The following is a 72,089-nucleotide window of genomic DNA, read 5'->3' as shown; positions in this document are numbered from 1 at the left end:
AACCTGAAGCCCAAAGACCATTTGCACAGCCTAGAAAGGAGTTGGAGTTGGCTTGGAGTTTTGGGAGACAGTCACTGAAAAGAGGTGTAGCAGGAGCAGGTTCTAGACAGGGAATCCACAGCACTAAATGTTCCAAGTGAAGCAGCACAATGGTTTGCAGTTTTTATAGAAATACCTGATGACTTCCACAAAAGGAGACTCTCATCAGATTGGACTAATGCCAATAAACATGTTATTGACATAAGAAAAGGTAAATTAGCTCACACTGAGCTTTGCCAGAAATAGATTGTACTTAAGATAAATCAATGATAGCCTGAGTAGTTGCTCACAGCCATTTCTGTAAACATTGTTCTGAGAAACTAGACAGCCTTTTTCTTTTGTCTGACAGAAAGACTTAGCAAGCACAGCTAAGGTGCACAATAATATTAACTCACTACTACAGCTGATTGATTTAATCATGAACAATTCAGGTAGTTGCTGAGGAAAGCAGATTCCAAAAAAAACCCAAGCAAAAAACAAAACAAAACACAAGAAAAACAATCAAAAACCCAAACAAACAAAAACCTCAAAACAAACAAACAAAAAACCAAACCCACAAAACAACAAAAAACCCACCCCAAACAAACAAAAAAAACCCCACACCTTTCCCTACCCTTGTTTGTCATAGTGGAGCCTTGCAAAGAAGGCTTGTCTTTCTGTAGTGAGTGGATTGGTGCATATTGCTGGGGAAAGGAAAAAGAAGAGCTCTTCCCAGGCACCAGGCATCATCCTTTATTTCCCTGTCTCCTAGGAGGCAGCAGAAGCAACAAGCCCAGCTCCACACATTTTTCCTCCCAGCTTCCTCTTCCCTCCTTGTAGTGGGAGTTGCTCAGCCAACCTCCACCCACCCCCAAGTCTATTTCTTGAAGTAGCAAAATTCAGTGTTAGCTCCAAGGTTTGACCTGTCTCTGTTGCATATATTCAAGGAGGGGAAATGCTGTGCCAGGTAAGTCTAGGGTCTAGAAAATCATTGTGAGACAACCCTAAGGAAAAAAAGTTGTGCCTTCCGAATAAACAAAGATTCATACCATTATTTGAGTTTTAGTGTCAGACCTCTTTCTATGAAGTGCTTTATATATCATGTAAAAGGGAAGCAGCACAGCATGAGGTGGGGGACAGGGTATCCTACTTTTCTCTGAAATCTTCCCTAGAGGATTACATACCCTTACCTGTCTAAGGGCAGATTCAGACTTTCCATTTTATATTTAGGCACGTTTCCATAAGAGGACTTAGTTCTTGTCTTCCTTAGAATACTACTTCTAAAACTCACTCTAACAGAAAACTTCCTTCATAAATGTATTTAATGTAGATGTGTTTGTGTCTATGTTTCACTACTTTCCCAAACAAGTGATACAACTAGACTTGAGGATTTCAAAACCTTCTTCTCAGTCTGCATACAGAAATTGTTTACCTGTCTCTTTATTTCTTACCATGAAGTGTGTGGCTTTAGTTTAATGGCATTTTTATCATAGAGCAATAATGTGTTTGTTTTTTCCTTTAATCTTTTAGCTTCAATCCAGTATGTTATAAAGTCCAGGAAAAAAAATCTTGAGTTTAAAAAAAATATAATTTTTGTTTTGTTTTTTTTTTTCTAATCTCATGCCTAAGCAGAAACCTCAAAGGCAAAATGGGGGAAGAAAAAGGTTTTGTGGCCACAAAAGAGAGAGAGAGAGAGAGAGAGAGAGAGAGAGAGAATCTTTACTAGTTTGGGGCTGGGGGGTATGCTCATGGGTTGTGGCTTGAGGTATAGGCATACATAAACTTCATATTATTCAAACATAAACTCTGGAAGGTTTTAGAAGGACCTGAACAGTGTATTCTCCCAATAATTTAATCATATATATAACATTTGTTCTCATAATTGTCCCTGACTGGGAGGTCCCCATACTGAGTTAATCAGAACAAGCCTCTAAGGAGGATGTGGAGAGCCCGTACCAAGATGACAGCATCTCAAATTCTGCTGCTGCATTGGAGCTCTCTAGTGGAATACATGCTGCAGAGCAGCCTCCTCCTACTTTGACTGCCTAACAAAAACACCAAAATATTGGGACATCACTGCTATTCTGAGGCCCTGTGAAAATAAGTGATGCATAGAAAAAGTTTACATGTTCCACAGCACTCTTTTTCAATAGCTATTATGAGTTTAACACAACTACCTTGAAGAACTCAACAGCATAACCTGGCACAGGAGCAAGAGGTAACTTGGGTACCATAGGCTAAAACTCTTATCTTTCCTGCTGCCCCTTCTTTAAAGTAAGAGGAACCCACTTAAGCAGGGCTGCTGAGAGCACCACAGCCCAGAGTGGGTGGACTGACTCATTCTTCATCTTCTTCCCTTTTCCCACCACTGTTTGGCCACATCAGAGGCTCTGGGATAAACCTACTAGCTGGATGCTCATAAGCACCATGTCCCTCATCCAGCATCAATACAGAGCTCCAGGAAGCCCCCTGTTCAGTCCTGGATTAGCTTTGGATACCTCTACTTCCTGGGTGTAATGCCATGAACTTCAGAGTTAGAAGCTGAGGAAAAGATCTAGGAAAGGAAGCAATACATAAAAAATTAGAACAAAGTGGCATATGCACTTGTACTGTATCTATACACTAGTGAAGAAACAAGACAGGGAAAGGTTCTTATGTGTGAGATCAGCATGCAAGGCTGGATAGAAGAATGTACAGCTATATGCTTCATAAGCACTGTCACCAGAATTTCTGAAAGCACTTTTTGGAAGAAAAGCATGTATTTATGCTTATGAATTTCTTACTAATTAGTTTACATCAGTGTAAGGAGCAAGCTTCTACATTCCATGAGCCATTAGGGACCCTGTCATACATCACTATTGACACTTTCATGCCTGGTGCTACTCTAGCACTTCCATGCACCAAGTGAGTATCAGGTCTTTTCCTGTTCAGAGCTGAGAAGAAACACCACACAAACCAGTCTGTGACTGACAAAGCTTGTGCTAATCCACTGTGATTATCTCCTCGGGCTGTCTGCATAACATGAGACATAGGATTTCCCTGAAATCCTGTTTGAACAGCTCCATTGTTGCAAAACTCTCCCTTCAGGCTCTTAGAAATTGTCATCAATTAATGAAACAATTGCAGATGGGAGGGAAAGAAGATTAGGAGCTATACAATGAGTACATTGCTATAAATGTGAGGAGGTTTCAGCCCACCATCTGTGTTTCATATCACCATCTAAACAAGGTTCTTTTTTTTTTTTTTTTTTATTAAAGGCTTAACAAAAGAAGGAAACAGACAGAAAGTAGCTAAACAATTTCCTTACCTTAATAGCTGTTTTGAAATCTCACATACATCCTTAAAAAGCAAAACACCCTAACAATTTCTGAAGTAAAGTACCATTCATAGGTAATAAGGCAACAAGGCTTACCCAAATTCATTTGTTCCTATTGTGAAAAACACACAGGATAAGATTCAGATCCCCTAGTTTGGTGCCAGTGATAAACCTGAAGAGCAATTAAGAAGCTTGAGATGAATAAAAAGAATCTTAGTGTTCATTCACCAGCGTTTTTTATGCTATAAGGTTCTTCAAATTTTCTTGACCATAGCAGCCACAGTTTCCCACCTAACTCTAATCCCAATTCAGACCTGAAAAGGTGAGTTTAACTTTCAAAAGAGTAGGGAGAAAACCCTCCTGCTGTTTTTACCAGTTGATAAGTACTAAATAAAAGAAAAAAAACCAACAAACCAAAACATGATTGACTGTCTATTTACTACTGAGTCCCCAACCAGCAGCTTACAGAGTTGTCTTACCGTATCATCTCCTTCTTACCATCTTCTGCTCTTGGAAAAATCTGAGCTAAATTTCACACTCAATACCTCTTTGGAGAGTTCAGCATCTCTCCTGGAGGTGATGGCCTCCTGCCATTGATTACACCACGAATTTTGCTGTCCAACTTCAGCACTCTGACTCAACTCACAGATCTAGGCAACCCTTCTACACATCAGGGTGGCTACTTCACATGACCAGAGTCTGCATGTGGAACCTTGATCAGAACAACAATTGCATACCGAGGTAACTAGGCATTCCTCAGTTATTCTAGATTATTTTCGTGCACTGCTTTCTTTATCTTTGATACTGTTTTGTTTACTCTGGACACCCCTTTGAGCCCTGGAGCCACGCTAAAAGCAATGCATGACCACATGATTGGAGGCTGTAAGGAAAAATCCTCAGCCTAAAAAGATTTTCTGAAACCCCCATCATTTTCTTTAGAGCAAACAGCTATGTTTTAATCTGGCATACATCATTAAGGCATGTGACACAGTATTTCAATGGAACATTGTTCTGGTTTGTTTTGGTGGGGTTTTTGGTAGCGGGAGAAGGGCCACAGGAGTGGCTCCGGTAAGAAGCTGAGAAGCTCCCCTTGCCCCAAAATGCAGCAAAAGATCCATTCGAAGGGCAATAGGTGCGCCTCTTCCATTAACATACGAAAGAACTGCTATAACACCTGAGCAGAGCGAGCAGAGGGGGAGAAGAGCTGTACAGGGGGAGGAGAGCGGTGCTGGTGGTTGGTGAGGAAGAAGGGGAAGAAGGTGCCCTAGCAGAAGTTTCCCTGCAACCCATGGCGAGATGGCAACTGCCCCCCTGCACTCGTGGAGGAACGTGGTGGAACACTCCCTGAAGGCACCAAGAGGGGTGAACTTGGCCAGTGGACTTGGATTTTGTGGCCAGAAGATTTGCTGCCAGTGGACTCTCATTACACAGATTTAGAAGACGCCAGGGGAGTTTGCTCCCAAAGCACCCGTGACTCTGTGGGAAGCCCAGGCTGGAGCAGCTCCGGACCTCATGGGAAGGACTCATGAAGGAGAGGTTCGTGAATGACTCTCCCATGGGAGGAACCCCGTGGGGAAGCAGGGAAGGACTGTAAGGAATCCTTCCTGAGGTGGAAGGAGCAGCAAGAACCACCAGCCTGTGAACTGACTCTAAACCCCATCCCCATCCCCCTGTGCCGCCGGGGGGAAGGAGGAAGAGAAACCGGGAACAAAGTGATTTGGGCCCGGGGAGAAGGTAATGATAAAGGGGACTAGTACATAAGGAGTAAACACGATGGCATTGGTTAGCTTAGATAAGACTTGGAATGTAAATGAGGGTATCGTGTGAGGGGATGTTTAAACAGGAGCTTGCTGAGAAAGCAGAAACGTCGTTCAGACCTCGGCAGATCGAGCAGATTCGAAAGAAATCAGTAACATATGCAAGCCCTGCTCTTTGTGTTGTCTGTGTCCTGTGTGTATGTGATTAGTGAAATTAAATTATTATTTTTTCCCCAAGTTGAGTCTGTTTTGCCCGGGACCTTAATCGGTGAAGAACTCTCCTTGTCTTTTGTCTCAACCCATGAGCTTTGTCCTTCTCAACCCAGAGTGTGTGTGTGTGGGGAGCTGAGTGAGCGGCCATGGAGCCGGTTCTTTGTTCTCGTGTTGGGCCCAAACCATGACAAACATTCAGGAAGGAAAAGGAAACTATTTTGTGGATCTTTGCAAGTAGCCAAGAAGACTGAGAAAGAAAAGGTCACTGAGCAGCTAAGTATGTGTAAAGACACGCTAGGATTCATATGAATTGCGAGAGAAATTATATTGTTGAAACAGAATCTTCAGATTTGCCCTAATTCTTACAAAGACACAAGTAGCAAGTAGGAATACATGGGGCATCAAAAGCAGCTCCATTCTGTCCCTTTCAGTTAAATGTGGCTGGATTTAGTGTGCCATTAACAGTACCAGGTAGAAATTAATCCCATTTGTTCCTATAAACCAAAGATATTTCCTTAACATTCATATATAGCTTGCCCCAGTGCTTAGGCATCATTAAAATGAGAAGGTTTTAATAAGATCTAATAGAAACATTTTTTATAAATTATGAAAGTCTTTTTTTCCCCCCTCACCTGAACATCTGATCTTCATTCTCCTCAAAATGCATGGTTGATATTTTTTCCACTATCATGATCACTTCCACACCTTACTTCTTTGTTAGGCTATTTTCCAAACTTAAAAATAAATCTGATTTTTTTTTTCACTGTGAGCATTATTTCTATTAGCTCGTTTTTTTCATAATGCTTCATACAATTGTCTTGGCTTTGTTACCTAAGCATCACAACCCCCTCGTGCATTATTTATTTATGAATAATAGAACTTGCATCTAAACTGTCAAAACAATTAGAAATAAAAGAATTTTCATGGTCATACATTCAGATTGCATATATGAAATTAGACAGATGAATCAAAATAATTTTGCTGTGTATTTCTTGCAAACATTAAGGCACAGTGGAGGTCCATTGCCCATTAAGTTCACCTGGTGTTTACTTACCAAGTGGTAAGGTGAATATATACAATGTTTTGGTCTAGAATGCCCCTGACATTTTCAGTCAGGAAATGTGTAACAAGGACAAAGAAGACTATTTCTAGATTTTTGCTTCTATTATGACCACTTGCTTCTAAGATTCTACTCTAAGGAGACGACAAAACCAAGCACTGTTTTATATGAAACTCCTCTTGTATTTCAATAGTGTAATGTTATCTCTGGGGAGAATTCTCCTTTACTTGGATATGATCAGCTACAGTTCCTCTCAGGTATGCCTGTTACTACAAATCTGCAACTCCAAGACAGGCATCATGTTCAGAAGATGACAGTATATCCACTTTCCTCTTTCCCTTAGTATATATGGAGAATTGAGGCTTTCAAGATTTTCCTACCCTTAAAACTGTCTTTGTTTTTCCCATATAATTTCCATGTACACCCACAAAGACTGAAAGCAATTCAGAAACTAGTTTGTAGTAAAACAGATGTTTTTCTATAGAGGATTAGTCTGTGTAGTCAGACACAGAGTAGCCAATTTTATTTGCCTGTAAAGTTAATTTATATTTCTTTTTCTACTAGACAAAAGGGTTGTATATTATTTCTGTTAGTTCAGTTTGGGGTTTTTCCAATTTGAAGGCTGTAAGTCCTAAACAAATGTACAGATATTTCGCTATTCAGACTACAGGCCAATCAAGCAGATAAGAATTATTCCAGGTATCATTTTTTTTCTTAGTTATTAATTAGATATAACCTCTAACATGGAAATGTCCTTTCAAAAGTGCGACTGAGATGGATAGTTAGATTATACAACTAATCTAATAATGAGAATTTAAGTGTGTTATCTTGCATGCAGAACAGGGGGAATAAACCAACAACCAAAACAAAAAAATCACCCCAGACACAAAAGAGCTCTAGTCAACACGAAGATGTGTTTGTCTATCATCACAAGGACACTCCTTGTCTCCCATTGCTCTTGATCACTGTTTCTTCATTTTATGTTCATAGACCAGCCACTGGACTATTTTAACTATTTAACTATTCTGCATTGGTGAGGCCGCATCTGGAGTATTATGTCCAGTTCTGGGCCCCTCAGTTCAAGAAGGACAGGGAAGTGCTTGAAAGAGTCCAGCGCAGAGCCACAATGATTAAGGGAGTGGAACATCTCCCTTATGAGAAAAGGCTGAGGGAGCTGGGTCTCTTTAGTTTGGAGAAAAGGAGACTGAGGGGTGACCTCATCAATGTTTACAAATATGTAAAGGGTGAGTGTCAAGAAGATGGAGTTAAGCTTTTTTCAGTGATGACCAGTGATAGGACAAGGAGTAATGGATGCAAATTGGAGCATAGGAAGTTTAAGGTGAATATCAGAATTTTTTTTTTTACTGTGAGAGTGTCAGAGCACTGGAACAGGCTGCCCAGAGAGGTTGTGGAGTCTCCTTCACTGGAGACATTCAAAACCCACCTGGATGCATTCCTGTGTGATGTACTCTAGGAGACCCTGCTCTGGCGGGGGGGTTGGACTAGATGATCTTTCAAGGTCCCTTCCAACCCCTAGGATTCTATGATTCTATGAAATATGTGTTATATTAATGTAGTAAGTGTTTCTGTCCATAAAATTGTTTCATCTTGTCACTCCTGATCCAGTGTGTTGGAAATTATCACTAGCTTTGGCCATTTGACAACTATGTGTTAGTTTACCAAAATTTTTCTAACTTTCTGTTAGTTTTCCAAACTTTTTTTGAGCTACTCATGAGATTCATGTGGACCTTTTGCCCAGCAGGTATTGGAGTTTGTCAGGATGTCTCCAGATTTACTGCCACTAACCACTGCAAGCAACCTCCAGTCAACAAGCCAACCACCAAGTCAAATGTATTCATGCACTGAAGTTTGGAAAGGCTCCTAAATTCAAGGTCTTTACACAATGTTTTCTTAAAATGATACATTGAACTTTGGCTCTTGGAGTCTCTCTGGACACTGAGGAGATTATAATTTTTCCAATGCCTTTGAGAAAAACAGTTCATACTTGGCTTCTGTGGTAAAAGGAATCTTTCACCAGATACTGACATGGGAGAGGGACACTTATTCACATTCTCCCTAGGGAATTGTTGAGTTTGGAGCAGTGAAAAAAAGCTGAAGGGTTCTGATGAAAAATGTATGCTTCTGATGGTAGCTATGCTCAGCAGAACCTTTTTGAGACTAACAGTGAGAGCAGTGCAGGTGGAGATACTAAAGATTTTAGCTTTCTTGTTGTAGCTTCTTAACAGCAAAAGATACGAGGCCTGGTCACATCCCACAAAGTGGGCACAGGTCCCGAGAGGTGGGGGCACCAACCAAATATTACATCTCACTAGCTGGGCATGGTTCCCCAGAGATGGGGACTCCAATTAAATATCACGTCCCACTAGGCGGGAATGGTGGTTCATCCCACATAGTGGGCACAGGTAGAGTCCCCCAAGGGTGGGGGTCAACCCAGGGGGATTTGGACTGGACCCCCTTGCTTTCTAAACTCCTTCTCAGAGATGCACCTAGGTGCAGCTGGATCCAATCCTCTCTTAATCAATTCTCTTTTAACAACCTATTCAGTGAGATTAAGCTCAGGAATTCTCTGTGAGGTACTCTGAGAGTAAGACCATTAGCCAGGAGGCTTGTACAAAAGACAACTTTACTTAAAAGTGAGTAAGATTATAAAGCTTGTCAAAAAACCACCACACTATACTCTCAAAAGCAATGGGTTACAAATAGCAGAATACAGCAAAATGGTACTTCCAGAACAACAGGTAACAACTAACAAAACTTTAACTAAGCAACAAGTTACAAAAACTTCACCAGGTTAGAAACTATGTTACTCTTATGTGCCAAGATAAGGTTAGAAACAGAGAGAGAGAGAGAGAAGGAAAAAGGGGGAGAGGGAGAGATAAAGAAAAGTTGGATAGAGAAGATATCACCACCCTTGGATTCAGCAATGATCTTGGTAGGAAGCTGTGATCCTTGGATGGTGGGCACACCCTGAGTGTCCCAAGCCTGCACCTTTTATGCTACCTGGCCTCACCTTTTCAGGGAGCCTTGTCATATCTTGCATAGACTCAGTGTTGAATTTTACAGTGTTCAAGGAATGAGATGGTGGGGCAGGGAGGTCAAGGTGATCACTTAGGCCCTTCAGCTGGGTTGACAGAGCAATGACCCTTATTTCTGTTTGGTGGGCTTACACGGGGCTTACAGAAGATGACACTCTGCATCCACAGGGTACTGCTTGCCTGCCACTGTCCCTTATCAAATAAGGACAGTGTCCTGCCTATCAGGGTGACCATCAATGGAGGGGCTCCCCTTGCAAGGACAGCATCCAGTTTATCAGGGTGACCATTGAAGGAAGGACTCTTCTTGCAAGAACAGAGTCCAGGTGGCCTATTGAATGAGAACCCCACCTGAGCATAATGTTCATTTTGTCTGGGCAGCTGTTTTGAGAAAATTATTCATTTCAAGACCCTACAAGCACCTATCCTATATGCTGCAAGTGTGAGAGAAAACTGAACTCTGGAAATGCCTGTTATTTTTCATTGCCTATTATTTTTCATTGCCTATAAGATGAACAGAAGTGGGACTAGTTTTGATGTAAATTTCTAATCTTTGGAATCTGCAGACAGCTGCAGCTAATGTCAACAAATATGTTTCAATATTGTAACAGCAATGACAGAATGCATTTTTATTAAGCATTCATGATTCTAACGAATTATCAACAGAGAAAACACAACACAGAAGGAACAATAAATTATTATTTCTATATATTCATATTTCTATTTGTTTGCTCTACACAAATGTGCACTTTTAAAACAACATGATATAATGTACAGGCATTGTTTTGCTTTCACAGATACAAACCTGTGCAAATAGGATGCTCAAAAGGGCATCTTGGGCTAGAAAATGGTAATCAAGTAAGAAGATCTTGCAGTTCTTTTTCACATAGTGTCACATAATTAGAAATGCCTCTGGAGAACCGGATGAGCATTTCCCAAAGAACACAAATTCATAGAAATATCCTCTTCTGTCTTTGGGTATGTCTCTTGGGGATCTTTTAAAAGTTATGTATCTTCCTCCTACTCTTACAGTTCTCACACAACTCATGACATTTTTACCTTTGGCCACTGTGACATCTCTGTTATCCAAAAAAAAGGACAGGAAAAGGACAGTATTGCCTGCACTGTAGGTCTCTCTTCACATTGATTTATCATCCATTTTCCTTTTTTTTTTTTGATGTTGTTTTCCTGAAAAGTCCTCCACCTTGGATCTTGGAACTGGCAAGACATTTTCAGAGTTTCAATTATTAAATAAACTGGTGGGCAAACTGGGAAAATAGGGTGCTCTGCTTCCTGCTTGATAGTTCTCGGGTTGTGGCAGGAGTGGAAGGGAGCTGCAAGATGCCCAGACAGGACTGAAGGGATAGCTTTGCTGAATACTCTCTGTATTCTTATGGGACACAGATATTTGCTTCCACATGCACATGGGTCAGCATGGATTGTATTGTAAAATAAGTAGGATGCTGCAATCATCTGAGGGGAAGTGAATTCTTGAAAGTGTTTGTCATTTTTTTACTAATTTTCTCAAACAATTGAAGATACTAAAGAAGGCACAAGGCAAATAAATAATGCTTATACTTACCTTCTGTTTTCTCAACCTATGACTATGCTAAAGGTAGTCTTAATTCAAGGGATTTCAGCAGATGGGGACAGAGAATAGATGGCTATTATAAAGGTCAAAAAATGCAGGAAGCTAAAGGGTCTTGACAGCAGCATCCTGACATAATATAACTAAGTAAGATGATAATTCATTAGTATCACATATCAAAAAGGAAAGATTTCCTCTAAAGTTGGGATCACACCTGTGATCTCAGGGGTTCTTCTGTTGTAAGCAAAACTCCCATTGCCAGTGTTGCAGATTTGTGCATATTGTGGACATAGAAACCACCTCAGCCTGTTCCCACACTCTTAACAGTGACTTAGGAAGCACAGGAAGGTGTAAAGCAGAATAAGGCTTTATGAGTCAAGATCCAGAAAGGCTGATCATGAGACAGCTTGCAAACCCTTTGTCCTTTACATCATGTCAGCTTCAGAACATGTAGCTTACGCCTATAGTAACTGAGAGCAATTATCACAGTCGACCGCAAGTGTGTATTAATAAACTGTCACAGCCTTAAAACCAAACAGATTGTAAGTAATCTGCCTTTAGTTGTGCCAATTTGCTTTGGCAAGCCAAGTTATGAATTGTCCAGGGAATGTCTAAAGCACATCAAATTCTTTACTGGGACAATCCTAACAATTTACAAGCACAGACAATCCAGTTCCAGGATAATTGCCAGGCATTCTTGAATTTACAAATATAGCTGCTGTCTATAAATTCAACAAATAACTGAGTGTAGGGGTAATCTGGGATAGCTGGTCATCAGAAGAAGCAATCTGCATTGCTAAGATATACATGTAGGGAATGGTTTAACTACAAAGTGGAAATGTGAACAGAACATGGGTTTGAACACATATGAGGAATTTGATCAAGACTGCTTGGAGTCCAGCCCTGCAGTGCCTGCAGTTCAGAGGGACTTATAAAACTGAGCAGGAGCAAATGAAATCCAAGACCCAAGAAGAGCAGCACACTGGAGCACAACAGGTGGCTGCTAAGGCAGCAAGACTGTGACAGGTATGTGATCCATCTCCACTGAGTTGGAATCACACAGGGCAAAGCATGGCATCCAGCCAGCACTTCAACCCCAAGATGACTTTCCATCAGAATGGCTCTGGAATAGCAGAGGGCACACAGATAAATAAAGAGCCTGACAGAGTTGTGTGAAATATCAGTAGCACAGCTTGCCAGCTGCACAACACTAGAATAAGGCATGGGCACTGCAGTGACTTCTGGAGGAAATCTCACCCTGCACTCCGTGAAAGTAATCTCACAACAAATTTAAGAATAAATATGAAAACACAAAATCAATTGCCAGGACAAATAAAATGTTTCAGACATGGGACACTATGACATAGGATAATTCAATTTATACCAAAGTATGTTAAATTGCTGCAACCCTACCTTGCAGAATCTCTAATGAGAAAAATATTCAGTTGAGTAAATGGGAAAACACAGTCACTGTCCAAAGAACTGTTGGATCTGCCAGATTCTGTCCTGCATTTTAGTTAACTGTAGACTCAGGTAATGCCAACTTTGAGACATGATAAATGCTGGAAAGAAGAAATTAAGGGGAGAGAGATTTGCATAAAACATCCGTAGATGCCAATAGAACAAGACTTCAGGAGATCAGAAAATAAATCTACTTAAAGTTATACTTTGAGAATACTAGAAAGATATATTTAATATTTAATTAATTAATATTTAATATTAATTAATATTTAATTCTGGAAATGATCATGTGGTTTTGAGGAATAAAAACATCACTCTTGAAGGCATAAAGTAATGTGTTGCCGAAGGTACAGAGGCGTTCCCCATCTTAACATGTTAGTCTCTAATTAACAAATGAGGTTCATACTTCCTTTTAAGTACTTGAACTTGGACACCATTGAAGATGTAGACCCACTCCCAGTTCTGATCTGTTATAAAACAACACTTAACCACTATTGGCACTCACAAAATGTCTGGCTAGTCTTGTAGGCGCTTCCATTTCCTTTGCACCTAAGTCCTGACCTCACTTCTTATGAGAGTTGAGGACTCAGAAGTTTACTTTTTGCCCATTGACTTATTATTAAGTGGGTGGAGCTCTTAACATATGTGCTTAGGATCTCCTTTCCCAAACAGCCAGGGAGTCTGATCAGTGCTCATTCCATACAGGAGTAGTAAAAGCATTTTATTTTTGTTTTTCCTTCCCTCTCTAAGTACAGAACATTTTTGGGGTGGAGGCCTGCCTAGGTCAGGAAGAAATGCTCAGCTTTTAAGTTCCTCTTTAGGGGGAATGGGAGCTGAGAAGAATGAGATAATTTCCATTTACCCTTGAATTCTTCCGAGGACAATACATATTTTTCTAGGGGAAGTGTCAGCTAGACTTGTATGAATTAGAACACTGCTTTATAAGCAGAATGGAAGAATACTAAAAATATCATTAATTCTTACAGAGTGAAAATTCCTAGTATTTCCTCCACATGCTGCATGAGTCAGGATGAGTCTGTCATACTGCGACATCACAGTATTTTAGGATACCATCAAGATTGAAATTATTTTAAGTATCTCATTTGAAAACAATTGAAAATTAAGCAAATCTGAGCACTGAAAAAAACAATGTAGAGATCTCAATTAGAGGCTAAAATGGTGACAAGCTGCAAAGATAGTGGAGACAACTTCGCTCCTCTGGATAAATTTTCCTTGCAGAAGCTATAAGAAGCAGGACAGTTTTCCCAGAATAATTTAAATATTATAGATGGATTTCCTTTAGAAACCTCCTTCCCTCTTTTTCCATAGCATATTTTGCTGCCGTGCTCCATACTTTGAATTAATCACGTCTAACACAGGGTTACCTAGAAATGTATCTTTAAAAATGTAACACCACCATCCCCTCTAAGAATCTAGCAAAGAAGGATCTTATTTAATAATTATTGCGGCCTGGGGTGTGAATGAAAACACAAATATCACGCAGCAGATGCTAGCCAGTTTCCATAAGGATGTAGAATAGGAATCCACACAGACTACAACAGATCTCTCCAGACACAGAGCATTATCTCAGCAGTAGAATCATCTCTTCTACACTCTTTTCTATAGGGATTATTAATACACAGCAACAGCTCTGATGGAAAAGAAATTTATAGACACACTCCAAGCAACATAGTTCAAGATGACATCCTGGAAATCACTCCAAGCTCTGCAGCTACGTTCTTACACCCTCTTCAGTGTTCAGAAATCAAATTTTATCCACTCCCTACACAACTGTTACAGTATGAAGCTGCTCATATTCTACTGAAGGCACTACAGTCACAGGTTGGCTTAGGTGGAAAAAGTCTCCCAGATAAAAGGGAAGGAATATTGTCCGTTCTGTAATTTTCCCTCCATGTCAGTTTAACACCAAAAAGAAATGTTATGATGTTTATTATTCAATGAGTTCTAGAAGTGAAATCAGAATGGTGTTTGCTCGTACTCTTCTTTTATTTCTGGCTATGCAAGGCAGTGTGGGACTTGGCAGGTCTTAATACATGGGTCTCCTGGGAATCGGAAGTGTTCAGAGTGGGATGTTGACAAAATATTTCCCCATTGTTTTAAGATATTTTTTTTTTTTAAATGTACTATGTTGACTGTTCACCTTGTACTAGAAACTAAATCCCTTTAGCAGAGATACCAGGCATCACCCATGTTCTTGTTCTTTTCTCTTTGTTATTATGATTTTTTTTCCAGAAAATATGAGATGCACCTCTTTCAGGAGTCCATGTGAAACAGTTCAAAGACCCTAAATAATTTATTTATTATAATGAATTACATTCTGAGGGTTCTTTTTAGTTACTCAGCAATGAGCCAGGAAAATTTAAACTCACCATAACAGAGAGATCATTTTTTAATCTTTGTGGAAAGGCCAGACTGGGAGATATTTTCTGTCCTTATGTAAGATAAAACGTAAATCAGCAGTGCTCACTGCAGTACATTGCACTTTCAAATATACCACAGACACCCAGTAAGCATGATCTGGATTCAGAGAGGAGAGACTGAAGGGTCTGGGCTTCTTTTATAGCTTTGCACTAGATGTTGCTTTCTCACTGGTGAGCCAAATCTATACACCAAGCTTCAAACTTCTGGAGTGGCCAGTTATTAATCTGAACATAGCAGCTTGGCCACACATTTACTGTCACAAAACTGACACAGGTTTACTGAGAACACAGCCTATGTTCAGCTGAACTATTGGTAAACTTGCCAAAATCATCTAAATCTTATCTAGATCGATCCTCAGCCAGAGAGCCCCCACCCAGAGCTCAGTAATCTCTGCTCACACAATGTCACACATTCCATTCCATCAGCATGTGTTGCAAATATAGAAACAAGGATAACAAGGGTACTGAAGGTAGTAGAATTCGCATACAGAATCAGAATCATCATAGAATGGTTTAGGTTGGAAGGGACCTTAAAGATCATCTAGTTCCAACTCCCCTGCATGGGCAGGGACACCTCCCACTAGACCACATTGCTCAAAGCCTCATCCAACCTGGCATTTAACACCTTCAGGAAGGGGGAATCCACAGCCTCCCTGGGCAATCTGTTCCAGTGTCTCACCATCCTCACAGTAAAGAGTTTATTCTTAATGTCTAACCTAAATCTGCCCTCTTCCAGTATAAAACCATTACCCCTTGTCCTATCACTACACACCCTGGTAAAAAGTCCCTCCCCAGTTTTCCTGTATGGCCCCCTTCATGTACTGGAAGGCCACTATAAGGTGTCCCCAGAGCCTTCTCTTCTCCAGGCTGAACAGCCCCAACTCTCTCAGCCTGTCTTCATAGCAGAGGTGCTCCAGCCCTTTGATCATCTTTGTGGCCATTCTCTGGACTTCCTCCAAGAGCTCTATCTCCTTTTTGTGTTGAAGGCTCCAGAACTGGACACAGTACTCCAGGTGGGCTCTCACAAGTGTGGAGTAGAGGGGCAGAATCCTCCTCTGACCTGCTGGCCACACTTCTTTTGATGCAGCCCAGGACACAGTTCACCCTCTGGGCTGCAAGTGCACATTGCTGACTTATGTTGAGCTTTTCAAAGACCAACACCCCCAGGTCCTTCTCATTAAGGCTGTTCTCAATCCATTTTCTGCCTAACCTGTAGTTATGCTTGGGATATCTCTTAGTGAGTGAGTTGGAGATCTTCACAAAAAGGGAAAATATTATTGCATATGTCAATATTTCGGGAAAAAAAATCTCCTCAGCAGCATTGAAAATGTAGCAACTCTTTATTATTTTTAAAATATGTCCTCTTTACCTTTGTAATGTTTTTTCTTTCCTTCTTCTACTTCCTTCTTACCTCTGTAAGCAGTAAAAATTAATGATTGCACCATTCATTTTCCCTTTCTAATATAACTAAATGGCTTTGCAAATGTTACAGTGTCATTACTGTGGTACTACTATAGAGCTAGGGGACAAGATTTCACTTTCTTCTATTATTTGGTAATGTTTCCTAGTTGGAAAATTTCAGAAACCTGATATTTCAGAATAATATTGCTTATAAAGGAAAACATAGATCTGAAGACTCCACAACATATCCTTTTCCCACATTAATACAGTTAACATGGATATTAAACCTGCAAAATACTCCTCTTTTGTCAAAATGTGGAGATAGTATGAAAAAAAGAGCACACAATTTTGAAATATTTATAAATAGATGAGTCTTAGTTGATATTAACCACTTTATTTTTTCTTACCTATTAATAGTATATTATTTATTCTTACTTTAATAAGGCTTTTTTCTGTAGCATGGAAAATACAGCTGGTAGTTTACCATACAAACATCCAGGGCAATATCTAGAACGCTAAGTTCAGTTATGTGACCCTTCTGAAACACCTATGTCAGAGTTAGTTTAATTTCTGAAAAATCATGATGACACCTATTTGCATCTTAGGTTCTCACTGTGAAGGCTTTTCATTAACGTACCACGTGCTTCCGCAGTGATTGAAATCTTTTGTCATGGGAAAGATAAGCCTCTTGTAGTCCTGGTGCCTGTATTCATCCATTTTTACTTCAGACTCCATTTATTTATGAATCCTGTTTATCTTCTTGTTTCAATCAAAACCAAACCAAAACCCCAGACCTTCCACTGTCTCTGGCAGCAGGTTCTCCAGGTTCTCTGTTTCCCCCTGAAGTGTTGCTACCACCCTTCCTGAGTGCAAATGTGACATGCTCAGTCTTGTTGACTCTGTCTTGTTGACTCAAGGGTAGCCAAAGCAAACACTTCCTCAGTTTCCTACTGGGGAATCCAGACAATCCTTTGGGCACAGTATATCAAGAATTTGACTACAAGACCTGATGGAGAGATGTGTATTTAGATCTAACCATGATACTACCCTCTGTTCAGTTATCTTACATGTAGAGGAAAAAGCAACTTAATCAGAAAACCTCCTCACTCCCTCTGGACTCTGTCTTCTCAGCAGGGGAGTATATTGAAATTCATGGTTGCAGATCATGTTCACACTTAAACACTTGGTTTGAATTTCCTTTGCTGGAGCATGTGACTGTTGCCTCCTAGCAGAGTTTGAAGCTGGCTGCTAACATCAGCTTGATGATTGCCACATTTGCTTGGTCTATGTCAGGTATCTGTGCCAGAGTACAGTTGGTGTTGAGATTGGTATCTTTTCCTTTTAGCTTGAGATGTATGAATATGATTCTTAAGAGGAGCTAAATGCTCATCTGCACAATTTTTTGTGGACTTCACATCACACTCAAGCTTCAACAGTTTCAGTTTTGTGACTGAGTCACAGTATCTTGGAAGAGGATCAGAGAGACAAGAGGATACAATCTGACGAGCCGTCCATGTCCAATCTACTAATCAAAGGTTCATCACCTGTTACACTTTATTGCTAGGTTAGATGGCCAGTTCTGAAGTCAATCCTACCAGCTTCTACCAGGTCTTCTTACAGGACGATTTACATCCATCTGGTACATCACTTACAGCAGTCAAGCAATATGAGTATGCCAACACTGCACAGGCAGATGATGATCTAAACTGTAAACATCACTTAGTGAAACCCAGTCCTATGTGGAGGTAGTCCCTCAGATCTACAAACATTTCAGTTCCATGACTGTAGCTGAATGCCAGAGGTAATTAACCTTGAGTCTTAACAGGTTTCAGAGCTCTGGCTTTGTGCCAGGTCAATGCAGCTTACCAAGGATCCAACCTAATACCAGTGCTGACTGGGAGCATACAAGGAGTCTCTGTACCTGTTTTGTTTTGTCTCTAGAGTATCTCTCATTCAGCAGATATCTCTGTATGTCCATAGTTAGAAAAGTCAAGATGGGCTTGTCAGTGCTCAGGGTGTAAGGGAAACCTTTTCCACTAAAAGGTTGCCAATGTTCAACTGAATAGTTTGGAGATGTTTTGCTTCTTCTCATGCATCGGAAGCAATTCAGTAGCCAACTGAAAGAGTGAAGGCTTTCCTTTGATTGTAACAGGCATTGTACTGAAGATTTTTCAGGCTTCCTCTATTTAGGAGAGTACTGAAGGAAATGGATTGAAAGTTCCTAAATTTAGAAAATCCTATTTTTACTAAAACTTCCTCCTCTTTCATCAATGTAATTCCTCCAAATTTTGTCAGGGAAAAGGGAAAACATTATTTATACTGAAGCATGGAAAATAAAAACAAACTTCAGTCTGAATAGTTTGTAAATACAAAGAACTAAAAAGAAAGTAAGAGAGAAAAACATAGAAGAGGTGAATTTCCTAAACTATCCCTCTTTCTTTGACTGGGAAGAGTATAGTACTTTCAGAAGAAACTGAAAAGGAAAACCTATGTTAATTGAAAGACTATCAACAGAACAATTTATATTATTTGCCAAACAAAAATCCCAAACCGGTACACTTTAATATCAGTCCCAAAATATAAATTAGAAATTGGAAGCCAGAATCCCAATTTCATTACTTCAGAACAGACCATTTGAAACAGCCTTTCTGAAAGTCTCTTAAAACTCTTACTAGCTACAGAATGCCTTTAGTGTGCACTCTATATTATCAGCACCACCTAGAGTGCATCACTAGAAACAACTCCAAGAACATACAACTAATATTCTGTACAAAGTGCGACTGCATTTCGAAGCAGCACTTTCCAGACTTATTCTCTTTCAAAGACTTCCATAACAAATATACCTGGCTGATACAACAGAAGAGCATCAAGGAAAGACCATATTTCTATTATTGCACTGAGAAGAGGCAGAGGAAAGATATCACAAAATATTTTAGACTACACTGATCCCTGTAAGGTAGTTTCTATTTCTTCTGGCTTAATCATCATCAGAAATTTCCTCAATCAAAGTACAGTTACTGATGATGATGATGATGATGAAGAAAGATGTTCAAAGCAGAACAGAATCTTGTTCATTCTGCAGAGAAACAGAAACAGATTGCTGTGGGATTTTTTTCAGTAAACAATTTAGTTAAGAGTGTGAAGGCAGAAGTGAGCAAAACAGACAGATATGATGTTACAGATATTGCATGTTTATTAAGTAATTATCTTTTTCTTTAGTTCTATACACATTCTGTTTACAGTCTGCTTGTGTAAGACAGCTACCTATTTAAAGCCAATCCCTGTACGGAGTCATAACAATAACAGAGAATGTTAGGAAACATGCTATGGGATGCACACTTGCTTTTCCATGCCTTTCCATCTAGAAAAAAGATTGAAAGCTTTCATCTTTATTAATTTATACTCATTTTCTTCTGGTATAACTGAATAGGACCCAGGCTACCATTACAGTTTTCTAGTGAGATACTGTAAAAATTAAATGAAAAAGGAACAGACTCATACTAGTATATGCCTGGGATAACTCAGTAGTGAATGGAGCCCTTGATCTGGACCTGATGTTCATCTCCATGATTTGTGACTATATCAGTTAATTTCTAAATTCTGTAAGTGTTCAGAAATGCTCAAAATTATTTTTCAAACCCAGTGAAATCCATAGGCGCCCTGTGCTTGCCTACTGTCCTGATAAACAGACACTTGGCAGTGCTACTCCACTTCTGAAGCTGCTTATTTGCATTTTTTAAACAAACAAGTTGTTACTATGGCTGCATTTATTACGGCCTGTTTTAAACAATAAACAAAGTAGGAATATAGGCTTAGGAAAGCAGAGCATTTTCTTGCATTGCAAATGTATATGCAAAAATTCAGCTGTTAACAAGTATTGATTATTCATTTCTAGTAAAGCAGTGCAAGGAGACTTAAAGAAGGGATTTTTGCTCCCCTGACTGAGAAGCATATACTGAAGAAACACAACTTCAGATCTTTATTGCTGTATGTGATCTTAATTTTAAGACTGAGAGGACACACTGTTGAATGGGATGAGCACAGCAAAGGGCCTGCCTTTTCTCAGAAGACAGTTTTCTCCTGCTCTGATGGCACAGAATTCAGTAGTACCACTGGTGACCTTTCACTCCCCATCTTCCCCATCCAGTACCAGTTGCCTTCCTGCTACATCTGGGGTCCACCTACTTCTGCTGTGGGCAAGTTGCAATGCAATGGGATGAGTTAAATGCTTTGCCTCTGGCCCTCTTCTTCTGACTTACAAATACGGCTAACATCACTCAAACTGACCCATATCCTTAGATTTCCCTTAAACATTATTTACTGGCTAAGTTTTAAAAACTTACATACTGTAAAGTCAGCATTACTATTACTAGTCAATAATTGTGTAGTTGCAACAAAAACTCCTGTTTGTATGTTTTATATAATTGAAATACTTTTTAAAGTTAATAAGTATAATATTACAATTAATTATAGTCTGGCACATTAGTGAGATTTATTTTATTGAAGCCCTTAATTTGAAGAGAAGGGACCAAAAAGAAAGCATTTTGGATCTTTTAGTCCTGTCAGTAATTCCATTTTTACCCACTACCACAATTATTATAGTAGGATGTGTTTTCTCAATATTCTGCTGACATCACAACCCAAGTAATATATTCACCCTATCACATAAAACATCTCTACATTACTATTGCACAATGAAGACACTAAGATATAATTATTACACCAGTGGGGAGAATTTGACCTGTGTCCTTTCTTACAAAGAAAGGTGTGGTGCTTTCAGCCCAAACTGATAACTGCTGATAAGATACTAGAAAAATGGAAGATACTCACCAAGGACTGACAGCACAGAAGTACCCCAAAGATGTTACAAATTGCAGTAAAGTTCCCATTACAATTACAGGAAAATAAATGTACCTGCCATCATGTGAAAATGAAGCAAACATTCTGTATAGTAATTAATGATTCAAAAATATTAAAAAAATATGTCTTAGCTATAGAAATCCAAATTCTGTCTTTTTAAATAAATATTATATATTTAGAACTATGACCACTAAGAAAGATGAAAAATAAAGTATGCAAATGCTTAAAAGATCTATAACCATGTTTTGCTTCAGGGGATAAACATTGATTAACAAACTGACATTTTTTTCCTTGAACATTTATTCCCAGTTTTTTTTGTTTCAAGATATTCTTCACATTTCTTCAAAGCATATTAATCTGGAATCTGTCTGAACAATGACAGAGACCCACCCATACCTTGGGATTGCTCCTGAATGGATCTTTTTAATTCTATGACATCATAACAGTATGTTTTTCTGTCCCTATGTAAATCCTTGACTATAGCATCTGCAGATCAAGTGACAGGAGAAAAGGGACCATTTGATTTGAAGGCTGAACACAGAGGTTGACTGGGATTTTAAAATCTTCTTTAAGCACAGATTTTTGCCCTTCTGAATTTAAGCAACTATTCTGATAAGAAGGAAATCAGCTGGAAAAACAGGATTTTTAACACCTCAAGATGGGCAGTGGAGCCAGTTCTGAGAGCAAGGAGTTGGCCAAGAGATCCAAAGAACTGGAAAAGAAACTCCAGGCAGATGCAGAGAAGGAATCCAGGACAGTCAAGCTGCTGCTGCTTGGTAAATAGAATAAAAATTGCTCATAAGGCTTTTCCATTGGGGGGGTATTTTGCTCTGGAATTACATTTCAGCTCAGTGCATTTCCATCTCTCTCTGTTTTATTTGAAGAAGACAATCCTGTAGTCCACATATAAAAAGTTTTCTGGTTGTGGACGCTGATGAAGTCACAAGGAACAGGCTGGAAATGGCCCTGTCACTGAATGAGACATGAGAGCTACTACTGTTAGAATAAATGTTATGATGTTTACACAGACCATAGCACAGACTTTTGGTTTTTCAGGGATCTATATACATTAATTTGCAGAAGGATTAAGTGAGATAACTGTTTCCATACAAAATCCTCAGGTATCACATGGTATTGATATTGTTTGCTTTCCAAACTGTTGCACTTCATTTTTTACAGAAGCAGAAATAAAAGCTCTTAAAAGGGCTTTTTTTTTCAATGCATAAAAATGATCTTGCCAAGAGTGGAATGGAAGGTAATTAAGTGAGATGAAGACAGATTAGTACTCTCACAGACTACTACTGCTAATCCACATTATGATCAATTTATTAATGGCCAGCAACTGTAATGGCAAAAGAAAAAATACTTTTTTTCTTGATATAGCTTTATTCTTCTCTTTTTCTTCCATGCACTGCATAGCCTACAAGAAATACTCAAGAGCACAACAGCAGTGCCACTACTGTAATATTTTTGTTCTAAGATCAGGGTGACTGCTATGAGAATTTACATTGCTTCTTCCAAAGGAATACAAAAACAGCCTTGATCATTGAAATGTTTCTAATGTTTATATTTTTTTTCCTTCATTGTAACTGCAATGCTAACAAATGCTTTTAAACTGACATTTATTCTGACTTAGCTAGATCCCTCAGGTAAAGTAAATCAGCTTAACTCTGTTGGTTTCTACCTTGTGCAAAAAGTCTGTTTATACCTGTTGAGAATCTAACTAGAGTTATTAATAATGAAATCAGAGAGAAAAATACAACCATGCAGGTTTCTCAAATAATAATAAGAAAGTAGCAGTTTTATACACTTTCTATAGCATTAGTATTTAGATTGAAATTTACAAAGCTTTTCAGCCCAGTGGAGAAGATTTTCTGTGCCCCGTTAATAAAAAACACAGTCCCTACTGAGGCAAGCTTGAGTTGGTAAAACAACTGAATAATATCTTCATATAAATGTTCATAAAGCTTCGATACTTTCTGTATATTTTTATAAACAGGAATTGGCTTATTGTGTTAAAATCAAGGTCCAACTACTCCAGCATCCTGTCTCTGACCTTATCCAACACTGATCCATGATGACAATATAAAAAATCCTTTAAGAGGAATGAATAGGATAATAAGGAATTTATAAGATAAGTAGTTTGTTTGTGTATTTTGACCCTCAAGCTTTCATGCCCTGGCAATAGTACTGGAGGCTGCCTTACACCAGAACACAAAATACAACTCCCAGAACAAATATATGCATTTAGTATAAAGCATTTTAGTTTTAGATGTTTCCTAATGTATATTCTCAGCCTTCTTCTGGCACTATTAATATCAGTCTCAAGATACATTTTATAAAATACTTTGAGATTAATTGCAAGCTATGTGAAAATACTTCTATTTCATTATCATAGAATCATAGAATCCTAGGGGTTGGAAGGGACCTTGAAAGATCATCTAGTCCAACCCCCCTGCCAGAGCAGGGTCACCTAGAGTACATCACACAGAAATGCGTCCAGGCGGGTTTTGAATGTCTCCAGTGAAGAAGACTCCACAACCTCTCGGGGCAGCCTGTTCCAGTGCTCTGTCACTCTCACAGTAAAAAAAAAAAATTCTGATATTCACCTTAAACCTCCTATGCTCCAATTTGTATCCATTACTCCTTGTCCTATCACTGGTCATCACTGAAAAAAGCTTAACTCCATCTTCTTGACACTCACCCTTTACATATTTGTAAACATTGATGAGGTCACCCCTCAGTCTCCTTTTCTCCAAACTAAAGAGACCCAGCTCCCTCAGCCTTTCCTCATAAGGGAGATGTTCCACTCCCTTAATCATCTTTGTGGCTCTGTGCTGGACTCTTTCCAGCAGTTCCCTGTCCTTCCTGAACTGAGGGGCCCAGAACTGGACACAATACTCCAGATGCGGCCTCACCAATGCACAATAGAGTTGGAGGAGAACCTCTCTTGACCGACTAACCACACCCTTTCTAATGCACCCCAGGATGCCATTGGCCTTCTTAGCCACAAGGGCACACTGCTGGCTCATGGTCATCCTCCTGTCTACCAGGACCCCCAGGTCCCTTTCACCTACACTGCTCTCGAGCAGGTCAGCCCCCAACCTGTACTGGTACATGGCATTTTTCTTCCCCAAATGCAAAACTCTACACTTCCCCTTGTTGAACTTCATCAGGTTTTTCTCTGCCCAAGTCTCCAGCCTGTCTAGGTCTCTCTGAATGGCAGCACAGCCTTCTGGTGTGTCAGCCACTCCTCCCAGCTTGGTGTCATCAGCAAACTTGCTGAGGGTACATTCTGTACCCTCATCCAGGTCGTTGATGAAGATGTTGAACAACACCGGTCCCAGTACCGACCCCTGAGGGACTCCACTAGTCACAGGCCTCCAACTAGATTCTGCCCCATTGACTACAACTCTCTGACTTCTTCCTTTCAACCAGTTCTTGATCCACCTTACTGCCTGATCACCAAACCCATACTTGATCAACTTATCTACAAGTATTCTGTGGGAGACAGTGTCAAATGCTTTACTGAAATCAAGATAAACCACATCTACTGCTCTACCATCATCTATCCGCCTAGTTACTTCCTCATAGAAGGCTATAAAGTTGGTCAAACATGACTTCCCCTTGGTAAAACCATGTTGACTGCTCTTGATGACCCCCATGTCCTTGATATGCCTAGAGATAGTGCCAAGGACAAGTTGTTCCATCACCTGTCCAGGGATGGAGGTGAGGCTGACCGGTCTATAGTTACCCGGGTCCTCCTTCTTGCCCTTCTTGTAGACTGGAGTGACATTTGCTATCCTCCAGTCCTCAGGCACCTCTCCTGTTACACATGACTTACCAAAGACGATGGAGAGTGGACTAGCAATGGCCTCCGCCAGCTCCCTCAACACCCTTGGATGCACTTCATCCAGACCCATCAATTTATGGATGTCCAGATTACTCAACTGATCCCTAACCCAATCCTCATCTACCTTAGCAAACTCCTCCTTTATCTTGACTTCTTCTGGGGCTATATGAAACTGGGGCTCATGGGGAAAGCCTGCAGGAGTAAAGACAGAGGCAAAGAAGGCATTCAGCACCTCTGCGTTACATTAACTTCAAATCTGAATATATTTCTGCTTCATCAACTTTAATCAGACAAGATGATAATCAGAATCCAAAATACTTTCACTGAAGTCTTGTATATAGAATATTTTTCTACAATATCTTCCTTTATTCATGTCACACGTGATAAAGATTCTAATTTGTCAGTGGGTAATGTTTTGGAAGGTTTTTTTCTCCTGGGGAGCCCTTACAATAGATCCCAAGGATTCAGTAAAAAACATGTTGGAGAGAGAAAAAAACATTATAGACCAAACAGCTTGAATTTTCTTATTCTTAAAGAAGCAAGTGGTGAATAAAACGTGAATCTGTTTTGAACTTATTGCACAGCTAGAGTGAAAGTGTCTCTTGAACACCTGGAAGCTCAGCTGCTCAACAATGTGTACAAGAGGCACCATATAGCCCCTTCCATAGACAACACTGAAATGGCCAGACAGGAAAGGATTAAATCTACTATGTTCAGGTCTGTCACTTTTATCTTTCCATATCTCAGAGGTGATCTCCAAGGTCAAAATTATTCCAGTTTTATGTTTCATAAATCAGAGTCAGCTCCACTGAAGCCAACCAGCCTAATCCTATCCTAGTTCTAGGTTTCTGATCCTTCAGACCATATATCGCCTCTATATTACAGACCAAATAACACCATTATTTATTTTGCAGTAGGCAAATTGGTAGAAAATACTCAGAAATATGGATGTATTGTAAGTTTTTCAGTGTGATCGTTATGGTCTTATCCTCAAAGTGTAAAAAAAAAATAAAATTATTCTGACCATTAGCTGAGAGTTTTATTTAATATTTAGTCTGATCTTTCTGCATTCTCAAATAGGATTATTAAAAAAAAAAAAAAAAAAAGTCCATAAAACAATGACACCACATTTGTTTATGTTAAGTTGCATGATCTGGGCAAACAAATCACCTGGGCTGAGCTGATAATTTACAGTTTATATGATGTGCACATAAAAAACTGCACTCGTAAACTGGGGAAAAATTATGCCACTTTCTGACATTCCTGACATGTTGTCCAGGAGCCAGGAGGGTTATGTCCCTGGTTAGGTGTTTCCATGTTGTCAAGACCATCCCATCCCCCAACCTTGTCTGCAAATCCAGTCTACATATTTATACTTCAAAAAAATCAGTTTCTTTTATGAGTCTGGAACAACTCCAAGGTGAAAGTTTTGCTTCCTTTGTATCAGGGCCATATCTTGCCTAATACATCAGACGCAGTTTGTACACTTTGCAGGAGGCCAGCTTGCAATTTCTTTGTGTGCAAAGTACAGCTCACATTTGAAACGTGGACACACAGTGACGTTTCACAGAAATAAGAACCTTGCTTCAGTTAAAATAATAATTAAAACTTTGAACTTGTTTCACTTCAAAGTATTACTCCATGGCCTCATGGTCTATGCAGTTTTCAGTGGCAGGGCAAAACTCACCCTTAGCTGAGCTGGTTACTTTCACTTTATTGAGAAATACTCACTTTTAGGGCACAACTCACATTTAATTTAAACATCTGCTTCAGGGTGACAAGAAAATTGAAGCTGTTTGTTTTATTTTTAAAATAAAATATTTTTCTCCATGGACTACAAGAAGTCTCTGATAAGTAGTCTGAATCTAGTGGAGAAATTTACAACCCGTTACATGAATCAGTTACTACAGTACTGAAGTCAGGCTTAAGTTCTTGTTATTAACACCCTCACTGGGAGCACAAAGCCAGATAATCCTGTTAATTTAAATACACTGGTTTTCCTTTCTGGGGGTGGGGCAGGATTTAAGAATCTTATTCCTTCAGGAAGGTTAGATCTTAGATATTTTCTCAAGTTTCTTTCTCTCATGGAGAAAATTTTTTGAGTTTGGCAAGAGGACCAGGAAGGTATAACTTCCAGTCTAGTTCACAGTTTCCAGAACTGTGAATGGCACAGACAAGGCTCAGGCAGAGGTGTGAAAGCCTTTCTGAGTTTAATTTGAATATTTTTTTTCCCTTCTTTTTGCTGCTCTACCTCTGTATGAGTGGCTTTTGCGACAGGTTTCAAACAAAATATCCAGGCAGTAGGTTTTATTTTATTTTATTACCTATGCTCCTGGAAACTTTCCTAAACCAAACTTTTACTTTCACATAAATAATAACTGTAAAGATACCTGAGATCTTGATCTGAGACACCAAAGCAGTTTAACATATAAAAAAGACCTTCTTCAATGACTCATCAGATGCTAATCTTGAAAGGCACTCGTACTCTTCCCAGTTTCCACAACTATTCCAACAAACGCTGCATAGGGAAACAGTAGTTACATCTGACGTCATGAGTTCTGCTCTCCTTTGAATCTGAGACATTCCCACTGGCTTTAAAGGCACCTCTAGTTTTTTCTCTATTTCTGCTCTGTCTGTATGTCTTAGTGGCCTGCAGGGAAGAGGTTCAGCAGTCCCAGAGCAGTGGGATGGTTCATGGTGGGCTGCTGGAGCATGGCTCCTTTTAGCTCAGTGCCTCCAGCCAAGCCACACGACACTCCTCCAGTCTCCTGTGCAGCCCCAGTGTGCCCAGAAACATAATGGGCTTGAGATGTGAAGGACGTAGTTTGAAGTATCCAAAGCAAGAAGAGAGGCAGGATACAGTCTTCCAGAGTGCTTCAGGTACAGCATCTCACTGAAGGTGGATGCATCATGCCCCGGGACATAGTGAACGTGATCTCTGGGAAGAAGTGTAAGAGCAAACACTCATCAACCTTACTGGCAATAAACCTTTATTTTCTGTGCATTTCTCCATCTCAAGGAAACTCAGCATCAAAACAGAGACAGAGACTTGAGAGGTAAATCTGAAAATCTAAAAGATCTTAAATCCGTAAAATACAAATTTGCTATGGCAAATTAACACTTGTCCATCTTAATCTTCACAGTGACAGAGAGTTTTTCAAAAGCCAATTAAACTTTCAGGATAGGATTAAGTTTGGCTTAAGTTCTCATCTTTTATTCAGGAAATATGGGCTCCATAATAACTGCCCTTTTCACTGCCTCCTAGAGTAAAGCTGCCTTCAGCTCCCCATGCAGTCACACAAGGGCTATCATGATGCCCTTTTCCTGCTCTTTCTGCAAGCAGAAGACCACTGTGGTGGGTGGAAACATAGCCCTATCAGTGCTTTCCTGCCCTGGGGCCCTGGCTGGAGAACCAGGCAGCACAGGAATGGGAAGAAAGGAAGCAGGTGCAAAGTAAATTGTTTCTGACACATTTCCTGAGCTGCAAATGCTGCTATGACTAACATGGTACTCCAAACGAAGCCCAAGTCTGAGAGTCATATGTTGTTTCAATAAAAGCATTACTGGATCATAAATTAAAGATGATCAGAGGTAGAAGAATTCTCCCAAAAGATATAAATTATGCCTCCCACTCTATTTTAACTTTGTCTTTCAGGGAGGAAAGAGGAAGAGAGGTTCATTTCTATATTATGCTGCCTGGCATCTTTCCATGAGGTGAATGCACAAATGCTCAGAATAACCTGCTCTCTTCCTTACAAAAAGCATAGCAAACAACACCTTGCTGACAGGACTTTACCAAGCTCTTCAGAAGGCCAACAAAGGGATAATAGATGATTTACAGCAAATTTACATTTTTCCAAACTCTGGCAGATGGCAGCATCAGCCCATTTTGCATAGGCTCATTTTTCTCTTGTACTTTCTGCCATTCACATAATTTGCTTTACAAAATGCTTTGCCTATGGTTTGCTGTCTGTTGTGATTCGAGTAAATTAATCCCTGCCATTTAAATATCATTAGCTTTACAAAATCTGTTCCAAAAGTCTGTAATATTTTTTTTTCCATTCACTGAGAAGCCCTCAGTTAAAATAGCTATGCCCCAGATTTTCTGTTTTATCAGAAGTATCTGACACTGTCTAGTGAGGCAAACAATAATCTGCAAAAAGAAAGGCAGTGATTATTTGCCCCATGAATTAATAGTCAAAATTAAATTTCAGGTGATTTCAAAATCCAGCTCGTTTGGTAGTTCTTGACATGCCTCACCACTCTCACTGGCAGAAGTTAAGATAGTCACTGGCACAGATTTCCAGTGGAGAAGGTTTGCATTGTGATTATTCACTTTGCGTAAGGCAAAAAGGGGAAATAAATTATATAATCTGATCAAACCTATACCCTAGTTCTGCAAGCATCTATGGAAGCAAATGCCCGTACCTCCCTGCCAGGTGTGGGGATTTCCTGCAAAATCTATTCCCAAGCTGGATCACTTGCATTGCTCAGCAGGTTTCCCACTTCGAGCCACACTACTTCATAGCAGAAGAACACAGGGCAGAGGAACTGACAAAACACCAGGGTCAAGACATTTGCTCATGTGCTGACTCTGCATAATGAGCGAGACCATGTACAAGTCTCCACACTCTGTTTTTCAAGTTGCTCAGAGAGGCTGGTTGAAGAGCATGGAACTGGCTAGTTTGGCCATGATCACAGAATCATAGAATGTGGGGGGCTGGAAGGGACCTTTAAAGGTTATCTAGTGCAGCCCCGCCCTGCAGCGCACAGGGACCTTTTTGACAAGATCAGGTTGTTCAGAGCCTCGTCCAGCCTAACCTTGATTGTTCCAGTGCTTCACCACCCTCATAGTAAAGCACTTTTTCCCAAAATCCAATCTAAATCTACCCTGCTCTAGTTTAAGACCATTGCCCCTCGTCCGATTGATACGTGCCCTGGTAAACAGTCCCTCCACAGTTTTCCTGTAGCCCCTTCAAGTACTGGAGGGCCACTATAATGATACACATTATATGAGCAGCTACAAATCCTGTAATGAATGAGTGTCTGTCAGAAGTATTTCTGCCCATTTGCCGGGGATAAAATCAAAATATGACCCATATTTTATTTCCTTGATAATTAGAGATTCTGTATTTTTCTCTTCATTGACTGAATGTTCCTTTCTTTTCAAATGTCCTTGTTCTCATCAGAATTACTTCTTTTACCAAGATTTCATTCTTTCTAAGTCTGAACGGACACTAGGGTGAGTCACAGTACAATGTGAATCTGAATCATCTGTATGTCTCTTCATAGATACAGTATTTTGTCTTCCAGAGAGTTACTTTTAATATTTACTACTTATTCATGTATCAATCATGTCTTCTCAACATTTCCCTTCTGCAGGTGCTGGAGAGTCAGGAAAGAGCACCATTGTAAAGCAAATGAAGTAAGTATATGAATATTCCTATCAGTTGTTGAATTTGGAATCTGTAGAATCAGCTATCTAGCTAATATCTTATTACAATATTTATGCTTATTTGAATCATTAAAATCAAGGTCTTATTCAACCACATAAAGACAAAAACAAAGTGACTAAGACACACAGCTGAATTGGTAATAAATTTGTCTGATCAAATAATGTACAGTCCAACTCCTTACTGAAGACCAGGGAAGCTTTTTCATTGGCTTTGCAGGAGCTACAATTCTGTGGTGAGAACAGGAATGCATAAAACAACCAGCAGTGGCAGATTCAACCAGTCTAGGACCCCACTCCGGCAGTGACTAATGAAGGATGTTTTCAGAAGACCATCAAACCAGACAAACACACAGTAATACTTGCACTGCACACCCCAATAGTATCTGATGATCTGTGACTCAGGAAGCAACCTGAACCAGTGACAGCATCACTTGTTAAACAGCCTTCAGTTCATTCATGCCTACGTTTATCCTGAATCTTTCTTGAACCAATGAAAACTAATAATGTCCACAATGTTCTAGAGCAAGTAGTTTCACAAGTTAATCACATATGATGTGAATCATCTCCCGTTGTTCAATTTTAGTTTTGTCCTTATTATTTTAATATATTTCACTGGATTGCATGATAAAATATTGAATTATTTACATTGTATAATAGTGCAAGGTCTTTTTTCGTTTCCCTGCCCCCCCCTCCACAAAAACTGGGAGCTGTAGATCATTCTTGGTCTCTGCAGTCTTATTCCAGTTACTGGCAGTGATCAGAAAGATTGTGTCAGGTCTCCCACAGTCCAGGTGAGAACATATTTAGCCACCAAACTACACACTGAACATCTACTGACCACCATCTAACATGGGTAGGGACAGTCATGAGAACTGCTTTAGTATAACCCAAAAATATTTTCAGAAAATAATTAATCTGGGAAAGAACAGGCTGTACAAGCTCAAATGCAGAAATCCTTCGTTATTTCCCCTGGCTTCAGAGGAAAGTCAGATTTGTGTGTGTGTCTCCATTGACCATCACAATATACTCGCATATAGTAAATCAGACTCTAAATAAATTAATCCATGTTATTCTTTTAACGGTAGCCAAAATACTAATAATGGATTGGTTAGAATAGATAATCCACCTGAGTTCCAGAGATAATATTTACACAGGCAGCAGAAATCCTCCTTTACCGTGTAACCTGCTAAAACACTGCTGTTGCATCCAGCTTTATTTTCATAGATAGTGCCCAGGTCTGCTTCCTAGATCTGTCCAAATACAGAAAAAAACTATGCATTGTAACGGTTTAGACACAACCCAATTTGTAAGCACCAATGTCTTCCACTGTAACAATCAGACTGTTTTACAAAATCAGCAACATTATTTCAAATTTCAGTTATTCTGACTATTTCGTATCTTCAATAACGCATTTTAAAGGGTGAAGTAAAAATGTTCTGTTGTGTCATAGCAGCAATTTTCTACCATTTAAGCAGCTCATTTTATAATAAAACAGATTCAGAACCATCCATCAAATACTTTGCTAACATTTTTATTCCAGTTAAATGCTGGATGGCTTTATTTCTGTTTTGAGTTCCAATCAGGAGACCCTCTCTGTTCAGTGAACCATTGAAATATATTATGATAGAAGTTTCCCTGAGCAGGAGCAGATTAGAAATGTTTCTCTGAATTGAGTGGTTTAAGAAGGCTGACAACCCTTAACAGCATTAAGGAGGGGGCAGAAAACTGCAAAGCTGAGAGTTATCTTTAAAGCCTTGTGCGTTTATGAGCTGTCAACCTGATAATAAATATGAATTATTTTACAAGAAAACTGATCATGAAAAACATCATTTTTCATATAAAATGTCATTTTTCTGTCACAACCAAGCACTTTCAAAAAGGCAAATTTTTCAGTTATTTTTTTTCAGTGAAGCATAACATTTTCTAAAGAAGACTGATAGCTGATTACAAAAGAGTAATTTTGCTGAAAATAAAATTTCCCACCAAAATCAGGGTAATTTTACTACTTTTAATATAATTCATAAACCTTATTCTTTCCAGACTGAAGATCCTTCCACTAAGCTCTGCTTTATGTTTTCTGATGCTCAAAATGCAGGTGTGCTGCAAGGCCCTAAAAACGGTAGGATGGTTATGAGGGATAACTAAAAAGGGAAAAAACAATAAGCTTCTCTGGAACTCTGTGCTTCTGACCAGATCATTTCCAATGTCTGATCTAACGTTTTTAAGACCAAGTTGAGTATTTCTGTGCTATGCTCTAAATTATCAGTACAAACCTACTATAAATAATTCAATGAATGAAAAGCAAGAACCAAAATATTCAGTAACACGTCACGCCTTTTGATATTGAATCAGCTCTACCTCCCTGGTGAATGAAAAACCAAACAGGAGACCAAGTTTTTTTCTCCAATAGAAACATAATTTAGATATTATGACTGGTGGTCTAACAACTCATGCCTTCAGCAACCTGTAGCGATTTTTTTAAAGGTCTTCTCTTTTTTTTCTTTTTTTTTTTTTTTTTCCAAGGAGAAACAGGGAACAACATTTTCCATTTGCTTAAAATTCTCCTTCTGGCCCTACAAGATGTCACTCTGTTTTGCAGTCCTTCCTTAAGAATGATGAATCTTTAATAAAAGCAGCAAAATTCACTACTTGCTTCTGCCAGAAGACATATTCTTTTTAAAAAACAAACAAACTAACTAAACCAAACCATAACAAAAACTAAAGAAAAAGCCCCCATAACCCCCAGCCAACCAACCAACAACAAAAAACAATAACAAAACCAAACAAAACCAAACAAAAGCACATAAAAAGCCTCAAGCAAAACTAAGTTTTCTTTTTGTAACTACAGAATCTAGTTTTATTTCAGAATCCTGTATTCTCTTCCTTACTATATTCTTCAAAGGAGAAGCATGAACATATAAAATAGCCATTTGTGGGCTGTGTTAGGGCCTTTCATTTTCTCTCATCCCCGTTTTTTGCAGCTACAGGCAAAATTCCCATCTTCCCCAGAAATCCTGTTATTGCCACTGCTGTGAGACAGACAAAGTAGTTAAACCAAGTTAATGTATTTCATGAGGTTCGATTTTCTATGTATTTCAGTCTATTATTTATGTAAAAGCTGCTGCTTTCCCAGGTGGTAAGGGTAAGAGTGAGGAATGTACACATAAGTACATGTACAAGCATCAACACTGATGGCAGCTGAAATTTTTCTTGTTCAAGGTGATCTGACACATTAAAGGAGGCCACCTACATCAGTGGGGACCTCTAGACTCCATGGTGCTTCACAGGCAGGACATTGTTTAATGTGCCACTTTGCCCACACAGCAATCCAGATGATTCAGTGCACTGTAATGGAACTGTATTAGACTCCTTCAAGTGAATAAACCTTCACTCTGAACCATTTTTATTATTTCATTCAAATCACTGTGTTCACACAGGAATACATAGATGTTTCTGAGGATGGCAAAAAAGGTTCACTGGTGTACCAGACAGCATAACACCTCTCCCCTTTATCTGTCTCCCAAGTTCAACAGGATTCAACAGGATCTTGAAAATTCATTTGAGTTCATGCTGAAATCAGCATTTGAAACACCAAAGCTTCAAAACAGAGTTTATACATTTGTCTGGTCTAGAAGTAATTGGCTAAACATTTAGAGAACCTTTTTTTCCTACAGATGCTTTTCCTACAGATATAAGAACGCAACTTTGGAATTTTCTGACATCCTTAAGTTAGAGAGATGTTAAGATACATTTATTTGTGATTTGGAACTTTCTGCATGTGTGTGAGAGTGAATTATTTTCCAAAAGGGCTGACTTCTCCCCTTGAAGGGAAAGTTTCCCCAGGACACACACCTGTACTTATTCTGGGCTAATCTGTCAGATCATTTCATATCACCCCTTTCTGCTTCTACAGCTCTGTCCAGACTGTATCTGTGGCAAAAGACAGGGGGAAAAAAATACCAAAACCTACAAATGCCACACTCCAGAAATTATTTTAGTAACTTGTCCTTCATCTCTGAACAACTGAAGTGAGGCAGAATGGAGCCTTGGTTCCAGCAGCAGCCAAAGCAGTTTGCTGTCAGTTGAGAGCATGCTGCACCAAAAAGGGGAAAATTTTAATTATTTTTCACAACTCATTGCAAAAGAAGTCTCCAATTCATTATACAATTTGCATACTGATCTTGGAGAATTTTTACCACGTGCCATTCTCCAGACAAGAAGGATTATGGAATTATAATCCCTTTCTCAGAGTTAGATTTATTGAATTTGACTGCTAAGGTTCTCTGTCCTCTGGAATACAGGTCAAATCCTTTGGACTACTACTTATGTCCCCAAATCCTATAGATAATAACAGTAACACCTTTCAATAACTGGAAATTGTAATTGATGTTGAATGACAGATTAAAGTTTGGTTTATTTGTTTTCTTGTGGAAGTCCCTCACAGTGTAGAAATATTTTTGCAATATTTTTTCTACTCCAGGTAAGATTCAGGTTGAAAATGAGAATGAATAAACAAGCAATATAAGAGCCCAGGACTAACTATTTGGCATCTGAGTCCACCTATGCATCTGGCCTTGTATCCAGAGGAATGGGTCTGGGTCTTGTTCTGGATTCATACTTTATATCAACCCACAAGGCAAAAAATCCATACATATCCAATCATGCTGAGGAGTCAAAACCCCACCTCATAAAATTAACCCTATATAGCCAGAGAAACTGCTGTTAACCTCTTCCAGCAGAACAGGCAGATTGACCATTCATAAATCATTTTCCAAGGGACAGATGGATTCTGTTATTCCTCATGATGAGAACAAAAGTATCTGATCTTACTTTTCCTGAATTTCTTTCTTTTAATGCATCCCATTAACCTTGTCTTTTCTATTTGTGCACCAGGATAATCCATAAAGATGGTTACACATACCAGGAACGCATGGAGTTCAGACCTGTCATTTACAGTAACACAGTGCAATCTATCCTGTCCATCGTGAGAGCAATGACTAAGTTAGGAATCAGTTATGAAAACCCAGCTAGAGTTGTGAGTATGACATCCTTTCTCTTGAAATAGGCTTTAGAATACAATTTTTATAATATAATAGTAGAGACTAGTAGAGCAAGGAGAGTTCAATATTTGCTTTATGACAGTGGAAACTAAGTGTTGCTTGATTTATATGTATCCTTACTTATTGTCATTTTCTCAAGACGGATGCCTGATGTCTAACCTTTGCATAAACTGCCACTGAGTTTGTTCCAAAAAAAAATGTTCAACTTGCAAAGACATAAGAAAAAGAAAAAAAGAAAAGAAAAAAAAAAGAAAAAAAAGAACCTTTTCTTAGCTGCTTAGTCACTTATTTATCTCTATTGGGAAATGGAATAAATATTTCCCTTTTATGAACAGAGCTTGGGGCTCAGCCATATAAAGAAGGGTCATGTAGATACGTTGGGAATATTCCAGTTTGGCATTGCTCCTGGAGCAGAGACCTCCCCACTGCAGAGATGCAGGACGGGTGCATTGGCACTGCAGAGCAGTGGAGTTTGACCTTCCTGACACAGTTAAAAATCCGATGCACAAGCACACAGAGGAAAAGCCACAGTAAGAAGATCTGCTATTTTCTAGAAATCATGCTGAATTTTCAGGGACTGAAGTAAAGGAGAAATACATCCCTTTGTTCTCAGTGCAATAGTCTATTGCCTGTAATTCAGACCTTGCTGAGAATTTCTCAAAAGTCTCTGAGAATATCAGCTGGTTCCAGCATTGGCAAATTCTGCCTATTCCCTAGAGGTTTTGCCCTGAGGGAGTTACATCTGCTTATCTGAAAGAGCTTTTCTGGTTCCAGAAGTCTACATTTAATTACAGGGACATGTGGTACTTTGACCTAAAAAATGATAAACAAATGCTTCAGAGGCTACTAAAGCTCATACAGTCATTTGACAAAAGAGAAACTAGAAGTTTTCTTCCTGTATTCTTTTAAGGGTCCATGAATGCAGGTCATTCAAACACACATAACAGTGCCTAAAAGCAGCACACAAAAAATAGCTTGTGTGAAAGTGCTGCAACCTGAACTTCACTCCTCAATTGTGACAGACATATGTACTATAGAAAGACCCATCTACCAGCCTACATGGCCTAAGACAGCTGTGATTCTATGGAATCATAGAATTGGTTTGGGTGGAAAAGACCTTTAAGATCATCAAGTCCAACTGCTACCCTAGCACTGCCAAGTCCACCCTATAAGCTTTGATTTCATCTGGACTTTTTTCTTGCTATGTTCTGGTCCAGATTTAGCTGCTTAAAGTACTTTAGCCCCAAAACTGTACTTATCTTGAGCCCAGAAGCAATTGGGTCAAGGACTGACTATAAATAGCTCTAAGTGATCCTGAAATTGCCTCACCCCAGAATTTCAAACAACATCTGTTCAGGTGAGAGAGATTTTTTTTTCTTCCTAAAGCACCATTGCAATCTATTTTTAATACAAAAATCATCTGAAGTCTGTCTAAATGGCAGAGAGAAACAAAACATTATATAAACCAGGATTATGATAAACTCAATCTGCCTCTATCTTCCTTTTCTACGTAAGTATCAAAATCCACAGTTCCCACCTTTTGCATAACAGTCAACGAACATTTACCATACACTGGAGGCTCTGAGCTCAGGCTTCTTGTTGTAGGCTATTCAACCATCAAATCCAACCTTGTAGGAGGATAGCTATAACCATTAAATGATACGTGGTATCTCGAAGGAGAGAACATTCCAACTGTTATCTTGAGGCTGAACGAGTACTTGCCCTGGAGACCAGCCCTGGAGGCAATTGAAGGCCACACAGGAGAAAGCATGACTCAGTTCTGCTGATCCTGGCACCCAGTGAGAGGATGTGACTGTAAAATGGAGTTGGTTTTGTTTAATGTTGAAGGGCAACTGTAATGTCTGTGCTCGTTCCTCTTTCAAATGAAGGCAACTATCTAGTGGTTGTTTCCCCGTTTTTTTTTTCTTTTTTTTCTTTTTCTCCATGCTAACTCAATTTCTTCAATATTTCAGGAAATCTGCAGTGTTTTACTTTTGATCAGTCTCTGACTTTTACAAATTCCACATAAACTGCAATTTCTTTTGAAACATAAAGATACAGTAGATTCCTAAAATAAGTTTATTACGAATTATAGTCCAGATGTTTTCTATTTTTGAATAAAACACACTCCATGCCAGTGTCTGTCAGAATCCATTTCTACTTTTGTAATTACTGACTGCAAGTCACTTCAGTTGTCTACTTATACGGCTAGGAATTAGACTCTATAATTATCCACTGCTGTGCCAGTGTATCAAATGACCCTATTTTAATCATGGTCTTTATTTACAGTACATTCCTAAACTGTTAAACACTGAAAAGAAACATTTTAAAGTAATAGATTGCTTGAACTCTTTTTGGATTGACTGCAAAAGGAATAAATTGCAGAACAAGGCATTTTAAATATTTGGGATTCTACTCAGCTACAGATTCTTTCTTCCTCAAATAAAATAAAATAGAATAAAACAAATTTTAAAAATAAATAGGAAATGCATGCACTAGTTATATTCACTTTGCCACCTTTCTCCCAGAGGCCTGAAGGTAGAATTTTTTTCTTCCAAGTATGTTAAAAAATCTATTTAGCTATACATTTCTGCTTTAATATTATAAGTTTAAGCTTTAAGTATTCTTTGCAATTTAGTTTTTGGTAGTCCACTACTCTGTCTTACAATAAAAGTCCTCCTTCCAAGTTGGACTATTTGTGAACACCTGTAGTAAGATGAAACTGAGCCTCTGTATGAATAAAACAGAACAATAAGAAGAGGAAAATTCTGTGCATCATGATTTAAGTCTAGCCTTGGCACTGACTAAAGGGGAGTGGGCTTGTGAAAGGATGTATACATGCACAGGTGAGCACAGCTACCTGGAAAAATCTGTGAAAATGAGAAATTTTGTCCCTGCAACTCATTGTAAACCAAGCGCGTCTTCAAAGAGGTGGAGGGGCAGAGCGCGCTTGCACAATATTTACTAACATTTCTCTTTAGGAAGATGAAAGGAAACTGTGTGCCATGGCAACAAGTCTGGAGGATGGTGACATGTCTTCTGAATTGGCTGAAATCATCAAACAACTGTGGAGAGACGGCGGGATCCAGGCCTGCTTTGCAAGGGCAGCAGAGTACCAGCTCAGCGACTCGGCAGCCTAGTAGGTGACACCAGCTGCAGCTGCTGAACAGCTGGCTCTGACTGTGAGGGACAGCGTAGGAAGGCTTGTGACAAGAACTCTTCCTCACATGCAAAATAGCATATGAAATTTATTGCTCATTAACCTGGAAAAGATAAAGGGTTTTTATTAATGTTTAGAACACAACTTTTTAAAAGGGCATGTAGTGGTAGGACGAAGGGTAATAGTTTTAAACTGAGAGAAGGTAGATTTAGGATAGATATTAGTAAGAAATTCTTTAGTTTGAAGGTGGTGAGAATGGCACAGGTTTCCCAGAGAGGCTGTGAATGCCCCATCCCTGGAAGTGTTCAAGGCCAGGTTGGATGGGGCTTTGGGCAGCTTGGTCTAGTGGGAGGTGTCCCTGCCCGTGGTAGGGGGGTTGGAACTATTTGATCTTTACAGTCCATTCCAACCCAAACCATTCTATGATTTTATGAATATATTAGCAGTGTTTAACTGAAGACAACAAGTGAAAATAAGGAAATGAGGAACAACTTCTGCTGAGTTTTTTTTAAGCTGTAAAAAAAAAAAAAAAAAGTATTCTCTCTCTAGTTAATTCTAAGAGTAACAAAATGAGGGGAAAGGTGAATTGAAACATCTTAGGTTTTACCTAGAGTTGCATTTTGAATGTACACATTTCAGGCTGCTAAACACAAGTCTGGAGAAAACGATAACAATTATCCTCTAAACTAATCTGGCTGCATGAACAGATGTTGCCTGGGCTGTTACCATCTCATCATCCAGTTTGTCTTGGCCAGGGGTGCTGTAGCCACTCTCCAACCTGGCAGCCCCAGTTTCCTTTCTGCAGCCTGGAAGGTGGCAGGCAGATGAGCAGGGGAGGAGGGCTGCTCAGCTCTGACTCCACAAAGGGCCAGGATTCAGCTGGCTTGTATCTCCTAGTTTAGATGCAGTCAGTAAGCTTAGACTTTCCAGGAGTCCCTGGTTTGGTTGCTCCTCTTGCAGGCTACAGTGGTCCTGCTCTGCTGTCTTCTCCCTAAGCTCATACAAGACTGAGAAGGGAGGTGTAACGTGGTTCAGAGCTTTTATAGAGTGCCTAAGTCTGACTCTAGACCTGGGGCAGCAGATTGTTCCAGCTGAGGTCCTTCTTCCTAGAGCTGCAGTTGAGGTTTCTCTGCTCCTACAGCTCCTCCTACAGGCTAAGAGCACCAGCAAGGTGAATCCTCACAAGGTGTTGGGTGTCCCTTCTGCTCAGTAGGGAAATGCATGATCAGAGTTTGGGTCAGGCAGACTGAAGGCAGTAATAGCTCACTAACTGTAGGTAGTAGAAAAGATCCACCATGAAAATATTAAAAATTCTTCATCTCTTTATATCTATAAAACAAGAATGAAGACCTTCCTACAAGGAATGTAAACAAAGAAAATATTTCCTGTGTTGATTTGTGCCTGATTTGGCAGTATTTTTTGGCAGTCTTGTATTTCTATAGGAATAATACAGAGTAATCTTTTGTTTTGTAGCACTAAAACCCCATGACAAGTCAGTCATCATAACTAAAAGTAAAAATGCTTCTTGAAATAAATTTAAAAACTCCAAACCTAATGTTGAAAAAAATATCCCCTTTTTACTAGCTAACATTCTAGTGTGTGCACTATGCCTGGCAGACTGGGTTTTGCTGCCTAAAAGGAAGAACAGTCTAAGGAAATTCCCTCTCAGCGTTATGTGCTGTGTAATGTTTTAAACTGCAATAGGTTCCAGTATGTAAGGGAGCTAGCACAGACTGTAAAGGAGCCAGTGATCATTATTTATTGCTAGAGTTACATTAAAACCAACAGTGACATGCTTTTTATCTGCTTGAACACTTCCCAGAATCCTGCTAATCTTCCGCCTTCATCTTTTGGAACCTGATACTTCTGAAAATCCAGCTTTTGGCTCTGAACCATTAAAATCAACTTAATTTTTTCCCTTGCTGCTGGGCTTCTAGTGATCAGCTCAAAACTAGCTAGAGTCAATCAACCATCTAATGCTACATGTCAATTTATTTTAAAATTGAAACCCTGTTTCTCAGCTCCTGTGAATCAGTTCCTACACAGAGTATTGATTTATACTGTGTAAGCTTTCACTTTCTGAGGTTATCTTCTCCAAGTCTTTCCATTATTAATTCATGCTAATGAAGTTTAATCACTGCCTTTCCTCTGTGTGTTTTACTTGGAAGAAAAAAAAAAAAAATTAGATCTTCTGAATAATAGAAAATACTCTGGATGCCAAAATTGGCTAAAATTATTCCTTAGACTCACCTGGAATGAATCCTGTTTTAAGATGAAGTGATGGGTAAGGAAGAAGCAAAATCAAGATTATAAGTTGTGACCTTAAATGTCCTTGTATAGCTGTTTATGTTGCTTCTTGTTTGCTCAGTTATCTGCCTCTCAGGGTAGGATCTGTGCCACCTAATTCAAGCAAAGGAGAGATCAGGCTTTTTAGACTAACCTACTGGTTTGCGTTCCCTCTTTTGCCAGTGGAGAGCCAGCCTGTAAAGTGTCTTCTTGGAGCTCCCTACAGCTCTAGGAAGGATCTGAAGATGTCTCTCTTTCTCCATTAACTAGATAATTAACTTGGTTTAATATTTTATGCAATTACAATTGGCTGTGTTGAACTGAAATTAGGCATTTGTGACTAAGAACTATCAGATCTTCATAATTTATTTTACATAGATGTGTTTATTTTATTGCTTACTTGCTTTATAAATTGCAAAAAGTCTTTTGTTTCTGCTTTCCACAAAGGTGAGCTGAGTTTGCCTCAAGCTCTACTCAGAGAACCAGAGCTATATTTCACTTCATTCTTTTTAAACAAATTCGTTTCCTAGACTCAAATAATGTGCAAACATTGAATTTCTGAGCAGATTCTAACTTTTCAACTTAAAAAAAGAAAACCCTATTTTCAATTATTACTTAAAATCACCCAAATCACCCTATGGAATATTCGAGGGTTTTTTTTTAACTTACAGATGCATTAAATATTGCAGACAAGGATGATGAATTCTGAGGTGTGTTTCTGTAGCTGTCTAGTTAAACTGAATAGCAGGACTTCATGTTGTGCAGACATTGTGTCAGAGATGGGAAATGAAGGCATGAAGCCAAATAAATCCTAGAGAGACTGTGTTTTGTTAGTCAGAGAAAAGAGGAGTCTACAAACTGAAAGCTGCCAACTGGGACACTGAAAGCTTGAATAGGCTTTAACTATTGTATGTGGCTCCTTGCTTTTGGTTTTTATTCGAATATTAGTAGTTAAAAGGTAGGAAGCTATCCAGACATCACCTCTTCTTTTTCTTCTGTCAATTCATAACCTCTCTACAAAGATTCCTAGACAGGACAGCAGGATTCATAGCCTTCATACAGCCATTTTGAGAAGCTGCATGCCCCTGGAAGAGACAGGAGAAGGGCTGGTGGTAGGACAAGAAGAGGCTTCAAAGATCTGGTTTGATTTCTTGTTTCATGAGGATTTTATCTCTGTATGCCAGACATAAAACCTGATACTACACTCTTTTGCAGGGCTTTGTGAGAATACTAACCTAAGGTCCTCAGCTTCATCAAAGCTTCTGGTTTTCATTAAGAAATATGTTTTTTTAAATTATCATGCACATTTGTTTTGTAAACTTGGTCTGCAGGAAAAACAGTTGATAAATGTGAATTCCTTCAAAATATTACACCTTCTTTCACTTAAGATACTGTTACATTGCAGTCTGACAGGCTGCAATTAGTCCTAGTCCATCTCCTGAAAGATGCTTGCAGCTCTCCCCCTGTGGTGGCAATTCCCACTTGCTGAGAACAAAAGGACAAACTCCCTTTTCTGACAAGGTGGCTTTTTAACATCACTGAGGAAAACAAGGATTTTCCTGAAATTAAATTCTAAGAAAGATGTTTAATATATGCAATTAAATTGCATATAGAAGAAAGAAAGAAAAAAAAGGCTCTGGATTCTGAATCTATGTTGTATAAAACCCAACATCATTGTATTTAAATCTGTAATTTGCATGAAATATATAAGTGTGTTTCAATATGAAATGATTGTGCAATGTTTATTTCACCTTTTGAATTCACCAATCACCATTTCTTTTTACTCTCCTTAGTTACCTCAATGATTTGGATAGGTTAGCAATGCCAGACTACGTGCCCAGTGAGCAAGATGTTTTGCACTCCCGAGTGAAAACAACTGGGATTATAGAGACTCAGTTTTCTTTCAAGGATTTGAACTTCAGGTACGAAAGCCATATCTGACAGTTATCTGTGGGCTTATCTTTGTAAAGTATTTTCTTCCAAAGGTATTGACCTATTATAATATTGGTAATCCCACTGTGATATCCTTGAATCCAATCTTGTTTAATATTTTGAATCAGCCAAAAAAAGCAAGATATTTTAGATCCAGTAATCCAACTTTAAGCATATAATGGACTGTTATTAAGAGACATCAGAATATCAGCTTCTAAAAAACATTTTTACATCTGTAAGTGTCTAAAAAGCATTATTTGTATCCTGCCATTTGAATAATTGTTCGTGACATTTATGAAATTTGCCTACCTAAATATCCTTAACAGCATGCAAAACATTTGATGACTACTAATTTGCATGCACTCTCAACCCTTCACTCTCTTCTTTTGAGAACAGAAATAACTACTCTCAACACTGGAATGCATTACAGTTGGCAAAAAAAAAAAAAAAAAAATTCTGTCCCATGGGAAATTTCAGTACTAGCATGCATGCCTTCAGGCTCATTTAAGATGAAAAGAAAAATGTTCAGAAAAAAATCTTGAAAATAATGTCTCTGAGAAATTTGACTGAAAATAATTTACACTTTCAGATACCCAGGATTTTATTATGCTTGGTGAACAAATTAAAAACATCTAATTCCACATGAAAATGCATTTCAATGAATTATGATTGTTTCAATGTTCTATAATGCTTTTCTCTATGGACTGAATTCCATTTAATTCTTAATTAAAGGCTGGGGTTCATATTGAGGAATGCAGTTTAGACATAAAACTGTCTGTAGGGATAGAGAGATGAATAAAGCACCAGGATTATAATTCTTACATTTTTTTACTTGGCTTTTTTTCTCTTCATTTGGCAATGAAACATCCCCCAAAACGTTTATGCTACCACACAGATGCTTTGTCACAACAGAGATTACGTATACAGAACAAGGTTCTGAAATAGATGACCTACAAATAAATTGTCACATATTAATACACTGATTACTCACAAAAATTCAGCACTTACCAAAAAATGCTACAGTGCAGTGTCATAGACATCATCTTCTTTTCCTCTGATTAACGTATTTCCAGACAGTTTTGTACATTAGAAATCTGAGCACCTTCACTTACAATCATAGTTTAAGTAAGAAATAATATCAAGATTAAGAAAGAAATCACCAAAGAGCAAACCCTCTTTGACATGAATGCAACCAGCCCTCATATTAGATTATCAGAATTGTCTAGGTGGAACAGAAATGCAACAAAATGGAGAATTAAGCTACCTGAGTGTTTGTAAACCAGAGGAAGGCTCCCAATGCCACCACAAACACAAAAAACCCACTATATTTAGCCTCTCTGCTATGTATCACCATAGTGTTATGTGAGTAAATTCATTGGTGGTTTTAGGCACCTGAGTAATAAATAATAATCACAAACCTGTCTGAGGTTCTTGAGCTGCTTTAAGGATGCAGAACAGCTATAGATCCATCTTAACCAGCCAGTTACTCCTACTTTGTTCTGGGTTGACACGAGAAGAGCTAATTGAGCTAAGGTTAGTACAACAAAAACTGTTCATAGGCATTGCCTCGGCTCTTGATCTTGTCCTATTTTAAGCGACTTCTCATGAATGCTCACAGCCCCATATGCTAAAAGCTTTCAGGGAGTAAAAGATTCCTATGATTTTGTGAGTTTTGCAAAACTTAACAGCAGACTAAATTTTTAAGCCTTCCCCCCCCCACCCCCCCCCATCCTGATATTAGAGTTACATACCATAAATTAAGAACATATAATGGCAGGTGACTTCTGGACACTAATTCCAGCCAAATGTCAAGACACTTTCTTCATTCTGACATCCCTCTTCAGTTGGCATACTGAACTCAGTGAAGATATGCTTGGAAGAATGCCATTGCTGTTATCAAAATCTTGCTCCACAATAGGTTTCTGATTTCCTAATAATTCACATTTATAGACAACCAATGATCAGACAAAGAGATGAAAAATACTAGAAAAAAAATCATTTTCTCTAGTTATTCCTCAGTTGCAGAAACAGTTCATCATGAGCATTGGGAAGGGTTTAATTTCTTCTAAGCAGGATGAAAAATGGTAAACAATAACCGTTGTTTCTCCATTGCTGATGGTGAAGAAAAGAGAGGATCAATAATCTGAAAAATGGTGTTTCAATAACAAATTATTCTTGTTCTGTTTATTACTGACATGATTTTTTCATAGTGAATCCCAATATTTTCATTGCTATAAAAATTGAGTTGTGCTTCATGTTCAGATACTGCAGGAGAAACATTCAGAGAGCAAGACCTAAAGTATTTTACTGAAGGAAGGGGTAATGGGGATTAGGTTTTACAGTTCTAAATTCAAGACCAGGCAGCATAGGGAAAAATCATCATGCACCCAAGGAAAAAGTATGTTTTCCTTTCTAATGCACTTCAGAAATGTTCAGGTCTGGCACCTTTTATGTCAGAAAAACAGTGAATAGAAAGCCCTATTTCTTATCACTGAATAAATGCAAATAAAAGTGGGAATTCTGAAAGCTAGTACTAGGCAGAAGAATTGTAGCTTTGAGGACAGCTCCACCTCAGTTAGGCACTAACTAGGTCCCAACTAGGTATGCTCAGTTTGGTCCCCACATAAAGAGTTCATTAAAAGTTCGTATGACTCTACCCCAAGGCAAAGACTGAAGAAGCTAATGCAGAGGAGGACAGCCCTACATTTCCCTCTCTACTAAAGAAGGGATTCCTGCTCCCCATGAGTTGCTCCTTTAACAGCAAGTAATGAGCTTGCTAGGGCACAGACCCACTCACACACGAGCACATGCTGCAGGTTATGCAGCTAGCTAAGTGGCTGCACCAGGGCAATAGATAGATGATGGCTAAACACAGCTCTACACCAGCTAATTAAACATAACCAGTGGGTCAGCCCATGACCCAGCTCCCAGCCGTATGCCTTATTGATCAATGTGCTAGTGCACTTCAAGCAGAACTATGAAGTAACAAATGACTGTGCATTTGAGGGTCTTTTGTCAATTTTTCACGTATGAATTCTGTCCTGAATAAATTCTTGGTTGTAGGCTTTAGTCCTGCACTGAGCTCTGATGCAGAGTCCAACCTCCTGAGCAGTTTCACACAAAAGTACTGAATGTTTTTCCTGTATGCAGGTATGTTAGTTTTTACATTTCATTTTATGCCTACTACAAAGCCATAAATAATACACAGCACTTCTTGACTAGTTGGAATAGAAACGGACCAATATTAGGAAAAGCTGGATATTTGATTGCACTCTGCACACTAACAGTGTGACTACATCCTTATTAGTGCTTTACATTTTACATATTTTTTTTTCTGCAAAGGATGTTTGATGTGGGTGGACAGCGATCAGAGAGAAAAAAGTGGATTCATTGCTTTGAAGGAGTTACTTGCATCATATTCTGTGCTGCACTCAGTGCCTATGACATGGTTCTGGTGGAAGATAAAGAAGTGGTGAGTCAGAGGAGACAAACAACCCTTTTTCCTGCTAAGTTTTAATGTACTCTCCGATGGTGTATCAGAACTATTCCTGTTCCCTAATAACCATTTGAAGGCTATTATGCTGGATTGGTTCTTGCCAGTAAAGAAAATTACAGAAAAAATGACATATGGGGATGAGATTTATCAGTCTCTCATGTTTACCTTTTGCACTTCAACAGAACAGAATGCATGAAAGCCTTCAGCTGTTCAACAGCATCTGCAACCACAAGTGCTTTGCAGCCACTTCCATTGTGCTGTTCCTAAACAAAAAAGACCTCTTTAAAGAGAAAATAACAAAAGTTCATCTGAATATCTGCTTTCCTGAATATAATGGTAAGTCTGGACTTTTCAGAACAAAATACATTCAGATGACTAGTGTAGGCTATCCATTAAAGACTGAGACTGACTCAGGTCACTTATACATAATAATTTAAATACTAATCTTATCTAAGCATCTAGCTTTTTTCTCAAAAGAATGCTATGGGAGACATATGGCCAGAATCCAATTCACCTCACCTACTCATGTTGCTTATCCTAGAGTGAGGTCATGTCTCTCTGGAGATGCTTATTTCTCTCCACTGGTGACAGACAAAGCTGAGAGTAGTAGAAGTTTCAGATGGCTGAATTGTGCTGTAATGAACCCAGCCAATATTTCAGTACAAGTCAGTGGTTTATCACTCACACACACACTACAATTGAATCAAAGTTTTTTGTCCTTAATTTGAAAACCCATTCCATAAAAGAAGTCTGCCTCTTTTTGTATGCCACAATAGTGTCTACTGAAAATAAAACCCAGCAGCTATTCCCTGCTGATGCAAGAGAATATATGAAGCTATGTCAGAAAGTGCTCGAGAACAAACAAAATCTTTTGGTATTTTAGTATTAACCTAATGCATTTGGGATAGGGAGTGTCCAGAATGAAGCATACTTAAAGCAATATTATTATTAGAAGACAGGTTCTGTCCACTTCTTGAAAATCAGCTCATTCACTGCATTCCTAAGGACACATCAACAGAGCAACCCAAAGCAGCTTCACTAGGATAATCAAACATTATGTACTAGACTCAGTGGAGCTGCACCACTGGACACTGCCTGAATGTCCCACCTCAGACAGCAGGAGCCAGCGAGGGCTCCCAGCAGCAGCTCCTCCCCCGGAGTCTCATCCTGCTCCACACACACAGCAAGCCTGCTGAGAGGCAGAAAAGCTGTGTGATGAAATCATAACTGCATATCTAAGCACCCAAATCTTTCTCTTTTTCCTTCTTAATTTATCTCTTCATTTTTGTACTTCCCTCCAGTTTTGTTTGCTGTCTGCCTGTTTTATTTATCCTCCTTTTTTTCTTCTGTTTCTCTCACTTTCTGCTAAGATTAATTGTTTCACACTGACTTGCTCAGGGAGCATTTAACTTCAGAAATAAGGACTTCTTGTTAGGCACAGAAATTTTAAGTTAGGTGAGCTGTTTAAAACTTTAACACCTCGTGCATTAAAATATTTCCCTTTAGGACAGAGAAAAAAAAAAAAAGAAAAGAAAAGAAAAAAAGAAAACCAGGAAAAAAAAAAATAATTCTTGTACCTTAGCAGCTGAGAGGAAGTACCAGTTGAAGTGTGTCTTCTCTTTCCTTTACTGTTCTCTGCACTAGGTCTAAATACATTTGAAGATGCTGGAAATTACATCAAGAAACAATTCCTAGACTTGAACATAAGGAAAGACGATAAAGAGATATATTCTCACTTGACATGTGCCACGGACACCCAGAATGTCAAGTTTGTATTTGATGCAGTCACAGACATAATAATCAAAGAAAATCTGAAAGACTGTGGACTTTTCTAGCCATTCATCCCCTTGCTCATAGCCTGACTTCATCTCAGTCCATTTCCTCTCTTCATCCTGTGTGCTGACTGTAATAACAAACACTAGGGAAGAAACAATACCAATTAGGCTTTTGCTAGCTGTCAGTTGAAGTCCTGGGCATAGCCTGAGCATTGCAGACCAGCACTGACTTTCTGTATGTTCTGTGAAGATGGAAAAAAATGCTCCTGCACCACAGCAATACCACCTGCTGATAAATCCTACTGGAGACAGAGAAAATACATTTTGCACTGCCTGGATTTCTATTGCTGCCTGACCTGTAATGCTTCACTTGATTAAGTCCTTGTTTGTATTGAAAAAAATGGATTTCCAGTTGTAAGGTTTCTGGATTCATTTCCAGCAATAAATAAATTGAATTTAAAGTTAATAATTTGAAGTGTTGTGACATTAGCATTAATTTCTGGATGCTTTGATGGCATAATAAAAGTGAAGGTCTTTGAGGAACAAATCCATGAACAAACTACTTCTCTCAAACTTAGTCTTCAAGCAAACGTCTAAGACATTGGACAGACTTTACACTGTAGCCTCCACGTTAAACAAAGGCTGGCTCTCTTACTTCTGCTGGACGAAGTCAGGCCAGCCTAAGTTTTCCCGGGTTTCTGGCAAACCAGTGACAGGAGTGAGCTCTAGACTTGGTGATCCTCCAGGAGAACGGGCTGCGGGTGTTGCTCCTGGGCTCCCCAGGGCTGCAGGGCCAAGCTGTGACGGCGGGACAGGGAGCGCTGGAGCCCCCAGAGCCCAGCGGGCAGCTCCGGCTCCCGGGCAAACCAACACTCCGGGCGGGCCGCGCAGGGACACCCAGCCCTGCGCGTAGCTGTGTCGCGGGGCTCTGCCGGGGACTGAGCGACCGACACCGGCGCTTGTCCCCAGGCAGCCCGCCGGGAGAGGGGCGCGGAGGCAGCTCCCGCCCGCCGGCTGCGAGCGGCGCCAGGCGCGGCCGCCAGGGGGAGCAGTGGCCGCGCTGCACCCGGCGGCCTCGGGGCTGGGCGGGGGACGGCGCCGGGCGGAGCGCCCGCGGTCCTGCCCGCAGCGCGGTACAGATCGATTGCAATGCTGTTGGGGAACCCGACGTGACCCAGTGCAACAGCTCGTACCCCGGGGGGTGCAGGCCAGGTCACTTGCATCCCGCGTGAGCTGGCTTACCCCAGAGGGTGAGCTGGATCGCTCTCAACACTAGCTGATCCTTTAAGTTCATTCAGTATCTCTGAATTTACCTGGCAGAGTCACTGAGCTTCTGAATTCAGGCAGCAGAGCCAGGCCTGTGCCAACAGACACCTGGTACTGAAGCCTGACCCTGCGCCAGGCCTGCAGCAACCAAAGCTCCACAGGAATTCCCAGGGAGCTCCAAAGACTTGAGGCGTGAGGACTATGGTGAGCAGGCTGTCCTGGAGGGGGGAGGAAAAGAGAAGTCTCTGATACCTGCCATGTGTTTGTCATACATGGTGGGCTTTTTATACTTTTCTTTCTATGTCCACACAGAAAAACTGTCTTCCCATTTTTCTTGAAAACGGATCATTCACAGGGAAAATAAATCTTTTAAGACCATATGGAAACAAGAAACATGATTTCCAGAGAGCAGATAGAGGTTTAAAAAACTCTTCCCGGGATTTCACCTGCACTTTCCATAGAAAAGACACTAAATAAAACAGCTTTCCTAGTCTCTAACCCTAACTGCAATTTTTCCCTTCACTAGAAATGAAGTTGATACCATGAGTAGAGAATGATGAACAAAAGGTGTCTTCAACAGTTTGAAACTTACTCTGTATGCTTAGGGATCTCCAAGTTGCAACAGGAATCATGAGCCTGCTTTCCAAAACCCTAGTCATAACCCTGATCTTGGTCCTACCATGCTTCAAAATGTAAAGGTAGGCATGGCACAGGTGCCAAGAAGGGCTTAAGAAAAAATAACTTGGAGGAAAATGGCATGAGTCCTTTTCCCAGCTCTGGGGGATCTCCCAGATGCAGCAGGAACCTGGGCTCTTCACTTTACAAAATTCTAGCCCTACTCCTTATTTTAAATCTACCTTAGACTAGAAATCAGGTCCAGTCCTTGAGAAGTGAATGTACGTGTCTAAGATGCAAAATTAATCATTAAATAGTAAAAAAAGGACTGTATCCCTTAGAATCACTTACAGATCCCTTGGAATCTCTTCCTAGTTAAGAACACCCTGTGTAGCCCTGTGTTAGTAAATACAGTATTACTATTGCTGGCTACAAGCCACAGGCTTTGTGTTACATAGGCCTGAGGGCTTGTTAGGTTATGTCTGCACCAGCCTCAACGAGCTTGGAGCTTTGTTTCAGCTTGTTTACCTGTATCAATAATTGTGTAATGAGCAGGTGGCTCTTACCTTTTTTGTTTAGTTTTGTATAATCGATGTAATGTCTGTTGTTAGAAGTTTTTATATAAATAGGAATAACAAGTAATTCAGCTGTGTAGACTGAACTATCTGTGACCTTAAACTAATAATGAGTCATAAGGAAGTTATGTTGCAATAGTGGTGGCTCTAAAAGTTTGAGTGTAGGATAATATCAGAGGCCCCAGGACCATCAGTAACACACCAGGGAGAGTACTGCAAACCTAGGAGCTAAGTAAAGCGAGTTGTAAGTAGAACAAAAAAGTGTCTTTTGTGTACAAGTCCTACCATTTAGGAACATGATTTAGTAATGGACTTGGCAGTGGTAATAGTTGGACTTGATCATCTTAAGGTCTTTTCCAACCAAAACCACTCTAAGATTCCTTAAATAATGAAGTTAGGTGCAATATAAGAATTGTGGACCAAGGAAGAAAAGTTGGTGTAAAGCATGTTAACAAACACAAAAATGGGCCCAAGTAGCCTCTAGAGCATGAAGAAAGCAGCCTCTAAAGTCAAAACCTTGCTTCTCCTAGCAAAGAGGAGAAAAAACTCCTCCCAGCAAATACCTCAGGACAACAACTTGCTGCCAGACTTTGTCCCTCAGACAAAACCCATTATCAGCTAAAGAAGCAGTGAAGAAGTAAATGTACCACCAGAGAAAAAACACTGGATACCATGAAAGGTGTTTTATTACAACCTTTACCTATATTATTTTTGTTGATGAGATATATTTTTTTTTAATCTGGAAAATTTAAACTGCATTTAAAGTAACAAACATTAACTGTTTTCTCTATTTTGGCTATACACTAAAATCTTTTATTAACACAATTATGGCTTCCGTGCAAGGTGGGGTCCTTCCCTTGCCCATAACAAGATGCTTAAGCACAATGTCTGTGGCATATACAAGTACTCTGGGGTAGTATTCTTACCAAACCAGTAATCTCATCCCTGCCCTTGTACTGCAGATGATCTCCAGGAATGCATGCACTCCAATGGGATAACATGACAAAAGATTCACTGCCTTTGATATCACCCCTCTTTTTTACTCTCTTTGAGCTTCCCTTTTCAAGAAATCGAGTTCTGATTCTGCATATTCCAGCTCCTAACTTTTTTTTTCAGCATTTATTGTGGGTATGGACTCTTCCAGGAAGCAAAAGAGAAAAGAATGGATTTGTTACAAAGAAAATTATTGGTTTCGCTTATGTGCAATCTCTTCAACAGGCAGCATTAACCTATGGAAGGAATGCTCAAAAGCTGCCAGCTTTCCATTGTCATTAAGGTTTTTTTAGTTTGTATCATTATTGCAATATTGTGCAGGTGGCTTTGATAGTCCATGAATGTTTGAATGCATTATCTTTAGCTTGAAATTGGCATCCAAAACCTCAGAGAGCAGGTTTGCTGTCCACAGAACTGCAAATCCAGCTCAATTGGCTGTATGAGATAATTTTGTTCATGCATTGAACTTGTGCTGATGGTGTGTGCCTCTGTTACATAAAGGGCATGAAGCCCTGTGCTTCAACCTCAAAAACATTGCTAAGAGAGATGCTAGATAGGCAAGGACACTAGGGTCTTATTTTTTATGTCTAATCAATCACTACTATTATTATCCCTACAATTTCAAGAAATAAACTAGACCTTGGTTACTTTCACCACTTCCAGGGAGAAGGCATCCACAACTTCCCTGGGCAACCTATTCCAGAGCCTCCCACCATCACACTGAAGAATTTCTTCCTAATGTCTAACCTAAATCTCCCTCCTCCAGTTTTAATCCATTACCTCTTGCCCTCTCGCTACAAGCCCTTGTGAAAAGACCCTCCCCATCTTTCCTGTAGCCTCTTCGGGTACCAGAAGGCCACTCTGAGGTCTTCCTGGAGCCTTCCCCAGGCCAAACAACCCAAACTCTCTCATTATGTATTATAGGAGAGGTGCTCCAGCCCTCAGATCATCTTTTTGACCCTCCTCTGTACTTTTTCCAGGAGCTCCACGTCCTTCTTATGTTGGGGGCTCCAGAACTGGACACAGTACTCCAGATGGAGTCTCACAAGAGCTGAGTAAAAAGGGAGAATCACCTCCCTTGATGTGCTGGTCATGCTTCTTTTGATGCAGCCCAGGACAGGGTTGGCTTTCTGGGCTGTGAGCGCACATTGCCGGCTCATGTTGGGCTGAACTCCTCCTCTGAACTGTTTTTAATCCATTCTCCACCCAACCAATCTAGATGTTGCTACATACATGCTATATTTCCCTTTCCTAGTTTTCTGTCAGGCTTCTTCCTGTTTTCTCTTTTAGCTAAATGTTTACTTGCATGCCCATTAATTCTTCTGTTTTCCTGCGTCTAATCCCAGGAAGTTTACAGAGACATTAAGGATCATAGAATCATGGAGTGATTCTTTAGTTTGAGTTGGAAAGGACCTTTAAAGTTCAGCTAGTTCTATCCCCTTTGCCATGGGCAGGGACATCTTCCATTAGACCAGGTTGCTCAAAGCTCCATCCAACCTGATCTTGAACACTTCCAGTAATGGGGCATCAACAGGGTCTCTGGGTAACCTGTTCCAATGTTTGACTCCTTTTATCATAACAGAGGAAAAAAATAACTTAAGTCTTCCTTTGAGAACAGGCAATAAACAAAGTCTTAGAGCAGGAAACAAGTGATCCTGTGATGTACTTTTGCACTGTTGTATCTGTGGAGATGGAACACTTCCCAAGACCCTGATTTAGCAGAAACATCAGTCCTGGAGAATGTGAAAAGAACCATTGAAGCAAGTGAAATTGCTGTACTGTAGAGCCACTGTATTGGGGCCAAAACGACCAGAGAGACCACTCAGGAAACACCCAAAGAATATTTTTCTCCCTGGGGATTACAAGGAATTTTTCTACATTGGCCCTAGGAGCAGACAACTGAGGTGGAAAGGTCATACTTCTTCTCAGCTCTGAGTCAGCCACTCATTCTAATAAATTAAATTAAAGACTCTGCAGTCCATTCTTTCATCCGCTGGGACATGTAAATCTTATTAGTGTCAATGAAGGTTGCAAGACACTCAAAAAAGATTACATTTCCTCCTTATAATATGTCTCTCTAAGAGACATTACATGTCCTACAACCACTTTCTATAGCATTGTAAAAATCTTGCCATAAATATAGCCCTTTTCTGTAACATTTTAAAAGCATAGGAATGGCATATAAATCATAAGACAGTGAGGCTCTAATGATGGGCATTGTGAAAGCTTCTTATCCTACATACAGTCCATTAAAAACAAATAATAAATTCTGAAGCACATGCAAGTATCTGAGACCTAAGGTCTCAGGTCCAAGGGCACTTACGTGCTGAACACACATTGATCAAAACCACTGTGTTTACCCATAGGTGCAAATCCTGTCCACGTAGAAGCAAGAAGCTGTAAAATGAAATTATACAGCCAGGAGGTGCATTCATATGGGTTCTTACTCAAAGGTACAAAACTACAATTTGCTACCTAGCAGCACTGTTCAGTGGCTGTTTTTGTGATAGCAGGATGTGCAGAGAGGATTAAGATGGACTGATTCTCTACTCGATTAATAAGGGGAAAGAACACAGCAGAGCTGAGGATATTTTTACAGGTTGTGTGTGTTGATTGAAGCTGTGCTAAAGAGCTGCAGCTTAAGGGAACATCATCTTCATTCCTGTTACGAATAGAGATATGTAAAAAGGAAACCTTGATGTCTCTCTTAAGTGTATGTTTTTCTCACTGTGAAACAGGCAGTTAGTTGGTTTGTGAGCTACGCCAACTGTAGTTGTAGGTGGACCACATCATGCTACTGAGTTTTGATCAGAGCTTACCATTAATTAAAAGCAGATTGTTCTCCTTAAAGGCAATAACATGACATATTTTTTCCTCATGCTTAGTTTGATCTGATATTTTTTTCTCCTGTATTGTGCTATTATTGGAAAGCCAGTACAAACCTTTTTCAGGAGTTGTGCTTAGAACTGATGTTCACCATATAGTGTACTAGTAATAGAGCAGCAATTAACAGTTAGTTTATATGTTGGCTTTTTGAGAATTCCCACTGAATTTTTATGTGTATGTGTGTGTCAATGTCTACATTCTCTTCAGTCTTTCCTTGGTTTGATTTTATGTGGGATCAATCATGACCTTGTTGAATAATGTGTCTTATTTAATCTAATGTGCTTCAGTTCAGTGCTTAGAATAGAGAACACGTAGAAAAAACAGGATTTCTTCCATTGGGGAAAAGAAAAAAAATAAATAAAAGGAAGCTATTAGTTAAATAGAGACTGTAAGCAGAACTTATATTAAAGTAGAATTACAGCAAGACCTTAGTAAAATACATTGCACCCCTGCTTTGGAAGAAACAAACTATCATTTACATTAAAGCTCAGTTACAGACCCTGTTTTTCATACTATAAGTAATCTGAAATTCTAAATAAATATCCATCTGAAAAGCCACAAGAGGCAGAGAAAATACACAAATAAGACTTTGGGTGCTTCAGAGGAGACTAACTAGAGAAGCAAGGTGAAAGTGGCCAGGCTCAAAGGAAATTAAATTAAGGACAGGTTCATATCTGGACTAAATAACACCCACTTTCTCTCTTTCAAAACAGTTTGTTGCTGGTTGTTTTGTTTGTGTTTTTTTATTATTTTCTTGGGGTTTTTTGTTTGTTTGCTTTTTATTTTGCATATTATAACTTAAAAGTTTCAAAACTCAGACAAAACAGTTTTTTGTTGAAATAAAATATTTTGATAGATCCCAACTATTTCTCTTTTCATGTTTGAAGATCTACCAGCATCTGTTCAAAACAGAAACAAAGACAAATGTTGAGAATCTTCCCTGCTGGGAAATGAGGGTTCTCTGCAGAGCTCTAGACAGCAGTATTTGTTTTCTGCACTCAGCAGGGTTTTACCAGGTCTGCTTTTGCACCAGCAGAGAGCAGTAGTACCCCCATGATTAAGGGCTAGACCCTGCCACACCGACATGTTTTTTGTTTGATTTAGGTACACGGTGGGGCCTGTGAGCATTAACTTACAGGTGGGATCCAGAAAGCTTTCTGAAAATCAGGTCTGTTTGCTATGCCTCAAGTCCTCCCAGCTCAAGGTCTGCACAGGTGACAGTCCTCAGTATTTTGATGTTCTTATTTGTGTTTTTCTATAGATTGACAGGAACAGTGAGGAATTCTGCCCACAATATTTGCTTAAACTTATCATCTCTGAGCTCACAAGTATGAAGGTGCTGCTTCTCATTTCAATCTTTAATATGGAGTTGCTTTTAATTTATTTTTACTGTATTTAGGTTTATTAAATTTTATTCCATTGAATAATGTTTATATACATATACCTTGGTGTTTATGTTATAACAAGATTTTTCAAAAGACTGTTCATGGAAACAGGAACTGTCTGGTTCCATTCGGCCCCAGTAAATGCCTGTTTACATTATCTCTGTGATCTGTAGTAACTGAGCACCCAGCTGAGCCCCTGCAGATTTACAAGTGCAATGAATCTTCGAGGTTAAGATATCAAACATCCACTTGCTTTTGTGACATTAATCTCACACTGTCTGCTGCTGAGATGTTAATGCTGTACTACTGCCACGTTGCCATTTAAAGTCATTTCATCCTGTAGTGCAAGTCATGTGGTTCTGCCTGCTGGTACAGATCCAACAGATGGATCGTGAAGGAGTAGGAGGCAGAAAGCAAAATGCAAACAGACTCACTGGTTTGAAAGTACAGAGTATTCAAAGATTGCCTTTGCTTTTAGATTTCTCACTTCCTAAGCTTGTAATACAGGTTAGTGGCTCTCCTCATAGCATAGTTAGATATCTCAGACAAAGAATCATAGAATCATAGAATGGTTTGAGTTGGTTAAAGATCATCTAGTTCCAAACCCCCTGCATAGGCAGGGACACCTCCCACTAAATCAGGTTGGCTCAGAGCCTCATCCAACCTGCCCTTGAACACTTCCAGAGATGGGACATCCACAACTTCCCTGGGCAACTTGTTCCAGAGCCTCACCACCCTTTCTTCCTATTGCCTTACCTAAATCTCCCCTCTTTCAGTTTTAAGCCATTACCTGTTGTCATCTCACTACAAGCCCTTATACAAAGCCTCTCCTCAGCTTTCCTGTAGCACCTTCAGGGACTGGAAGGCTGCTATGAGGTCTCCCCATAGCCTTCTCTTCTCCAGGCTGAACAACCCAAACTGTCTCAGCCAGCATCCAGACCTGGGTGCTGCAAAATGCTTCTGCCCTGCAGTTTACATAGGGCAAAGGTATTTAGACACAGACAAGCAGCTCTTGAAGTAAAATTCTCTCCCTTGAATATAGCAGTTAAGTTCTCTACAAAGTTCAGCAAGCCAGAGTGAGGTAGAAAGAACTTGCATGCTGCAGAAGGAGCTCAGGGTGGTCAACAGGAGATGCCACAGAGGTTTTGCTGCAGAGAGGTTGACATTTCTATACAGAAATGGGAACCCAGGCACCTTTTTGAAGGAGAATCTAATGCCTGAGAGGACCTTGCTACTTAGGTCCCTATGAATATAGACTTAAGCACTTTGCTAGACTTACTTAGCATTGGATAGAATTGGGCCTTGAAATGTTACTTGCTTCATAAATGGGTTCTGAAATAAGAACAACATGAACGATTTATGAAAATAAGCAGAACTGCCAGAAGTCTGAATGTGCCTCAGTGTTTCTATTTTCTTAATGTTAATTAATGCTGAAATCAAATAACATTCCCCTAATGTCAGAGAGTAGCAACATATCGTAAAGTTTACATATACGATCACAATAAGTAAAAAATCTGCACATTGAGTAGTTATAAAGAGACTACTGAAAAAAAAGGTATTGCAGAGAACCCATTTCCGAGGCAATGGAACATGTGGTAGCTTTAAAGATATTTTCAAAACCAAAACCAAAGAGGCTTCCATATGCTTTTTAGTGAAAGTTTGTATATCAAATTCTGACATGAGGCCAAGAAAGCGAAATCAGGAAAGCTGCAACCCATTCTAGGGAAGCAGCTGTTTTCACCTGGAATTGACTGAGGGCTGTCATGACTGAAAAAATGTTAGCCAAGAAAATACTCACATCTTGTCAAAGATACATCTTGTAAAAGGTTCAGCCTTTTCTCTCTCTCTTTCCCCCTCTGAATAGTTTATTAGGGAGTGTACCTTTCCTGCCCAGGCTTAGCCACAGGTGAAGTAATGGATTCATCTTGTAAGCCCCACTGTTTAGCTTCTATGTCTTCTAGGTTTCAGTGTTACATAGTATTGTACAATATAAAAGAATAATGTTACTGTAATCAGTGCTGTGAAATGAGATTAATAATGACTGTTCAGTCCAGCTGGCTGAAACAGTGTTCCTCATGAATAGGAGATTCACTTGAGTTTTCCTTTTCCAGGTTCATTAGTTTTGCTTTCTTCCTCTGAGGAAAGTGATTTACAGTAAAAACATTCTACACTTTGGCAGGTTTTTTCGATGAAAGGAAAAACATGCAATGTGGCGAAGGCAGATCTTGCTTTCTGTTTCTCCCAGAGAAGCCTGCAGCCTTCAGCAGGACTGCATCAAATCTGCATTTCATGTTTCCAAAGCACTGTACAAACATTTAGCAGGTAACCTTTTGCGTTACCTGAGGAGAGGTCCAGGTCAGCAACATCATCTGACCACCACCAAAAAGAAGCTCCAGCAGAGCATTAAGATAGTGTTTCCCCCCACACCTTGTGACAAGCAATCCAAAGGCTTTTGAACCTTCTGGAAGTGTTTTCTTTTTGTTGTTGCCATTTTCCAAATTTCCCAGGGGCAAGATGACCTGGATAATTTTTGCTGAAGGGACTATACCTTGGTGCTAATTATTCAGAGAGTCTTTGGAAAGTACGCTTCTGACTTTGACCTCTCAGCAGGCTGGCTGAATAGAAGTGAGGTGAAGATGTTAGGCCAGCTCTGCCTGGAAAAGAAATGGCCAAAGGAAACTTGACCTACAAGATGAAGTACTGTCACTGGACAGAAGTCAGAATAAAGTGGTGTGCCAAAATGTGCATGTGTGCATACATGCAAGCATCTTTATGTGAGAATATGAAAAGTTTATGGGTTGCTTTTGATATATAGTATTTCACAAATCCCTCCTGGGGGTTAAAAATGCCAACATTTCCATCTGTATTCAATAGATATTTTCTCCCAATCAGTTCTGAACTGCAACATGCCATCTTCTGCAGCTTTAAAAATTACAGCACAGTTAGGAAGCTGCTAACCCAGCAGCCTGAGCAACATGAAGTTTTAAACTCTTAATGATTTGAAGGCTTTTCTTAGCTGTAGCAAAGTGTTTCTTGTGTTTCTAGTAACCTATAATAAAGAGTCAAACTTGATCCTCCAAAATTGTGGGGCAGGCCTTTAAAGAGACAAAGCTGTCATTTGCTGAAACTTTCTATTTCAGGCTCTGCTCTTCAGCATTTGCAAAGAACAAAACAGATTCATGTTTATCCTGCAGCTCCCTGAAGTCTTGGTTTTCATATGAGCTTGGGCTGTTATGAGAGGTATTGTTTATGAGGTATATGCTCTTACGAACACAGGCCTGCCTTTGTGTGCACCAGATCTTTAGGTAAAGGCTGTGAAGAACGTGGGGTTCTCCTTCATAGCACAATACAGCCCAGGGATTTGTGAGAAATGGGTCTGGAGAGGTGGGACCTGATGTCTGGGAGTGTGTGGAAGGGTTAAGGGCAATGTTTATTCCTGGAAACCGATAGCCTTTCGAGACATCTAGATGACATAGTTCTCCCTCCTTCCTCCCATCCAGGCTCTCCAAAGGCTCCCTGTCATTACATTGGCTGCCCACAGAAACCTTCACCATGATACACACTTAGTGGCTGAACAGACATCATCTGGTAACTTCAGCTTCTTTTTGGCTACAGAGAAACAGCTGATGGCACAGGAGTATGGGGGAATTGTAGAGGTGGTGACCAAAGAAGTAGCTCGATGCAAAAGACTGGAAAAAAAGATAGGAAAGATATTTCTCCTTCCTCCCCAATTCTCCTGAGCGCACACTAGTGCTGTGGGGGGCATTGGGAGCAGCACAATGCCTCAGAGCCAGTGTTACATACCATCTCTTTCCAACTCCATCAGAGAAGGAGTGGTGGGGCTGGAATTGAGCCCATGACAACCATGTGTGGGTGGCCAGTCTCAGGAACCTCTGGTTTGCAGAGCAGTCCATTAGCTGCTCTTTGCAGGAGAAGGCTTCCCATTGACTGGCTCCTCCAGCTCAGCCTCTGGTTGCTGATTTTAAATTACTGATTCAGTTACATTTATTCTGATCAGGTTTACATAAAACAATGGTAGCAGCCAAATGTCTTCACCAGGGCTCCCATCAGGTCTAGCACTGGAATAAGATTAGCTATGCTGGGAAATCCTTAGAAAAAATTCCTTGACATAGAGTAGATTGATGATAAAAGATGGTAGAGAAGGCATCTCCTGCTCACTCTCCTTCTGTTCCAGTGAAGCACTGTAACTTTTACCATTGCTGTATGTTCACTGAGCTCTCTTTCCTGTAGTTATTGCTTTGGAGTCTGTGGTGCCTCTTACTGATGCAGAATTTTATTTTAGGCTTTAGGAACTACAGAAGTGTGATATCTTGGGCAACCTCTGTGTAGCCAGTTGGTGTGATCCCATATCACAGAGCACTGGCCAGTGCCTGTCCTTGTGCTGCAACACCCAGCACTGCTGAATCTGATCTTTTAAATTAACCAATAAACCAGAATTAACAAGTGGTTTTCTAGGAAGTCCAGCACCTTTCATCTTCTCTAGCAGTTGCTTCCAAAAAGATTTGGTGTTATGTACAGTCCGTCAGTAGCACCAGTCCATAGCTCTGTGGAGCTGAGATAAAAGTATTTTTGTAGTAAAAAGACTGCTGTGTGTTTGCTCACAGGCAATATGACAGAATTATGTGCTTTCACTGGAACTTGGGGGTTTAGGATGCAGTGGAACAGGTTTTAAAAGTGAACACCTGTCTTGCCTGCTTGTGGAAGGATGACAATCAACAGCTCTTCCTGAAAAGTAGTTTCCCTGAACTCACTTAGAATTCCCTTAACATCAGCCACTGATAAAAAGAAGCAGTGAAAGTCTGTGTTCATACACGCTCTAGTAAGCAGAAATTCTGGTACAAATCCCAGCAGTCCTGGAGACAGAACATATAAAGGGTATGGAAGCTGACTCTAAATGATAGAGACGGTCTGAGCTGGAAGTGCTTTTGACTGATACCAGTAGTCAGTGCTATTCCTGTCCGTGATTATACCCAGTGCTGCCATTACCAAAAGCAGCATATATCAAAAATGGTTTTTAATTCCTGATTTAGACTCCTGCAGCTGGAAACATTTTAACATTTCCCTCTACAGATGAGCTGTAAGAATGGAAGTTGCGTTTCAAAAGAATTTCAGGATTTCAATGTTTGACTTGATTCTGATAGGAAACAGTATTCCAGATTTTTCCTTGAAGATAAGTCTCAAAAGCACACAAACAAAAAAGCTGGAGACATTCTTAATGATAATTTTTTGGCAAAACTGAAATGTTTTCACACTGACTTTTTAAGATATGATATTTGGGTAGTTAAAAAAATATAAAAGCCTTAGGAACTACACAGAAATCAAAATGTCTTGTTCTGAATCTGACCAAATAAAATGCCTAAGCATTACTGTAATATTTTCTTTGGAGAAACTCTGGAGAGGTCAATTTGATTTTTCAATGTGTTTTAGATCCAGTTGAAAGCAAATTCAAATGCAAAACCAGAATTGCTCTCAGCAGTTCTACTTGGGATACAAAAGTTCATCTAATTGGCATCCACCAGGATGCTTATTTGCTCATTCAAGATAAGAGACCAATTTACAAAGCAAAATTGCATCCTCGGAGTAGAATAGGAACCCTGACATGAGACTCAGCTTTTCAATAAGTATTTTCAATGCAAGCAAGGTTTCAAAGGACTGTTCTGAGAAAAAATAAAAAATCACACACAAAGAAGTGAACAAGCTTCTTCCTGTCTCATTCTTGAAGCATGCTGCGTGACAGTTTGAATTACTAATGTGAAGTATGAAAGTAAATGTTCTTAAAATTATAAGGACCTTGACACATTACCTCTCTGTCTCTCCCTCTATTCAGTGAAGATGCAAACAAAGCACTGGCAGTAGGTTCATTCATTTTGAAATGTGAAGGGTGGTGAGAGGGCTTTACTCCTCTCACTTGCTCAGCAGCAGAACAAGGGCTGACCAAGTTGAAACTTTAATTAAAGCCCTGTCAAGGCAGCATAACTTACTGTGAGCATCTTTTTATGTGTTTTACATCATAGAAACCACAACAAAAGCACCTATTGCACAGTGACTTGTGATTACTTTGTGGCTTATGGTGGATGTCTGTCTTTCTGCGGAGACTGTGAATGACAAAACCCTGTAGAAGAGAGACCCAGTACTGCAATTAGCATCTCCAAGTATCTTGCATTTAAGGACCCTTTGCAATATAAAGAAAGCAGACTATACTCTTTGGAAGGAGTTACCCACTTTATCAAAAACACTTCTTGAGTTGCTACACTGCACTTAACATTGTCATACTTAAAGAACTATTCCTTATAGCCATCAGCTTGTTCTCATTGTCACTGAGAGACCCAACACAATAGAGAAACAGCACAGAAAACAGACTGGACAGTGAGGTGTTGTGTCTATGATAAATCTCCATGCTGTCCTTCTTGGAACACTGACATTTGAAGAAGACTCCATGCTAGCTGAGATAAAGTTCATAATTTGCTGATGGGAGAAAAAAAGAGGTTGTTTGGTTTTGTGGTTTTTTTTTGCTTGGAAGGCATTTAGACACTGCTGACAAATGTAATAAAAATGCCCACATAGATTAGAGCGAGAGAAAGACTGCAGAGACAGAGATCTGCAGATAATCATAACATAATAGGAATATTAGATCACTGCAAATTTTTCTCTCTGTTACTGTCTGATGAACTCTTTTTTAGGGTAGAGTCTCTAGTATGTGATCCTATTTTTCCTGTCCTCAGTCACAGAATGTAATCTGAATCACTAGGAAGGTGCTCTGGACAGGTAGCTACCCATCCTTCCTTGGGAATCTTGTTTGTACCACACAAACTTCACTGCCTTACGGGTGTATTCTGGGCATGGTGACAAATATACATCTATGAAGTGTCATCTAACTATTGATGTCATTTTACAGCCAGACTATAGAAAGAAGAATATGAAACCAACCTTGCATCAAAGTATTTCAAGTCTAGTCATGGTTTTATTTTAATGCAATTTGCCGTGGGATTTTGCTGTTACAGCATTTTCCTTAACCTGAAGATACTGTGTGCCCAGTCTGCTGCCTTTTGTCCTCATGAGCAACCCTTGGGTTTGTGCTGGAGCCACAGACCAGCTCCCAAGGACTGCCCGTGTCTTTGATCCTGTCTTTTCCCTGTGTTCTTTGCAGTGCTGCATGTGGGCTCCTCCTGCATTGGTGAAGTGCTGCTCTTCCCTATACACTGGTGTAAATCCCACATGAAACCGGTGGATTTAGGAGAATTATTTTGGATTTACACTGCATTTGCAGATAGCAGGGTACTCTTCTGAGCCTCTAGTATAAAAAAGTGAGAAAGCCAATAGGTTTCTGAAGAAAGTCCAAACAGGTGACAAACTTTGCATATCTGGGAACTTTCCCATTGATTGTCATGGGATGACCCATGTGCACAAATACGGATGAACAGGGATTATCAGGCATAATCTCTGGTGTGTTAGTAACATAGTAGCATAGATGTTGAGCTGTATGAATTTACATTTGCAAGGTAGAAAGAAGCTGATATTATCATTTCAAATCAATAAAACCGGGGCATAGAATAAAAACAACAGTGTAAATTAAGAAAATATTTTATATTAAACTATTTTAAGCTTTTTCAAAATATTTTTAATAAAATAATTTTTAAAAGATATTTTTTCCTAGGAATCAAATTCTTTCCAAGTTTCAGCAAATCTCAAGGTCTGACCTCTGATGTCTTTCCATGTCAGTTGTCAGAATATCACTCATATAAAATCCCAAATACCCCTCTGTTTTGTAGGCATCAAGGGCTTTCTAGAAATGATTTCCTGCTTTCCTTAAGAACTTTGAAAGCTTTCATGTCTGTGAAGGAATTTTTGTGTGTTTGTTTTTTTGTTTAAATATGTTTGAAACAAAATAACAATGAAAACAGAAGTCATCCAGCCTTACTTTAGTTCAGTGCACTTAAAAATATAAATCCTCTGTGAAGTGACTGATGTTATCCTTAACATATACAAGGGTCAAAATTCTGTGTCAGAATTCTGGGAACATATTATTTCCAAAATAACTTGTTTATAAAGAGTGGGATAATGGCTTCTGAAGGAAGGCAATGAATAAGAGCAAGTACATAACGGAATTTTTTCACATCTGTGTTTTCCATGACCTCCAAACTGCACACGCATGCATGTGCACTCAGAAAAGTACAGGCTACAGCTAAATAAGAATTTCTGCCCTGCCTGTTTTATATGAAGGGGAAAACAATCAGTCCTCAGAAGCACCCTCAAAACTAGCGACACATTAATTGAAAATAAAAGGCAGAACATTCAAATGATATAAGTAAAGACATACAGGGTGTTTCAGATATGAAGTCACATAACAGACATCCCTGTGGTTGGGTAGGGACAGGTGCAAGGGAGAAGTGGGTCATCTGTATTCTGTACTGCCATAATAAACACCATTCCTGAGCTAATAAAATTCCCTTTAAGCATGGCTAATTAGGTCACACTTGTCAGCAAATTAACTGTATTCACATAGCTTCCAGATCTCAAATTGACTTCTGCTTGTTGCATGGCTGTAGGATTTTAAAAAACAGCCCAAAACAATGCAAGTCTGAGAGAGGATACAATCTGTTAGGTGATCTGTTTCCTTAGGGGAGCACTCCACCTCCAAGTATGAAAGATGGGAAGAAAGCATGCTGTAGGCTATGTTAATCTTGCTGTTGTCCTCTGTAGCTCTTCTTTGAGCTTATTTCAAGGTTAAAATCACAGTATTGGAGACAAGCTTCTAGTTGAGATACAGGCTGGGCTGACTCAGAATAGCCATTCTGCTTCCGAGTGCCTGGTACAGTCAATGAAAGCAACCTTGCTAAATTCAGCACTTCTCAGAGCAAATACACCTCAGGAATTAGAGGCTCTGCTGTCCTTTCCACCAGCCAAAAAATCAATGACTGAAACTTGGGCTGTTAATTTCGGGGTCTAAAAAATTCCATGCCTGAGGCTCTTCTGCTGTGCTGATGAAACCTGCTGCTTGATGTTGTTGCTGTTCCAGTCACGCTATTCCCCTGCTTACCAGTGTGAGACATGATGTTTCTGGACAAGAAATTGATCTCATGGCAAGTGAAAAAGCTCTAGGAGCAAAGTCTAATGCAAAGTGATATTTGTCCAGTTGGCTATGACTATCATGTTTTTCATTAACTTTTGTGCATATCTATATATACACATTACACTTTCATATGTATAAATATGTGCACTTTAAACACTAAATACTTGATGTAAGATGGTAGAAAATATATTTTCATATGCAGGTATCTACTTGTTTCATAGTTTTATAAGATAAGCAACAGCCTCATGGAGTTTGTTTTCTGTTGTGGCCAGAATCCAGTGCTCCTTTTTGACTCAGTTGTAGAGTATATTGTAGTGGATTTTTTTTTCACATAATATTTTCCATGACTTCCAAACAAACAAACAAACAAACAAACAAAAAAACACACACACACACAAAAAAAACCAAACAAAAAACAAACAAACAAACAAAAAACCCAAGAAGGGCTAGTGTGAATGTTCAACTATATACTAAAATGGGTCCACTGGTAAAAAAAAAAAAAAAGCAGAAAAGCTTGCTTTCTGTTATGGCCAGTTTAATTTTGAAAGTCCTGTTGTAAAACTTCACAGAGTGATTAGTAGACTCCAACTGAAAACAATGCTACTATTGTATATTTAAATGATAACACATGACCTCAATTTAAATTTACTTTGGATTTCCAAAGTTGAATTCACTTTGCAGTCTGATACATTTGGATCTCAGAGTACAAGGGCTTGCACACTTTATGTCTCATTGACAGAACTGAGTTTTTTTGTTAGTGCTCTTTTTCCCTTTGTAGATTACAAGAAAGGACAAATGAAGGAAAGGACACACTCCACTTGAATATCTACAATGACATGAATGATGCCACAGGAGACAGAGATCATAGTGACATTTCACTTAGGTTCTATTTCTGTATTATATTCTATATAAAAAAGGCTTTCATGAGTGTTACTTACTGATATCTACCTGAGAGATGTGTTTTTACCCAATGTATTTAAAATTTTCTCCTAATCACTGAAAAGCTACTGCTGTGAAATAGTTACTGGTCTGCTATTTTGGCTCTTTGATATATCAATATCAGGACCTGTGTGGGAATTTTTATTAAAGGCTCAATAATATGTAGGTTTCAGTCTTTTATGGAATTTCAAGCTGCGATATATTCACTATTAGGGGCAAGATTTACCAAAACAGTAAGTATAAGGCCATTTGAAGAGCTGAATTCCTCTTTCAGGGCAGGAGTACAGCTGCTTTATCATTCTTTATCTGTTTCATCCAGAGTATAAAATGACATATGTTGCTGATTGTTCATTTTGCTCTATTCCAGATGCAAAGTGGCCCACTGGAGATAAGGAGAATATGAATCTCACTCTCTTTCTATTGGTAAGAGCAGAGTTTAAACTGTTTCTTACTTCCCATCTCTCTATGAAGGTACCTTTTATTCTTATCAGAAGACTAAAACCCACAAACAGCTACTAGAGAGGGGGAAGGTCACAGCCTAAATGTTTTCATCACCTAAGCAAAACCATCTGGAGCAAAGCAAGATGAAATCAGCAAATATCCTGTAACATTTCCTGCGAAAGATAAACCATTTCAGCACAATTCCTCATTGGAAAAGGCAAAACTTTTCAGACACAGCAGGGTTTTTCACTCTGGCAGGAGATATCAGTGTAGCCACAGTTGCAAGGCAGCCATCCTGGAGATCCCTAAGCAAAACAAATAAATGAGGTTTGAAGGTGGCAGTGTAATATACATCAGAGACATTTAATTTTTTTGACTGAACAGAAACATCCAACTTCATCCAGATTAGTTAGTCAAACACTCCCGAAGCTGTTGAAGGAATCTTGTCCACCTACCTTCCCTGAAATGTTTTTATTTTGAATTGGAAAGGATTGGGTCAAAGCATATGGTTTATTCATACACATTCTAGTTGTGCCTGTAAAGGAAGCAACAGCTTTCCTCAAGTGGAGTTAGTGATACTGCAAGCAGGGTGCAGGCAAGGAAACAGGAAGATGTGACTGGGAAAACAAGGAGGCTGAGCCTGATGAGGAGATGAATTACTGCACGCAGAGAAAGTGAACACTGAGTAGCTCATCCCTTGGAGCAGTGGATTGAAGCAAAGTTCTATTGCTTTTATTACATGTGTTATCAAACCAATGTATCTTGAAAGCTGTACAGAAAGAGATGAAACACTGATTCTGGAAATGTTTTTAATCTCCTCTGATTTTCACTCCATTCCTTTTATTTCTTCATGAAAACAATAGCACAGAAGCAGACCTTTAGAACCTTTGCTTATAGGCCTGCTAAACAGCATGACCCACCCACAAATCCATTACTCCAGCTAATCTTACTCCTTGATGTTTAGCATGCTTACATTTCAGACCTCCATCTCTTTTCAGTGGGGAGGGGTGGTGCTTCATTACATTTCCTCACAATGTTAATAATAAGCATTTCTCCTCAATCTCCTCTAGGGTTGCTCTTGGTTACTGCTAGGGCTTCCATTTTGCATTCAAGGATAAATGTTCACACCTCTAGTTTAACACAGAGTTGTAGGTTTTTAATTCATCAGGGACAGGAGGGTTTACTTCACAGCTTTCCAATAATCACCTCTCTTTCCTGTTTAGCCAATCACTTGTTTGCAATTATTTTTGTGGCACACTATATGAAATTATGTATCTACAGGCAGATCTACCACAGAACTTAAGGCATTTAAGGAGGAATTTAAGGTTCAGTCCTACTGAGTAGAAAGTATCCATTGAATTCCAATTTCTGTCAGACAGTATGTATGCTCCAAATAAATTTCTTACTTCTTTCACCCTTTTTATTCAAGATAGCAAATATTGTTAAAGTTTTCAGAAAGGTAAAACCATGGCATGAAAGCACCTCTTTACAAGACCACTTATACTAAGTAAATTGTTGACAAAAACATAGGGATTGATATGATGTTGAGCAGAGCACATGCTCACAGAAGATTGTTATCTTTTCAAAGCTCTGAGCTGAAGGGTTTAGAAATAGAGCTGCTGTTTTGACAGCAGGTTTAGAAGTAGGTGACAATGCTAGCCTTCACTTAGGTACATTTCAGGCTTCCAAAATTAAGGAGCTAAACCTGAATGCTCTAGTTCACTGGTTGCTGGTATTGAACAGTCTGGTTGGTACCTACTTTACAGTACAGGGGAAGACACATAAAGCAGTCTCTCCCTGTTACCCCCAAAATCAGACTTCTAGTTATTTATATTTATATTACAAAATCATTGATGCATCTGAATCAAAAAAATACACCGTAAAAAAGACTTAGAGTCTCTTACTCTAAAGAGCTTACCAGTAAGCCAATAATATACAGTTTCACTTATGCATATAAAAGGTAAAATTAATTGTTACCCTTCCTTCCTAACTCCTCTAATGGCAGGATCAGTGAGGCAGAAGAAGGAGCAGAGAGGAAATGTGGCTAGAAAACTGCACTTAGTGAACCCACAGGTCTAAGTTCTCCACTGGGGACTCTGGCCAGCCGATGCACTGAGGAGCAGTGCCTGGGGTGTCCTAACCAGCTCACAAGCCAATGGTGGGCAAAGAACCAGGAAGCCATAACTTGCTGCTTACAGTTCCTGCCCAAGAAGCAGAAATTTGACTTGTTGTATTAATAGATGAACACTCTATATTTTTGGTATCATTATTGGTTGGTGAAGTCACTGATGAAGTATGTTTAATTCAATTAAGGATGTCTCAATTAGCACCCTCCATTTTTTTTTAACTGTGCTGTTTTCCTGTTTTGTTTTCTATGAAATATTCTCTTGATTACTAATAGGTTTTTTTCCTGTAACATGCTTATGTGCTTATCCAAGGCACATGTCCTTTCCTGTAATTCAGTTAGATGAGAGAAAAACATGATAAGGTTGATTATAGACTTTATAGTGCACCCTAATGTTTGCACACCCATAGCTGCACTTTCCCACATACGTAGAAATGACAGCAAATGGTGCTTGAGTGAAATCTCTTCCTTCACGTTGCTCTCCTAGGCTGGAGCTTTCAGCTGGGTTAAATGGCATTTTGGGTTCTGTTTGCACTTTGGGCAGACAAAGTGTGCCATGACCTGGTCCTTAAATTAGAGGCAGCTGTTACACAGCTAGCAGCAATGATGTAGTGACCTTAGTTTTACAAAATGGCATTCTAAATATAGCTCTCAAGGTCTTGGACTGTGCAGAATCACTCCATTAGCATGCAGAATACATCTTCATACTGTTTTGAAAGCTTTTTCATTGTGACAGTGGCATCTCTAGAGGCTATTTTGGGCTTGCTGGAGAGGCTAATGGTGGTGTTTGTTTTAGATATCTGGCTTTCTTCCAATTAATTATGGCTCTTTATGATTTATTTTGCCTGGAAAATCTGATAGAGATTATATGAATTTGACAGAAGGTCTTCAGTCTGAACATGGTAATTATAAATTGCCAAACCTTATTAGAATGAATTGTCAGCACCTCAGCAAGACAACAGTCTAGTAATAGTCCACCTAATGGGATCTTAAGCTTAGTAAGAAAGAGTGAGGATTTACAATTAGTGTAATAGAAAATGCTGTCATTTTTACTAGTATCTAATGCAGGCATCACTGAAAGGATTGTTTATTACAGATTATTTCCAGAGGTAAACTGCAGTTGTTGTAGGAATTGTTTATTTGGATTTTGATACTGTATTATAGTCTGAAGCATTTTAAAATCTTCAGGTAGTTTTGGGAATCAGTTCAAATCCCTTGAGTAGCATATTTCATATTAATGGATATTTGAACAAGAATAATGGAGGTTACTTGATCACAGCTTGAATGTTACTGCCAGGTAAAAACAGAGAGGAAAATAATAGGTCCTTCATACCAGAAGTCTGGTGTTCATGAACTGCAAAGTAATACAAGTTGTGATAAATCTCAACTGCATTTTGTGTTACAATATTTTTGTGTTTATCTTGTACATCACTTTGTATAGTTCAGCAATATCTACTTTCCTATCCATTTTGAAATTCATGGTCCAAACATACCAGAATCTCATAAAGAATTATCATTACCATCACTAAATTGACTTCTTTTGGTGAGAAAATATAGACAAAAATATAGGACAGTTCATGAAAAAAACTTTAAGCAAGGCTTGTTGGATATGTTACAAAGGGGATACGAGAAAGAAGATTGACAAAATAGCTGAGTCTGTAAACTAAGCATATTAGATGCTCCCCTGCTTATCCTAAATGTGCTGGAATTGGTCCTTTTGAGAGGTATCTGCTACCTAGAAAACACTATTGTGATTCCAAGCTGGGTACACAGAAGTTGGATACACAATAGCTACCTAACCTGCACTTGCATTTCCCTTCAATTTAGTAATGATTGTTTTCACCACTGTTAATTCCTAGGGATAGCTGTGAATAGTTTTTGTGCATCATCAAGGCTCTGTTCTAAAAGGTGGCAAGGGAAGGTCCAAACTCCCCCAAATAGCCATGTCTCCCAGGCAGCTGCTCAAAGGACAGCAGGCTACAGACACAATTTTTTTAAGCCAGCTCTCCCCATGACACACTTGCTCCCAGAAATGTACTGACTGGATATCACATGTAATGTTTCACATTGGTTCACTACACCCTCAGTGAAATGGGTGGGTAACTTAGGTGAATCACATCTCCCCCTGGACATCTGCTGAATGACTTCTTCCTGTGAGAGCATGTGGAAATTAAATGCTTATACCAGGACTAAAGTCACTGCTGCCTTCCCTCTGCTGCACCATAGCTGTGAGAAGGCAAATTTAGGACATAATGCTTAAATTTGGCTCCTGTGTTAGGCTCACTGTGTCCTTTCCCATCCCTCAATTTCTCTGCTTTCCAGGCTGCCAAGTCTATGCACACTGAGGAAAAGCTTGCATGTATTCAATGGACATTGAAAAATATAGCCAGTGGACTCACTTCTGACAGTGACCCCCAGGGGCTTGCCCAGAGGATGCTGACTAGCTTGGGATCCCTTCTGATAAAGATTTCCAGCTCTGTTCTTCTCCACAGGTTATGCTGAGACTTAAGAACAATACAAGTGGGGATTTACCTGAATTGCAACATCCTTTTTAAACTTACAGCTGTGAAAATAATCTCTACAGATCATTTAATCCTGTGCTTTAAGCGCCATATTAGTCACTTGAAATCCCTGAACTAAGCACTAGGATTAGCACTCCTGTGTCCTAAGACACAACACAGACAGCAACTCTCTTGCACTAAAAGCCTAGTCCAGATACCACAGGAGTAGATCAAATCATTAACAACCATTTTAGGGGCTTTATTTTCAGCTACCAGTGCCCTATCAAGTCCCACATCATCTCATTTTCCTCTTCTGGTTTGTGCCAGTTCCTTGAGGACTGCACAGACTTCAGCTGGATGTGGCAAGGTTTTATTCCCCTCCAGTGCATCAGAGAAGCTGAAGGACCAGAGCCAGACAAGTTCTCTATGTGGAGGACTACTCCTGAGATTCAGAGATTCCAGCTGTTTTGTCATGACTGTCTACTTATGGCTGGTCTACACATGGAATTACTTGAATATAACTATCATGTTCCATTTTGTGTTTTCCTGATCAAGAGAAGTAGACACTGTTCCAATTAGATTTCACTTTCAGTGGTTTGGTTCATCTGATCTGAGAAACTTTTTTATTAATTTAGCTCATCCTGCCTGTCTCCACCACTGAGCACATCCTGGATTTGAGTGCTCTTGCCTGCACCTGTTAGCCACCCCAGCCCAGGGTGAGAGGTGCCATCAGAGCACAACTCAGCATCTCCAAGACAGAGCTGGAAGATTCTTTCTGGCATTTCAATGTTGAGTTAATCAGCAATAACAAAATACAACCACTTCCTTTTTCAGCTGCTTCCTCCAAAATATTTATTTTTCCTTCTTTAGCAGGCAAAGAAGTCCTACCTGTGAAAAAGAACAACAACCCTGGTGTCACTAATTTGCTGTCACAACTCGTATTGAATCAAGTTCTGTGCTTCTAGTCTTGACTTGTGGGTGTTCAATCCACAGGCTGAGTTTTCTATGCTGTCTGCTCTCTATAAGCCCTGTTTCCTGCATTAAAATGATGCACTGCAACAATGTTCAGATACAGCATCCAATTTAC

At 39.5% G+C, this 72,089-nt stretch overlaps 1 protein-coding gene across 1 annotated transcript; it reads left to right on the top strand.

Moving 5' to 3' along the window:
- Nucleotides 1-21,826: 21,826 nt before the first annotated feature.
- On the top strand, nt 21,827-48,245 carry GNAT3 (G protein subunit alpha transducin 3). Its single transcript, XM_051608230.1, has 8 exons — nt 21,827-21,944; nt 30,404-30,446; nt 35,370-35,511; nt 38,518-38,675; nt 42,776-42,904; nt 46,257-46,386; nt 46,593-46,746; nt 48,055-48,245. The coding sequence occupies exons 1-8, from the start codon at nt 21,827-21,829 to the stop codon at nt 48,243-48,245; spliced, it is 1,065 nt and encodes a 354-aa protein (XP_051464190.1).
- Nucleotides 48,246-72,089: the final 23,844 nt, after the last annotated feature.

This window comes from Apus apus, chromosome 1, assembly GCF_020740795.1.
Source record: "Apus apus isolate bApuApu2 chromosome 1, bApuApu2.pri.cur, whole genome shotgun sequence".
NCBI lineage: Eukaryota > Metazoa > Chordata > Aves > Apodiformes > Apodidae > Apus > Apus apus.
This window is presented reverse-complemented; position numbering and strand designations above follow the sequence as displayed.

Bases quoted from the DNA above. Each gene is read 5' to 3' on its own strand.
- GNAT3 (XM_051608230.1), top strand. From the start codon at position 21,827: ATGGGCAGTGGAGCCAGTTCTGAGAGCAAGGAGTTGGCCAAGAGATCC. The intron at 30,447-35,369 runs GTAAGTATATGA...TTTGTGCACCAG, and splicing joins ACCATTGTAAAGCAAATGAA to GATAATCCATAAAGATGGTT. The intron at 42,905-46,256 runs GTACGAAAGCCA...TTTTCTGCAAAG, and splicing joins TTCAAGGATTTGAACTTCAG to GATGTTTGATGTGGGTGGAC.